The sequence below is a fragment of the Oncorhynchus masou genome, chromosome 24, assembly GCF_036934945.1.
Source record: "Oncorhynchus masou masou isolate Uvic2021 chromosome 24, UVic_Omas_1.1, whole genome shotgun sequence".
In the NCBI taxonomy this organism is placed as follows: Eukaryota; Metazoa; Chordata; class Actinopteri; order Salmoniformes; family Salmonidae; genus Oncorhynchus; species Oncorhynchus masou.
The window spans coordinates 93,764,535-93,825,482 of record NC_088235.1 but is presented as its reverse complement, the minus strand read 5'-3'; the positions used below and the strand labels follow the sequence as shown (position 1 = coordinate 93,825,482).

Below are 60,948 nucleotides of genomic sequence, written 5' to 3'. Positions count from 1 at the left end.
TAAAGAAAATAATCTTCATCCAGTTTGAGGTGTGTAATCGTTGTTCTGATGTCAAGAAGCTCTTTTCGGTCATAAGAGACAGTAGCATCATTGTGTACAAAATGAGTTACAAACAATGTGAAATAACTAACAAAATAGCACAGTTGGTTAGGAGCCCCTAAAACGACAGGCATCCCATCCGGCGCCATTAATCTCAAATGGAGAGATTGCATGAAAATGTTAGAAAGGCTGGACAGGGTTGGGGTTTGGGTAGTGTAGTGGGGGAGGGAAGTGGTGTTCAGTGCTCTGTTTCACTTTCTTAGAGGAACAGGACTCATGAGGAGAATTGAATTTAGGTAGGCCGTGATGGGCCTCACCCTCCAGTAGGTGGCGGTGTATGCACATTAAAAGTTAGATGCGATCTGCCAACCCAATCTCAAAGAAGAAGAAAAATTATGTTTTTTCACCACCAAATATGGTAGTGAGAGGAAGTCCAGTCGCAGGTAATGGGAGAGGATGGAACTAGGTGAAACTGGGCCGACATTCTGCTAATTTTGTAATCAATGAAACATCTGATATCAATAAATTTTTCTGTTCCCAAACCTATGTAACGAAAACAGTGCACTAATTTGTAAAGACTTGACGGTTTGCCAAAGTTAGTTAAAAAATAGCTTTTTTTAGAAGGAGCGCAAAGTCGAATCGAATTTGTGCACACGCACACTTCCCAGAGGCGTTCCCTAACAGAAATATACAAATACATGCTACAACGCACCAACCAATAGGATCTCGATCGTTTGTGGTTGGCTCTGCCCACCTCCTTGCTTGTTCTGCCCACTACGCTTCATTTCCTCCCACTGTAATTGACACAGATGAACTTTCTTGGGTTAGTTATACATATCTTTGACCCACCCCTCTTGTATAATAATGTACTTCCGGTAGTCAAGGTAAGCATGTGCGGCCAATTGTAAAATCGCAAACAGAGCAAGTGGAGGTAGTGGTCACACAGAAACGCTAATGTTTTTCTACACTACTGAGTGTATATTAGCCGCATGTTCTACCTCGGCCAACCGTTCGATTCTATGTTATTTGCGGTTTCTTTGCTAATGATGTTAGCGCGAGGAGGACTCCTGTCCAGATTCGTATGGAACGGTTGCCGAAGGTCACTTTCCCTGTTATTTAACATTGAAATTACAATATTAAATAATAATGTCTGTATAATATAATGTATGTAGACAGCCATGTGTTATTCATTTTAAACTATCGTAATATATTTGAACGGCGAAACTTGAAAGCTAGCGAATCAAATGTGACCAACATGCTAATGTTTACGAGTGTCGTGAAAATAGGTAACGTTAGCTAACGTTAATTGATGGTTGCGATAATCCTTATTCCACCGCAAACTAATCCTTCAGATAGTACACAGCCAGTGCCTTGCTGTGAATGTTCGACGGGTTGCTAGCGAACGCTACAGATAGCTAGTTGACATCAGAATGGACACAAAATACAAACTGAGTCTCACCTGTTTGATTGTTCTATTATCACTGATAATGGGGATAATATCTTCTGCACACGCCTTGAAATGTTTAAGGTTATTGCTACAATATTTTCATTGATGGGTCGGTGCATGTCTGTATAGGTGCTTTAGCTAGCTATCTATTTACTGACATAACGTTGGCTCGTTAACAACCTGTGTGTCCTTTCAGGATGGGAAACTTCACATCCTTCAGCTCAAGTGGTCTGTCAAGCACAACAGCATGTGGTCAGTTTCTACAGGTAAGATTGAACATTTTTATCTCATGATTCTGTGTGTGTTGGTGACTTTGTCTGACATTGATTTTCTTCTCTTCAGGAGGTGGTGTCTCATAACTGCATTGTCATATTTTCCAAGACCACTTGTCCATATTGCAAAATGGCCAAAAATGTATTCAATGAAATTGGTGCTACATACAAGGTGATAGAGCTGGATGAACACAATGATGGAAGACGACTACAAGAGGCCTTGGCGCAGTTGACCGGTGCCAGAACAGTAAGAAACAACCTCATGTTTATATCATGACCAATTTGCATTCTCCAATCAATTTTGCCATGGTGTTTTACATAGAATGTGATATGTAATTCAGCACATAGCAATCTCACAAATGTCACCTTAGCTTTAGTATAATATATCATTCTCTGTAACCCTCAAAGTGAAAAGTAGGTTGTTGATTGAGGACTGTTCATGTTTTTACCCTAAATGCCATATGTACGCTACATAATGTACAGTATGTATCTGCTGATTCTACTGGTGAGTCTGACATTTGGCCTGACTGTATGTTGCTGTCTTGTTGTTGATAGCAATAGCACTAAGTTAACACAACTGGCACCAGACCAGTAGGGACATTGTTCTTATTATTATGCACACAGAGAACAGCTGAACTGAGCTCTAGTTTAATGAGCACCATTTAGTGTGTTATTTTTAATGGGGTTACTTGTGGTTACAGGTTCCGAGGGTCTTCATCAATGGAAACTGCATTGGAGGAGGCTCTGACACAAAGGAACTACACCAGAAGGGAAAACTGCTGCCTCTGATAGAACAATGTGCCCCGTGCTGCGTGAAAATTAACACTGAAGGCTCGGGCAGCGGACAGTTCGAGTCCACCAAATGACTAACCGTTCTAATTCTCACTGTAATTTATCCTGTGTTTATTTAATGTTTCCTCGACTTTGTGTGATACATTATATATATATGGGTTCTATGTGGTTTATTTACCAAGATGCACACTTGTTATCGTCACCCTTCGTCTACATTCAGGGAATGTACAGTATTTTAATGAATTAAATGAAATCAAATTTATTTATATAGCCCTTCTTACATCAGCTGATATCTCAAAGTGCTGTACCCAGCCTAAAACCCCAAACAGCAAGCAATGCAGGTGTAGAAGCACAGTGGCTAGGAAAAACTCCCTAGAAAGGCCAAAACCTAGAGAGGGGTGGCCAGTCCTCTTCTGGCTGTGCCGGGTGGAGATTATAACAGAACATGGCCAAGATGTTCATAAATGACCAGCATGGTCAAATAATAATAATCACAGTAGTTGTCGAGGGTGCAGCACGTCAGTTGGCTTTTCATAGCCGATCATTAAGAGGATCTCTACCACTCCTGCTGTCTCTAGAGTTAAAACAGCACGTCTGGGACAGGTAGCACGTCCTGTGAACAGGTCCGGATTCCATTAAACTCTACAATCTTTTAAAGGAGGACTGTGCCTAATTATTTGCATGCCTGTGAAGTAAGAAATACATGAACTGGTTTAACATGATACACTGGTTAAAATTATGGTAGCGCTTCATAATAAAAGCAACAATGTGTTACTTGTTACAATGTGTTATTTTTAGAAACGTTGTGGCAACATTTGAAATGACAACTATATATAATAGTATGTAGAAAATAAATGTAGGCCGATGATGACAAATAATTTGCACAGACAGCCCCCCTTGCGCGATTTGCACACGATTCCTGTTGAAAGACATGCCGGGAGATTTCGCTTGAACACAATTTACGCAGCGGAATGATTCATTTTACTATCTAACTAGCCACTACAGATATAGGCTTGTCTACTGCAATAAAATTACTTGCCCTACGGTTGTTCTTGAAATAAATAAAAATGACTGGAAGCGCAGGAGAATGGTGTCTTATGGAAAGTGATCCTGGGGTTTTCACAGAATTGATCAAAGGCTTTGGTGAGTGTGCTATATGCTAGCATGCTACTAGTACTTTCTAGCAAGATTGCCAACAAGCCATAGCAAAGACTGAGCTAATTAAGTAGCCTTGGCTACGCACATCCTTTGTGACCGTAGTGTTAGTTTGCAGTGCAGCAAATTTCATAAACATAACTATTTGTTAATCAGATTGAACACCATCTAGCTTTCTGCTATCTAACGTGCTAACTAGGTGGCGTCATTTATTCCAGCGTGGTAGCTAACTAAGCATGATGAAATAGCATTAGCATGACACCCACTGGCTCTGTATCTTGGTTAGCTAGCTGACTACTGAAATGTCTTTAAAAGCTGACACATTTTTACTGCATGCTATTCTAGTTGAATATTGTACACATTAAGAAGGCCTAATTAGTTAGATAAACTGGTCATAGTTGATGCAATCCTCTGCGAATTCAAATGGCTAGATGAGTTAAATTGAATAGCTAGTGTCCTGTCCTCTATCCATATAGTTAGTTAGCTATTGCTTTAAATTATCATAGTAACTAACCCATATTTCCCCTTTCTACTAAACCCAGGTTGTAAAGGAGCTCAGGTTGAAGAAATATGGAGTATGGAACCAGAGAACTTTGAAAACCTGAAGTAAGCCATGCCCTAATCTCTTTGCTTCGAAACACTTCACAAATGCATAATATCGCTGTGATGCTGTTGACTAATCCCATTCCGTACACATTTGCGCAACCCATTCAAACCAGGCTGCAATGAAAACTAATGGGACTGCTGGCATCAGAATCTGGGGTGTGAACTACGCTTCTATTCATGCGTTGATTGACATGGTAATAGCCCGATAGTATTGGAGAAAAGTTTAAAAAACGGACCCCTCTGACGCTGTACGTTAAATTGTGACCTGTCGTGACGTAACGTACATCACGCATAATGCAACTCATTCTGTGTCGTGCAGATTAAAAACAAGGGACAGTGGATGCGGGGATACCTAGTACAACGGAATGCATTTTTGCGTCATCACTGCAAGCCACCATGACTCTCAAAAGCCGCGACAGCTGCTGTTTACTTCTGAAGATAACTTTAGCACCGCCCTAAAAACCTACAAATGGGTATGTAATGACACACTATATATATTCTTTGTAGTGTTTTATTTACATTTTAGAGGCAATAAGGTGATAAGTTGGAAAGATCGAGTAAAAAAAAGCAATTTTCCCACATCTCTCCTTCTCACTATCATGCAGTAGGTTTCACTTTAGAGGCAATTACATTTTAGGCAACCTGCCATCTACCTGCCATATTTAAAAAGATCTACGGAGCTCATTGCTTTCTTCAATCATGCAGAGAAGGGCAGCATGAAGGTTTCGTCATTGATGTTGCTGGAAAGGCGAGAAAATGTGCGTTTTGCCAAATTACAGTTGACCTGGAAGTATTCCGTTTTTTGGGCACTAAAATTAGGTTGAATAGTAAGTTACAGTGCGATGTACAAAAGTGTTAGCTAACGTAAACTCGTACATCGCTTTGGTCTGTACAATTTGCCTTATTTTAGGTCCCAAAAACGTAATACTTCCAGATCAACTGTAATGTCAATACCATTGTAAAGCACAATTTCTCCCCTTTCCAACAGAATCAATTACATGACCTAAACGCTGCCTGTTTCTGCATAATTCAAGCAGGCAATGAGCCCCGTCGGGTCTTTTTAAAAATGGCGGGTGGGGAAGTGAAACTAATGTGTGATAGTGAGAAGGAGAGATGTTGTGTTGGAAAAGTGCTTTTTTTTTCACTAGATCTTTCCAACTTATCTCCTTATTGCCTCTAAAACGTAAATAAAACACTATAAAGAGTTTATATAATGTGTCATTACATACCTATTTGAATGTTTGTGTCGAATTTGAATCGGGTTTTTTGGGGCGGTGCTAAAGTGTTCTTAGAAGTAAACAGCGGCTTTGAGAATGATGATCGCATGCAATGATGACGAAAAAAATGACTAGGTGTCCTCCCCCGTCACTGTCCATTTCTTGTTTTTAAACGATGATAGAAGTGCTACACCTGGTGGAGAGAGATTGTAAGACAGAAATAGTTGCTTTATGCGTGTTGTACGTTACGACATGACACGTCAAGATGTAATGGAGGGTCAGTTTTTTTCAACTTTTCTCCAATACTATAGAGCCATTACCATGTTGATCAACGCTTGAATAGAAACCTAGTTCACACCCACGATTTTGACGTTAATACAGTCGCTACAATCCCATTAGTTTTCTTTGTAGCCTCATTTGAATGTTGCGGTTGCGCACATTTGTACTGAATGGGGTGAGTTTACGTTACTAGGCTTCTCTTTCTTTCTCCAGACCAGTTCATGGGTTGATCTTCCTGTTCAAGTGGCAGCCAGGTGAGGCACCAGCAGGCTCTATCGTTCAGGATTCAAGACTTGACAACATCTTCTTTGCCAAGCAGGTACATGGTTTGGTTAGACATCTTTGACTAGGGGGAAATTATATATTCATTGTATGTATTGCAGAGTTTGCACATATTCAAAGTCCTCGGAAGTTTTTTCAGAAGTCACTTTCTTCCTGGCACTGATTCTGCTGATAGCAGCTATTTTGAAGAAGAGTCTACTTGCAGTAACTGTGTTCAATGTATTGACTGCATTTTGGATCCTGAGTGGTGCGGTGGTCTAAGGCACTGCATCGCAGCGCTAGAGGCGTCACTACAGACCCGGGTTCGATCCTGGGCTGTATCACAACCCGCCGTGATCGGGAGTCCCATAGGGCGGCGCACAATTGGCCCAGCATTGTCCGGGTTAGGGAAGGGTTTGGCTGGGGTAGGCCATCATTGTAAATAAAAATGTGTTTTTCACTGTATTGCCAAGTTAATAAAAACTCACTCTGGTTAAGAGCATCTGGCAGGATCTCATATGTCTAATGTCTTTGTGTGTTGTTTCAGGTGATAAATAACGCATGTGCTACCCAGGCCATTGTGAGTGTGCTGCTAAACTGCACTCACTCTGACATGCTGCTGGGAGAGACACTCACAGAGTTCAGAGAATTCTCACTCAGCTTCGATGCTGCTGTAAGTTGTGCCTGATTCTGGTTAGCGTTTACTTTGTTACTTTTTGCAGGCTGTTCTTTCTTTATTATCAGTCAGTGTTTTGTCCTTGGGATGTGCATAACACCCACACATTGATGATATTCTCTTCTATAAAGATGAAAGGTCTGGCTCTCAGCAACTCTGAAGTTATTCGACAAGTTCACAACGGCTTTGCCAGGTGAGTTGACTCTTTTTGATTTCAGAGAATGATGGTCTCACCGCAGACATCACAAGACAAATCGAAGGGTTGGCTGTAAGCAGACAAACTGCCATTTTGTTTGCATGTAGTTTTTCAATAGACAGAGTTTGGGAGAAAAAAGGCTTTGGTTTTAATACGATGTTAGTTGCTCTGCTAATGAGATATAACTGTCAATTTCTTATTTTATTGTTTATTTGTTTTCAGACAGCAGATGTTTGAGTTTGACGCAAAGTCTTCAGCGAAGGATGAGGAAGCATTCCACTTTGTGAGTTATGTCCCTGTCAACGGCAGGCTCTATGAGCTGGATGGACTACGTGAAGGGCCCATCGACCTCGGTATGCACATACGGGTCATATACACTGAGTATACAAAACATTAAGAACACCTCTTTCCATGACAGACTGACCAGGTGAAAACTATGATCCTTTATTGATCATTGGGTTTTTCATACTCAACAGTTTCCTGTGTGAATCAAGAATGGTCCACCACCCAAAAGACATCCATCTAACTTGACACAATAGTGGGATGCTTTAGAGTCAACATGGGTGAGCATCCCTGTGGAACGCTTTCGACACCTTGTAGATTCCAAGCCCCGATGAATTGAGGCCCTTCTAAGGGTGGTGGGGGGACGACGACTCCATTATAGGAAGGTGTTCCTAATGTTTGGTATACTCAGTGTATTTAGATGTATAGAGAGAGAAAGTTGTTTTATTGTCCTATATCATTTTAAAGTAATAGAGAGAACTGAATTTGAAATAAGCTGCCCTTTCAGATTCTTTTGGATGGCGATTCAGCATTTTTTCTAGTGAATTAGGAGTGTGGGTAGTGATGTCTTGAACCAGACAAACCCTATTCTACACTATATGCTTGTTGGCCATTGATTTATAGATTTTCTCTTTGGTTGTATGACTGTGGGAAAGTAGGATACATGCTTGCATGTGTCTGTCTAATCACTCACTGCTCTACCATGAAATGTATATATTTTTTAATAACGTTATTTATAGTTTCACCCCCTCTTGTTTTGTGTTTCAGGTGTATGCAACCAGGACGATTGGATCAACGCAGTTCGGCCAGTGATTGAGAAAAGAATACAGAAGTAAATATTTTGGATCCATTACATTTTGACCACTGTTGATTAGTGCGTCATATTGATGCTGTTTGTGTTTATGCTTGCTTGTGCATCTTCCGTCACTCTTATCAGGTACAGTGAGGGAGAGATCCGCTTCAACCTGATGGCCATCGTGTCAGACAGGAAGATGATTTATGAGAGGAAGATAGCGGAGCTGCAGATCCAGCTTGCAGAGGTACTGTAAGTGGTGTCACTGTTACCCATGATGCCCATGGGGCAGCCTTCAGGCCAGGACCTTTCAATTACCAGCCCTCCAGGGCCATTTATCAAGTTCTTTAAAATTGCTGCTAATGATGAAAGAAAGATGTAGTCTAACTGGAGTAAGTAACGTTGGTCTCATTCCAGCGTTTTCCAATAGCCGGTAATTGCCGGCTTTTGGCAGATAAAATGAATAAATAACCAAAAAATAAAAACATTGCAATCCGGCAGAAAATATCCCGATAAAATCCTCTATAAATCACATTGCTATGCATGGAGTTTGGCTCAGGTTGTATTTCAATCATATCATCATCTACTCTGCCTGTCTCTTGAATTTGCACTCTCGCTAACAAACTTAAAAAATTGTATCATGGTACTATCACGCAAAGTTTCCCCATCACCAGTGAGTCAGGCACTGCTGTATGTAGGCAGAGGAGAAATGTTTAGCTAGTTTGCTAAATTAATCCCCCTTATAGACATTTACACCGAGGAGTATTAAGACAGTGATTTTTGCTTTCCTTCTCTTTAATCTAATGCCTGGTCGAGCAGCCATCTTAAAAATGACAACGGTACAAATCAAGCTAGCTTGTCAACTAGCTACTGTATCAAGCATGGAGGCACAGACATTTGGAAATATAAATTGACATGGAAACAGGATATTGACAAGTGGGCACTCCTAAAAAGCATTACCATACATGTGATGGCATTCAAATGGTTTTCTATTTGTTATGGCTGGGAAGTCTCACATCTGTCTGGAAAATATAAATCTGGTTGGACATTTGACCGAATGGAAACACTCTCACCCTTTTTTTTCAGGAAGAGCCAATGGACACAGACCAGAGCAGCACCCTCCTCAGCTCGATCCAATCAGAAATTGCCAAGTATCAGCTGCTGATTGACGAGGAGAATCAGAAACTCAAACGATACAAGGTGTGTTCACTGACCATGGGTCAAATAGCCGACAAATACAATGGTATGGGCATTTAGCCAACAAAAAAAATGATGTGGGCATTTAGTGGGGTTATTACACATTTTAATGTTTGCCTTAAATATAATTATTTTTACTTTATTATAGATCGAAAACATCCGACGAAAGCATAACTACCTACCCTTCATCATGGAACTACTGAAGACACTGGCAGAATACCAGCAGTTGATACCTTTGGTGGAAAAGGTGAGATCTCTTTAGCCGATGCAGAAACTTGAATTTTGTGTATATAATTTTGTTGTATGATGGTAGTTGAAGGTTCTCTACAAGGTACATGCAATATATGGCACACTTTTTAGTCTTTTTTTTAACTGTTTTGAAGTATAGTGTTATATAACTTATATCCACTAGAGAGTGATATTTACCTCTCACAGACAGCTGCTCACTGGCACTAACTAATGTATGTCATCTCCACAGGCAAAGGAGAAGCAGAGTGCCAAAAAAGTCCAGGAAGCCAAGTGAACACAGTCACTAGTGCTGAGTGAGGGTGGGGGGGGGGGGTTATAAAACAACTAATCGACGACTTCAGTTTAATTACTTTAATTCCATTTAGTTTTTTGTGAGCCCAATGCAGAAATCAAGTCAAGAACTATGTGGGACGCTGGTCTCAAGGTAATTAGATCCACACAGATCCACAATGACGAGGGATAGAGACAGTTTGTGAAAGTATGCCTTATCTACTTTGAAGAACTAGTCAAATGATTTCATCAGACAGCTCTGCATCATAGGCTACTTAGGCAGGCTAGCTAAATATGATGACTAAAGACGACAGTACATTATAGGGAGCACATAGATAACGTTACCGGCTGCTTCAGACTGCTACTGCTTGAGCAGAGATGAGATGACGACTTTAAGGAATAAAAGATAATAAAGTCATCAAACAAAAACTTAGTAATATACAGAACTGAAATATTGTATTTCATAGTAATTTCCTGTTTTTCTATTGATATCTAGCCAATGTGGACCTGACAAAGACAATGGATTATTTTTAATGTTTTGGCAATTGAATGCTGACTATTTTTGGCTTTGGAATTTCCATTAAAAATATCTATTTCATAATGCATTTAATGTTGAAAAAAAATAATCGAAAATCGTGATATTTTTTATAATTGAACCGAAACCGAACCGACCTCAAAAAGCACTAACACTCACACTCATCAGTCGTCATATTCATGTGACCCCTTCCCCACCATTGTATCATGTGACACCCACCCCCTACAGACATGAGCACACGGGCAGTGGGATAGACAAGAACTGTGTTGACTCCCACCCACGTCTACCGCTAAGCTGTAATGTATGCCTGGAAAGATGTTTAAATGAGCCTGTCTTATTTTCATAATAAAATGTGTTGTAGTTTGATTGTTAATTGCGTTCTGTCATAGCGTAGGCCCACATGTTCACGTTTGTGTGTGTATGCAAGTAAGTTTACAGGTTTAATAGTATTCAACTCCCATCATTATTAGTACCCATAAATAGTCATTCATGTCACAGATCATCTTCTATCCCATGGTGTATGATCCCCAAATTCCTCGATGCTGCTGGCCTTATCAGCAGGTTAGCATTTTTCGTCATGGATCTTGTTCTGGAGGCAGCTCTGCAGTGGACACCAGCTGGCACAGTCATAAAATCAGATTTTAATCCTAACCTTAACTACACTCCTAACACTGACCTTAAATTAAGACCAAAAAGCTATTTTTCTTGTTTTCGTGAAATGTTTATATTATAGCCAATTTTAATTTTGCAGCTGGATTATCTAAGACAATCACTCAGACATGACTCATGACAAATGCCAACCTGTGTCTAATCACTAAGAGCCACCTACGATGTCACAAATATACAGACAACTCTGTATTGCACCTATCAATAATTGACTGTACACAAGCAACAGTGTCACATCCAACTGCCTTTTGATAAGTGCCACTCAGTCTAAAATAAGCACACCAAATCAGGTTAAAATTCTTTAGATCAGGACATTAGTCATGTTTCACCTTAGAGACCATTACTGAACCTCTTAGCTGGCGCAGTGAGTTTTGACCATGTGACGTTAGGTTGACACAATGACGCAGAATTCTGACGCAGAGTTGGCTAGTTGTAGTCCGCTATGTCCACAACACTGGCAGACTATAGCTAACTGCGTCAAACAGTCGTTTCCTCCTTTTACCTTCTGCAGATTGTGCCTTGCATAGGGCCATGACTTGCAGACAGCTAGACGCTGTCCTTCCCCTGTTTTTCACTGATAGCCATGTTGTGTGACCAAATTTGTATTTCATTTTCTAATACTCGTAACTTGGTTTTTGTATGCCTGATCTGTAGCCTACAGCATTAAAGTACACTAAAGTTCTGCCAATGAACATGCATTTATATATGATTTAAAGCGTGCTTATTGAGGAATTATGTTTTTCTGCAATAGATACGATTAGAACATTTATTTGTTTTCTTTTAGTTGGGTGCTGTAGATCCTGTTCTCAAGTTGCCAACCTGTAAGAAACCTGTAAGAAACTTGGGAGTCCTTTTCAAGCATGAAACCTCTTCAATCTTATGGCTCCATGTGTACTAATAATTAAGAAATGATGTGCCTGATGCTTTACTCATGCCTTTCTGGGTTTGAATTTACTGTACTTAGGCTGATGTTAACAACTTACCCTCTTCTATGTGTATCCTTTCTGTGTTTACAAGAACCTAAGCACTCCTTGCAGCAGAATCTGCTATTTGCAGGCCTGCCCAGTTCCACTGTAGGAGCATATAAAACAAGTTTTTGCAATCCACCCGAAAGAATAGAAGGAACACTTACTTCCTGAAACTTAGGCCACGTGCATGTGTCATGAATAGATAGTGTATGTTTGGAATACATACCAACTGAGCCTTAATCTGTTATTTTAAGGTGTTAAGTGCTCTGTCACTGACATCTCTGCACAGTTAGAGAATACATTGTAGTACTCTGTTGTCCTGATATGGGTGAGTCCATATATAGCTTAAGCACAAACTCATAGGGAGAAAGACATGCAATGATATGTTTTCTGATTCTCGTGGTGGTGTATTAGTATCCACCACGATAGTTCTTGCACAGTTTTGACTGGATGTTTAGTGGGGGGAAAAACTGCAAAACTATTAGCCCGTTGCTAAGAAACATATTCAGTTGTTTCTGGTCTGTTTGGACTAATGTGTTAGATGGATGTCTTATTATGCCTTCATGTTAGGAGTGTATGGAGTTATTTTGAGCTGTTTGGGTTGAGATGTGTTTGGAGAGAAATTGTCCTATATTAGGCCTGTGAAATATCAACACAAGCCATGGGTCCTAGTACTACAGGCCAGCTGTCAGAGAGGAGAGGTGTCTGGCTGTCTGTTCAGTGTCAGCTTTTACTATGAGCTCATGCACATCCTTACGAACAGCGCTCTGTCATGTCAGGAAAGTGACACAAAGTCTGCACATCCTCAGCGGTACGGAGATACAGTACCTTGCGTCAGTCATGATGTTCTCGTTTGCATGTGGACCACAGAACAATTCTTACTGGAACCTCCCTATCCCGCTGCGGGAACACACTGTTCCAATGGAAGCAGCATTACGCGTTCGGCAGACATTATTTTACTGGTAGAGTAGATGGATTTCATGCAGGAGTCGTGAGAAAGAGAATTGATCTGATGCAGGTATTTATGTCTTTGATGTTTGAGTTTGTTGAGTAAATATTAGGCCTGGAAGGGAGAAGACTGGGGAGACCTCATATGTAGTCTCTTTACACCAAAACATTCCATTCCTCAGCTGCCTCAAGGTAGGCCTACTGCTGGGAAGTTGTAAGGTATAACGTGCTTCTACACCTGCATTGCTTGCTGTTTGTGGTTTTAGGCTGGGTTTCTGTACAGCACTTTGATATATCAGCTGATGTAAGAAGGGCTATATAAATACATTTGATTTGTATAGTTTATCATGTCATGGACAGTCATTCGCTGTCATATTGAAATTATGGTTTGTTATTTCAGTTGGATCTGTGGTCTTTTTTTAACATGACTAACACTGTGTTAAAACCTTCAGGGCCCAGTAACTAGAAAATACATTGTTTCTGAATTCAACATGATTTTATTTGACATGTATGTATTTAACAAACGATAAATAAGGAAAAACAATAGTGTTGCAGTCCAGCTGCACCCACGATGAACTGAACTCATTGGAATGGTTAAAACCATTTCCGCTACAATGTTTAGTGCAAACACCTCTATGCAATGCAAAACATTCACCTCCATTCACCTCTCCAGCGAAACAGTTGCCAATGTAAACCTATATGACTGGTCCCAGAAAGTACTTGCGCACATCGTATACAATCAGTTGCAAATAGTTAGTAGCCAGTTATTTACCGGTACTGGTGTTTGGTGAAACTGACTAAAGTGCATTCAAACACAACTGGATAAGCAATTCCATTTTGAGCCAACAACAAAACAACTTTACATCTGATCTGCATAATCATGTGCACAAAGGTCCTGGTGTTGTTTTGGCTGACTCTGCAAAACCAAGGATGCACAGTTGAATGAACATTTTTCAAGTGTAAAGGCTAAGCCATTTACAGCTAGTTATTCGCTGTACTTCCTACACTATAGTACTGTTTATAAATAGTGCGCTACAGCATTGCCAATGGCCACATGGCTCAAATGTAAAATGGTTTTACATTCCATGTAACTTCATGTAATCCTTGACTACATAGTCAATCCTTGCGAGTAGTAATCTTAAAACCTGAGATATTTCCCCTCTCCCCTGGCGACGGCACACAGTTCCTTGTACAGCTCAGAGTGGATGAAGCGAGGGTACGAGTTGTTCTCCATCAGGTTAAACACCTTCTTCTGGGCCGACAGGAAACACGTCAGGCTGGGCAGACGCAGGCTCTGGGTGATAGCATCCTTCGTCTGGTAGTCCAGGTTGATCTGCAGCCAAACATAGAGACAAGAACCACAGTAAGTCTTTGTACAATCAGAATGATCACATAATGGCATTAGATAAATGTGATTTGGGGAAAAAAAAATAACAGTAGTGAAAGGTAATCTCACCTCTTTAGGAGCATCACACTGGATGAACTCTTCATAGATGGTTCTGGCCCTCGACGACAGTTTCCCTAGAGACGTCATGGTCCTGAACTCCTCACATGCCGTCCAGAACTCTATGTTCTCATCACAGAACTCTGACTTCAGGAATATCTGAAACGCTGCCTTTCCATCTGCAGGACAGAAGGAGGAAGGAATGAGGGAGAGAGAACAGAACAAAGCAAGCAGTGGAAGAAGCATTCAAGACTCAAGGGGTGGCACTTACATTTGTGACTCAGGAGTTTGTCAAGTGACTGTGCCCATTGGTTGACATCCTCCACTGTTGGCCTGAGGAAGAAGAGAACAGTCATATTAGAGCAACATGTACAAGAAGTATACTGTAGTAGTAGTAGTAAATACTCCTTATAGTGATACATATTAAATTGGATCATAATCAGAATATAGAGCCTTATCATAGTCCTTACTTTACTTCCATAATAGTACATCATTCAAATCCCTGAGCCTCACCTGTAAGATCTTCCTGCCATGCATTTTGAAGAAGAAAAAGAAGAGGTGATCTTCAAAAGATAGCGTATCCTTGTCCTCCAGTTTCTTTTCCTGAATAATTCAATAATTTCTGTTAGGATAATGTGACTGCTATCATTGCTGAACAATGTCATAACAACCAGCATTAATAATACAAACATGAATCATTAAATAACTTACTTGATTCCTTTTGTATCAGTAGAGAAATCCGATACCTTCATACAGTCTGTACACGCCATGTCCCTTTCTGATACAACACACTCTCTCATGATTCTGTGGGGAAACACTGAATATAGTCCTGACTATAGCAAGCAAGTTAATCTACCTCCCTCTAGAGCAGTCAGAGCACTTTATAGTTTCTCTCTGATATCGTCATGCTAGAAAGGTGGGCCTAGACTAGAGTAACAGTTCTGTAACCTGATTGGCCCACTCTATGTAAACAGTTGACTAGGCCATCCGCTGATGGTAAGAGCCTGAGGGAGAAAAAGGCAGTGCTAGGGAATGTGATTGGCTGTTTAGTGTAAATGTTTACACTACTGAGAGTGCTTGTGCTTCCATTTTTAACTCAGGGTGAGACGGTGAGCCAATGACGTAGAGGCACACCAAGGCCCTCCAAAACCATATTAAAGTTTAGAGGACTGACGAGGATAGGATTGGTCAGAGGGTGAGTTTGAAACCTTGTTTTGTCAACATGAACATTTTTTTATAATGGGGCCTTGATGCCTTTTCTGAGTTGGGGTCTAAAAGGATAAAAGTTACAGCAACATCAAAGGAAATTACTGTAATACAGTTCATACAATTAAAAACGTATTTCGCTCCTAAGTGCAAGTCTCAAATCTCCCCAACCCCCACCCAATAGCAGTTATGAAGTTATGAAGACAAACTTATATTTGATTAACTAAACCAATCAGATCTAATCAAGCAGTAGGAGATGTCGTAACAAAATAATGCATGTAGAGTATGATAATGTGGAGGACTGAACATGATGCAATATCCGCTTCACAACACAAAGTATAGGCCCTGATACTGATTGGAATGCTGTAGCCCATCAAACACGTTTTCTTACATTCCTGTTTCTTGGTTGTACAAAATAGCAACATGGGAAGAAGGGGTTGGAAATAAATTGCTTGATATTTTACTGCACTGTTGAGGGAGCTAGAAAGTAAGCATTTCGCTGCTCATTTTATACCTGATGTAGACCATGTACGTGACGAATACGATTTGATTCTCCAAGTTTTTCCCCCATTTTTTTCCAGTTAGAAACGAGCTAACCTGCAATTAACTTAGTAACTGCCTTCATTAGATTGATATGAAAGAGGAGGGACATTACCGGATGTAAAAATGTGCCAGGTAATGCAGTTAACCACTATCTGGAATAATTAGGAGGGTCACTGGTCAGATTTTGAGGTTAACCACTTTGTTTTCTGTACAGATGACCTAAACCCTTTCACCTCTAAACTATTTTACCTCTGCTCTCCCCCTCTCCTCTTTCTCCCTCTCTCCCTACTTATCTCTTCTTACCCCCTTTCTCTCTTTCTCGCACTTTCTCTCTCTCTCTCTCTCTCTCTCTCTCACGCACACACGCACACACACACACACACACACACACACACACACACACACACACACACACACACACACACACACACACACACACACACACACACACACACACACACACACACACACACACACACACACACACACACACACACACACACACACACTATATCTTCCTGAATAGATGGTTGTATTCGTCCAACTGACTCAGAGTGATAAGTGAGTTATCAGCATAGTGCTCCAACCTGAATGACTGGTTCTTGCCCCACCAGCATGGTAATTTAATAGCGCACACATCACCTGGCTTCGCACTAGCTTTGCATCTTTCCACATTTTTATTTATTTTACTATGTTAATATGTATTTAAAGCTGTCAGAAGATGTCTGGGTTCATGCAAATGCATGGTGGATGTGATTTGAATATGTTTGTCCTTACCCAGAAAATACAGCATACTGCAGGTGGAGTACTGTATGTCACTGTGGCACCACCACAAAAACTAATGGAGAATCTGTGAATTTGCATAAATACGGGAACAATGTTTTAAATGTTCCGTAAACACAAAGTGGTATATTTTACTTCAGTGTCATTTAATTACTGCTCAACGTCATAGTCAGTCGGTGGTATTACAAGTAGGCAGAATTCCTCAAAAGAGAATACAAGTGTTTGGATCTTGCCATGGGATTGATACCAGAGGGCTAGTGATTGAAATCAGATTGCCCATTAACAGTGCATTCGGAAAGTATTCAGACCACCTGATTTTTTCCACATTTTGTCATGTTACAGCCATATTCTATAATGTATATAAAAAAATAATCATCAATCTACACAATACCCCATAATGACAAAACTGATTTTTTGATTTTTTTTAGCAAATTTATTTTAAAAAAATAAACAGAAATGCCATATTTACATAAGTATTCAGACACTTTGCTGTGAGACCCGAAATTGAGCTCAAGTGCATCCTGTTTCCATTGATCATCCTTGAGATGCTTCTACAATTTGATTGGATTCCAGCTGGGTAAATTCAATTGATTGGACATGATTTGGAAAGGCACACACCTATCTATATAAGGTCCCACAGTTGACAATACATGACAGAGCAAAAACCAAAACATGAGGTCGAAGGATTGTCCGTAGAGCTCAGAGACAGGATTGTGTTGAGGCACAGATCTGGGGAAGGGTACCAAAACATTTCTGCAGCCTTGAAGGTCCCCAAGAACACAGTGGTCTCCATCATTCTTAAATGAAAGAAGTTAGGAACCGCCAAGACGCTTTCAAGAGCTGGCAGCCCAGCCAAACTGAGCAATCGGGGGAGAGGGAGGGAGGTCAGGGAGGTGACCAAGAACCCGATGGTCACTCTGACAGAGCTCCAGAGTTCCTCTGTGGAGATGGGAGAACCTTCCAGGACAACCATCTCTGCAGCACTCCATGGTAGAGTGGAGAGACAGAAGAGAGATGGTAGAGTGGCCAGACAGAAGCCACTCCTCAGTAAAAGGCACATGACAGCCCACTTAGAGTTTGCCAAAAGGCATCTAAAGGAATATCAGACCATGAGAAACAAATTTCTCTGGTCTAATGAAACCAAGATTGATCTCTTTGGCCTGAATGCCAAGCGTCGAGTTTGGAGAAAACCTGGCATCAACCCTACGGTGAAGCATGGTTGTGGCAGCATCATGCTGTGGGGAAGTCTTTCAGTGGCAGGGACTGGGAGACTAGTCAGGTAAAGATGGAGCAAAGCAAAGCACAGAGAGGTCCTTGATGGAGCAAAGCACAGAGAGGTCCTTGATGAAAACCTGCTCCAGAGTGCTCACAACCTCAGACTGGGGCGAAGATTCACCTTCCAACAGGACAACGACCCTAAGCACACAGACAAGACAATGCAGGAGTGGCTTCAGGACAAGTCTCTGAATGTCATTGAGTGGCCGAGACAGACCCCGGACTTGAACCCGATCGAACATCTCTGGAGAGACCTGAAAATAGCTTTGCAGCGACGCCTCCCATCCAACCTGACAGAGCTTGAGAGGATCTGATTTATACATTTGCTCAAATGTATTGTGTGTAGATTGATGAGGGGAAAACACAATTTAATCAATTTTAGAATAAGGCTGCAATGTCTTTTTTTTTTAAAGGTCAAGGGGTCTGAATACTTTCCGAATGCACTGTAGTTCTCTAGGATGTGGTCTTGTGGGAGCCACGGCGGAGACACTGTGTTGCTGTTGAGGGATTTAAAGTGGGGAGGAAAGGGAACTGCTCTTAAGGCATGATAAAAGCTTGTTAAGTTTGATCCGTAATTTGAGAGTGGCCATCGACGACAGCCACACATGCTGGCAATCACACTGTTAGGAGGAAATCATAAAATACAAAAGTGTCCTCTGCAGGATAGAAAGGGCATGGGAAGAAATTACACAACCACATGACAGAATATATACAGTTGAAGTCAGAAGTTTACATACATTAAGTTGACTGTGCCTTTAAACAGCTTGGAAAATTCCAGAAAATTATGGCATGGCTTTAGAAGCTTCTGACATAATTTGAGTCAATTGGGGGTGTACCTGTGGATGTATTTCAAGGCCTACCTTCAAACTCAGTGCCTCTTTGTTTGATATCCTGGGAAAATCAAAAGAAATCAGCCAAGACCTCAGAAAAAAATGGTAGACTTCCACAAGTCTGGTACATCCTTGGGAGCAATTTCCAAACGCCTGAAGGTACCACGTTCATCTGTACAAACAATAGTATGCAAGTATAAACACCATGGGACCACATAGCCGTCATACCACTCAGGAAGGAGATGCGTTTTGTCTCCTAGAGATGAACATACTTTGGTGCGAAAAGTGCAAATCAATCCCAGAACAACAGCAAAGGACCTTGTGAAGATGCTGGAGGAAACAGGTACACAAGTATCTATATTCACAGTAAAAAAAGTCCTATATTCACAATACCTGAAAGGCTGATCAGCAACGAAGAAGCCACTGCTCCAAAACTGCCATAAAAAAGCCAAACTTCCGTTTGCAACTGCACATGGGGACAAAGATAATGTGTAATTCTTGTAGAAATGTCCTCTGGTCTGATGAAACAAAAATAGAACTGTTTGGCCATAATGACCATCATTATGTTTGGAGGAAAAAGGGGAGGCTTGCAAGCCAAAGAACACCATCCCAAACATGAAGCACGGGGGTGGCAGCATCATGTTGTGTGGGTGCTTTGCTGCAGGAGGGACTGGTGCACTTCACATAATAGATGGCATCATGAGGATGGAAAATTATGTGGACATATTGAAGCAACATCTCAAGACATCAGTCAGGAAGTTAAAGCTTGGTCGCAATTGGGTCTTCCAAATGGTCAATGACCCCAAGCATACTTCCAAAGTTGTGGCAAAATGGCTTAAGGACAGCAAAGTCAAGATATTGGAGTAGCCATCACAAAGCCCTGACCTCAATCCTATGGGACATTTGTGGGCAGAACTGAAAAAGCATGTGCGAGCAAGGAGACCTACAAACCTGACTCAGTTCCACCAGCTCTGTCAGGAGTAATGGTCCAAAATTCACCCAACTTATTGTGGGAAGCTTGTGGAAGGCTACCAGAAACATTTGACCCAAGTTAAACAATTTAAAGGCAATGCTACCAAATACTAATTGAGTGTATGTAAACTTCTGACCCATTGGGAATGTGATGAAATAAATAAAAGCTGAAATCAGTTATTCTCTCTACTATTATTTCGACATTTCACATTCTTAAAATAAAGTGGTGATCCTAACTGACCTAAGACATGGAATTTCTACTCTGATTAAATGTCAGGAATTGTGAAAAACTGAGTTTAAATGTCTTTGGCTAAGGTGTATGTCAACTTCTGACTTTAACTGTAGTTATATAGATAGGCCTAGACCATCCTGCTGCACAGAATTTAAACCACAACCATCTCATCCAGCAGTGTGGTGTGTGGGTTGGGGTTAGGGTTAGGGTTCAAGTTGGGGTTGATGTTGATGTTAGGTTAGGGTTAAGGGCAGTTAACCACATGATATCCGGACATGTGTTCATCATAGTACCTGGAAAGGGAGAGTGCCTGACTCACAATCACAACCTCTAAAATCAATAACTGTGTCATTTTATCTATATTTACCTTTTTTAATGCTGAAAAAAATCAACACCTGCAATGTGTTGCAGATTTGCCTTTATTCAATATTGATTCTGTGTTGGTAACATGGTAGCCTAATCCTATGTAAATAATATTCTGCCCAGCCAGCCCATGCATACTGTACTCACCCAATCAGATGAAAAGTTAAGTCACTTCTCAGACAATAGCCACATTAAGAAAGTACATTCTTGTTGATATACTTGGTGAGGGATCTTTGTTTTCCTTGGAATAACTCTCACATGTACACAATCCGTCCTCATACTGTATGAGTCACGTATTCAGCTATCATAGCATCCATTCATCCATCCATCTTTGACAAGCTTTGAGCAGAGGCCATGCATGTGGTTGCAGCAAGCAACAAAATAGGACTTAGTATTGACACTTTGCTATTTTTGTTCTAGATCATTATTAGCACAGTACATCTGCGTCTCTGTGTGTCAAATCAAACCAAAGTGTATTTGTCACGTGCACCGAATACAACACCTTACAGTGAAATGCTGACTTACAGGCTCTAACCAATGGTGAGGGGAAAAAAAGGTATGTGTGTGTGTGTGTGTGTGTGTGTCATGATTCCCATTATGAATTGGCACTAGCAGGTAAATCACCAAAGGTATTGAGGACCACAACACAGAGAGGGAACTGGTCTGGTGTGTTTATTGTGATTTACCAAGACAGTAATGCTTCCAAAAAGCCTTATGTAGCACTGTTTCCCACCAGTATATTGTGTCTCCAACCACGATTTCTAAGCATAGTCAGGAAGCACTATTAGTGCTATTTTGTTTCTGAGGCCAAATAAAATCAAATGTGCTTCAAATGTATTAATTTGGTTGAAGGTATTTGGAGCAACTATGTATAACTTGGCATACATTACAGTGGTGTACAATGGTCACATAAAACACTACACTTTTCTAGCCATGCTAAATAACATGCTAGGCCTACTGCCATTGCCATGATGAAACACCTTTACATGCAGTATCATGTTGTCATAGTTATTAACAGAAGGATCACAGTCTCTTATCAGATATCCATTTACTGTAAAAACACATTACTTCTCATAATCACCATGGTCTTGTGATGAGAAACTGAAACTCAGCAGCTCTTCCTGTTTCTGTTGTTCATGATGCAGAAAAAACACTTTTGAAACAAGACAATATCTATTTCAGACAAAAACAAAAGCATGTAGAATAGAATATACAAATTAAGCATAAGTATAACACAGGAAGGCACAATTTATAATACAATATTTACACATGTATCAGGTAACGGGGGATATGGGGGCAAGTTTTTAAATTGTGCATCATTAGTCATAGTAAATAAGAGTCTGGTAGCAGCAGATGTATGTGCAGCATGACAGTGTATAGACTCACAGGCCAGTTTATGAGATACACCACCCCATTCACGAAAATTAATCGTTTCTACAGAGTGTGAGTCACGTGGCTTGCTATAAAAAGTAGGTAGACAGGCATCGAGGCATTCAGTTACTCTTTGATTTGACGTTAGAATGTGACTGACCTAAGTGACTTTGAGTGTGGTATGATTGTCAGTGCCAGGTGTGTTGGATCCAGTATCTCAGAAATGGCTGCCCTCTTGGGCTTTTCACGCATGACAGTGTCTAGGGTTTACCGAGAATGGTGCGACAATCAAAAAACATGCAGTCAGTGGCATTCCTGTGAGCGACAACAGCTCGTTGATGAGAGAGGTCAAAGGAGAATGGCAAGAATCATGTATTCTGAAAGGCGGGCCACAAAAAGACAAATATTGGCACAGTACAACAGTGGTGTGCAGAACAGCATCTTGGAATGCGCAACTCGTCGATCCGTGTAACGGATGGGCTATTGCCGCAGACGACTACACCGGGTTCCACTCGGGATGAGATGGAACGGACTGTTCACAGCATGAATGTACCGTTGTCCAATCTGCAGAAATTGCGTGATGCCATCGCGTCAGCATGGACCAACATTCTTGTCGAACATTTTCCCGACAACTTGTGGAATGCCCCGAACAATTCAGGCTGTTCTGGAGGCAAAGGGGGGTCCAACCCGGTACTAGATGGGTGTACCTAATAAACTGCAAAATTTTATTTTTGCACATTGAGATGATTTCACGTGCATTGGAGACCATCAAGTGTGCTCAAACTCATGATTTACTATATGGTAATAGCCCTCTCACTACTTTCTGGGAAGGTGGTGTGTCAAGGGATAAGATTTAACATTAGCATGTGACATTGATTTGGCTGTACTATTGCCACACATTTATAAATGTATACCACGCTTCATGGAATCGTGATATTATACTTATGTTTTGCTGGTAAAACATTGTTGTGATAAATCATGGACTGTCTGAGACATTTACTATGTAATGAGCTGTAAAGATTAAAGCAATCACTATGTGTAATGTTGGTTTTTAATTTAGTTGTTGAGAGTGAACCAGAAGAGATTTTTGCTAATTAGTGATTGAAAACAAGTACCTTGTCTGCAAATAATTTAATGTCATCCTACATAATCATAACTTTTTTTAACAAGCATTGCAAAAGTTAGCATCCAAACAGTGACTGTGTGTTATAAATAGTACAACATGCAAATCTGAATGAATAAACATTCTAGCTCAGAAAGCAATCAGAAACATTCTGTATCAAATAAGTAGTAGTTAAGTTTAATATACAAAGTTGGACATAGACTATTCTTCTCTCTACAATTGCACAACTTAACCTATACTTCTCAATAGGTCATTCTTAAAAGATAGACAGTGAAAGAAGTCTTTAACTGCCTTACAAGTGTAAATATCAAAATGCCTTTCACAAAACTTGATTGATTTTAGAGACTAAACATTCATAGTGTAAAGGAGAGTATATTCTGTTTGGCCGGTATCCGCTGAATACATGCTCTTTCCTTCATTACATTCCTCCTGACCACATAGGTTAGTACTGCTAGTGAAAGTCCACCCTGCATCTCATGTCTTATCACAGTATCATAGGCTTCCTGTTACACGCACACAGACACACAGACACACACACACACACACACGCGCACACGGACACACTCTTCTCTGTCTTTATCAAGACAGGAAGCACCTCCGGTTGAGTGGGGACTGCATGGTTCTCTGACGTTGTGTTTCAGTTCAATCGTCATTCACTATGTGATTCATTCACTGTCAAAGACGATCTGATCACTTATGATACGACACGTCACTCCCAGAGTCACTGATAGGACAGTAGTATTCAGGTCAAACACGCATCACCGTAGAGTTCCCCATATCCTCTCTGCTTTTCCTTCTGTCTTTGCTTCTTTATTGTTCTCTTGGCTAATCCTGCTTGCAGAGTGTTTCAGGGTGTGGTCCTGCATTGTGGGAACCATGTTTTGTAGGGCATAGCCTGCCAGTCTCTCTGTGCTTGGTCAGCCTTCCATCCTGTAGAAGCCCAAACATTCCAGTTACTGTTTTCATGTTCTCCTGTCATCTTCTCCTCTCCTATCATCCCTTGACGGCGTCAGCGGCGAGGGACTCCAGGAGGGATCTGTAAATGTCTGAGCGCAGGAAGCGAGGGTACGAATCTCTCTCCATCAGCCCATAGACAATCTTCTGGGCATCGTCGAAGCATTGGAGGTTAGGAGTCTTCACAGCACTCTTGATCTGCTCCCTTGTGTAGTAGTCAATGTTAATCTGGAACAAGATTAATTTAGATTTACAAAGTACAGAAGCATTTCATATAGCATGTCTGGAGACATTTGAGGGTGGTTTAATAACTGGATGGTGTTGATGAAATAGATTGAAACATCAATGAGGTTACAGAGGGTTATTTGAATCTCTAACATGTAGCCATGTACTGTAATACATAACAGTCTTACCTCTTTAGGAGCCTCAGCCTTTATGAACTGCTCATAGATTTTCTTTGCCTTCGATGACATTCTGAACGATGACTTGATTTTCTTATACTCCTCACACGTCAGCCAGAACTCAATGTTCTCATCGCTGAATTCAGACTTCAGAAAGGTTCTGAAGGTGGCCAGTCCATCTGTGGGGAAGAATAAAAACAAACCAAGGCATGAAACACTGATACAGCCCCAAGCCTGTACACATGGAGTTTTTGTTCCACATTTTTAGATTTTTTAAAATCTGATTTAGCTACTTATCTCTAACTATTTTGATCGTCTCATGAAGTAGAACTTACATTTAGACTCAAGGAGTCTCTCCAGTGACTGAGACCATTGTTGGGTATCTTCTAAACTTAGCCTGCTGGGAAGAAAATGTGTGTTTGATGACTCAACTAGAGTCAAATCTGGGTAAAAATAATCTGGTATTTGACGTGAGGACAAAATGGCACATAGAATCAACATAATTAAGAAATTATTATAGCCACACAGTTATCAAGTTCTTTCACGTATCAAACACTTGGGCCTTTGTGTGTGTGTGTGTGCCTGCATGCGTGCGTGCATGCATGCGTGCGTGCGTGTGTGCGTGCGTACGTACGTGTGTACGCGTGTGCATGCTTGTGTGTGCTTGTGTGTGCCTGTGCTGTGCCAAAGTTAACATAAGTTTGAAGTTTCATTTGAATCCGCACACACTACCATAGATGGACGCTAGAACACACATGGCATTTGAACAATAAAATACATGCAAAATTATAACAATTAGCATCAATGTAATGACAGTGTAAGGAAGAGTAAGAATCCTTACCTCTCAGATGTGGAGTGTGAGAACATGCATTGCAGTCGGCAAATAAAGTTCTTTCCCCTTTGGAGAGAAAAAGAGAAATGTCATGATCGTCTCATAAAACAAGACTTATTCCATTGCTGTATAAGGACATCTCAGTATGTAGTATCTAGGTGGGAGGTATTTACAGGTTTAGTATAACATATGCAGTGTTTACATACAATATGTGGCCTATAGTATGTAGTATTAAGCTAATACGTATGTAAAAGCATTTTAAAATAAACTATACAAAGTATTTTGTATTTAGAAAGTATATTACACATCCATAGTATTACTAGACTACATTGAATATAAAGCTTATTACTTATACAAAAGCTCTACAATACATTTTCCAAATTCCCCAGCTGTTGACTGCATAAAAAACTCACAGGTTCTTGTTCCTCCCCCTGTCGTCCTGCTCCATATTGAAGTGCTGTGTTTGTGTCAGTGTCTCTGTGATGATTAGGCTGGGCATGTTTTAACTCCACACTCTCTGTCTCTTGGTGCTGCTCATGCTGCGATGGATCACTCTCTGTATGGAGGGGTCTCCCCCCACTTCAGGCCTTATATGCAGGGCGCACCGTTGCTTAGGGGCTGGATGGTGAAACACTGAAACATCAGACCCAGCCCAGCAAACCGTAGCGAGAGAGGAAGTCTCCACGCTCTCTTTCTCTCTTCCTGTGACATGCGCTCTCTCTTTTTGCGACACACTCTCTCTCCCCCTCTCTCTGTGACATGCTCTCTCTCTCCCTCTGTTTTTAGGGAGGGTCTAATGTCCCCTTGTTAAAAGCATGCTCTGTATGTCCACAGTCTTTTTTATCTTCCCTGCTCAGATGCAAATGACAGATACAGTGAGAGGGATAGGCAAATCATGACCTTCACTTACTGCGTTTTGGTACCCTGTTGAAACATCATTGGGATGTTTAAGTTATATCCAAAAGCATCATATGTACCACACATTGTGTTTCCTTCTCTGTAGGTTGATGGTTTACAGGTAAAAACCCTGTGAATGGATTATCAAAGGCAAACTTGCTCTATTGACAGCAGTTTTTGGTCTGATCAATATAGAGCGATTACAGTAGGCAACATCAGATTTTTTCACTCCCTTCTAACTAGCCTTTGCATACAGTAGCCAAAGTCATATAAACCTCACTTGCCAAATGATCTTTACCAGTAGGCAGCCATGTCCAATGGCCTGTCTGTCATTCTGCACAGTAACTGACTTGGCCCACCTCAACTTGCCCAAAGATGGCCACAAGCAGTCAAGCACAACCAAAGGACATCAAAACATGTCCAATTATATTTAATGTGCCTTGTGCCCCCTCGTCCACACCACCACAACTACCTTTATATAATACAGTAAAGCTCAACTGACCAGAGGTTTTAAATGAACACACTGCAATCGCCTGTGTGATTAACACCATACAAACAGTATCCATTCTAGAAGTTCCTGATTGATGGTATTGAGTAACCCAGACAGTGTCTGAAATGCACTGCACGTTACCCACTTCCCTTCGGCTGTTATGACAACCACTAGGGACTGAGCAAAACCGTGTCAGACTGTGTGTGATGGACAAGGTGGAGCGATGTCGCCTACGTGCTGTGGTGATATAGGAGAGGTGAGCTCTTGGTCATCTAGCAAGAACATCGCCTTACACCAGCTGCCCTCAGCCCCTCCAACAAAAACAAAAAGAATGTTTGTAAATATAATATATTATACCATGCTGTAGGCTTACTGAGCAAATGAATAGTAAGATAAGGCACTATTGTCTGGTCTTCCCTCTATCCAATAGAATAACAACTCTCACATAATACAATCCCATTGAAGTCTGCTTTTATTCATAACCTTGTATGTGTAATAAAATGTAGTTTATCTCAGAATCGTCATGCAATGCTCAATTGAAGATCCTGCTGAGCTAGCCTCCAGGCATTTGTGTCTTTCAGCGGTTTGGACATCTAGATGGAGCGAAGAAGTGTGCATAGTTGCTAAAAGTCGCCATAGAAAAAAACAGTTGTTCCTTGGTGATGAGATTTCGTCCCTAACAAGGGGACAAATTCAGGGTGATTTGCCACGCATCACGGCATATGACTGAATCCACTGGTGGGTGTCCTGAGTCAAACTCACAGTTATTGTTAGAGCCATCCAGGTGGCCTTTTTAAGACACAACTTTGAGGAATAGAGCCATCTACAGAGAGGGGTCAATAGTGACAGGGGTCATTTTTTTCCAACTTCATGACACTGTTAATGGGCTAGATCTGGCTAATTAGCTGAGACAGTTGACATGTGAGCACAACAGCCTTACAGGTAGCAGGCTGTGGAAAATGTTTTTTGTGTGAGTCTCCCTGCCCACCGACCACAGACAATTACTCAGTGTCATAGGACAAGTCAATGATAACCTTCCTGACAACGCTTACATCCTGATTTATGGAGGTCTAATGTACATTGAAACATCCATGCTATATTAGTATTAACAGAGTTAAACAAATAACAGTTACTCATATTTCCTATTGTTGACAGATACATTTATTTATCTGTTATTTTACCAGGTCAGTTAACTGAGAACACATTCTCATTTGAATCAATGACCTGGGGAATAGTTACAGGGGAGAGGAGGGGGATGAATGAGACAATTATAAACTGGGGATTATTAGGTGACCATGATGGTTTGAGGGCCAGATTGGGAATTTACCCAGTACACTACCCCTACTCTTACAATAAGTGGGATCATTAATGACCTCAAAGATTCAGGACACCTGTTTAACGTCCCGTCTGAAAGACAGCACCCTACACAGGGCAGTGTCCCCAATCACTGCCCTGGGGTATTGGGATATTTTTTTTAGACCAGAGGATAGAGTGCCTCCTACTGGCCCTCCAACACCACTTCCAGCAGCATCTGGTCTTCCATCCAGGAACTGACCAGGGCCAACCCTGCTTAGCTTCAGAAGCAAGGCAGCAGTGGTATGCAGGGTGGTATGCTGCTGGCATACATACATATAATGTCCAATTAGTATGGAATGAAGAGACAGATTTGTTCATTTCCACAACAAAGGACACTTTAATAGAAGTGCAGACTTATGTTCTGCATTTTTGCAACCGTATGCAAGTTATTTCTGTAACCATTCATAACTTAAGTCCTTCCATTTAGACATTCTGTACCGTCGTTCCAATCTATATAAATTCCCTAGAATTTGACTTTTGGTGCAAACGCCCCTTTTGACTCGTCAGTCAGTCTACAGCAGGGGTGTCATACTCTTTCCAAGGAGGGCCTAGTGTATGCAGGTTTTTAGTTTTTCCTTTCAATTAAGACCTAGGCAACCAGGTGAGGGGAGTCTTTAATAATTAGTGACCCTTATTCATCGATCAAGTACAAGGGAGGAGCGAAAAACAGGCATTTCTTCAGCCCTCCGTGGAATGAGTTTGACACATGTGGTCTAGAGGTTTGAATGAATGTACTGTTTAGTACTCTGAATCGTTGTCACCACTCATCACCACACACCACTCATCACCACACACCACACACCACTCATCACCACACACCACTCATCACCACACACCACTCACCAATCATCACCACACACCACTCATCACCACACACCACTCATCTCCAATCCTTCTCCATACTTTATATTAATTGAATCTTCATCCACAACTCATAAGTAATTTCCTGTGGTCATTCTCCTTGTTCGACTTTGTGAATGTTGACTCCGAAACCCTTGATCCCAGACCTCTATCAGAGGGTCCTGGCTTTGCGTCTGAACCCCAGGTAGGCATCTGACCTGAGGAACCTGGGGTATGAGTCTCTCTCCATCAGTCTGTACACGTTTCTCACTGCCTTATCAAAGCAGCACAGACAAGCAGACTTCATGGATGTTTTGATCTTCTCACGGATGTGGTGGTCAACGTTAATTTGTAGGGGCGAGACGCAAACAATGACAATGAACATTTCATGAAAGGCCTGAGCTGAACGATATGGTAATCTCTCCACCCTAAGCTTTCCAATTCATTCATTCATTGCACGAGCTTGCTCAAATCATATACTTTCCCGTCTGCTTGCTATCTGTATTTTGAAAGAGTAATTGTCCCACGTCAGAAAGTTACAATGGTTGTCAACTGATTCTGATGAGAGGCTGTTATCTTTGCCCGTCATCTTGCTATCTCTATTACGAAACAGCTTTTTCCCACATCAGCAAAGTACATGGTATTATCTAGTCACACTTTAGGAATTCTAGCTACATTTGTGGGTATGCTACTTTAGCTTGTAATATGTTAGCATTTGGATAGCTGCTACTACCAAGGTGAAAGCTGAAGCATAGCCTGACTGACCTCTCACTAGGCCTGGGGATGGAGGAACTCCTGACAGATCTCTTTTGCTTTTTCCAGGAAAGGTCGGCTGGTGAGGTGTTCTCTCTGTAGTCACGGCATGCTAGCCAGAACTCAATATTCCCCTCACGGAATTCAGACTGCAGGAAGGATCTGAAGGCTGCAAAGAACCCGATGGGATTAGCATGCTAAAGTCAGAAGGTGGTCTTATGAGACTGTACTATTGAAGATAATGAATGTACTCTGGGCCAACGTAGTTAAAACAGTTGTCCTTACTTTTTGTCCTTCAACTCTTTATCAAGACTTGGTTGAATTCTTCTACTGTCCTCTTGATGACACGTTTTTGCATTAGATGGGTTTTGTAAATCAATATCACTATTTTACATGTTATTGTTGTGAAATAGTCTCTAATGTTGCTGTACTTACTTGATTTTTGTAGAAAAGGAGTCATCATTTATCCTCTGTATCAGAATACACTGAATGTCTTTTTTCTATCTTTTTCGTCCTAAAAAGATATCGATCCTGTGGAAATTGAGGAAGTAGTATACATTATGATCTGATCTTGATATATTACCAACAGCTTTTCTTTATTTCTGTATTGGTGTAAATATAAAACACTTACTGCATTTCATTTTATTATATTATATTTGTCCTCATGTGTTTGTATATATTGAATGCTTAAAAGGCCCCTTTCCTAGATATATACCGTACCAGTGAAAAGTTTGGGACACACCTTATCATACAAAGGTTTTTGTTTATTATTTCTATTTTCTATGTTGTAGAATAGTAGTGACGACATCAAAATATGAAATAACACATGGAATCATGTAGTAACTGAAAAAGTGTAGAACAAATGTGAGATTCTTCAACGTAGCCACCCTTTGACTTGATGACAGATTTGCACACTCTTGGCATTCTCTCAACCATGAGGTAGTCACCTGGAATGCATTTGAATTAACAGGTGTACCCTGTTAAAAGTTCATTTGTGGGATTTCTTTCCTTCTTAATGTGTTTGAGCCAATCAGTTGTGTTGTGACAAGATAGGGGTGCTATACAGAAGATAGCCCTATATGGTATAAGTTTATTCAAATAAGCAAAGAGAAACGACAGTCCATCATTACTTTAAGACATGAAAGTCAGTCAATGCGGAAAATTTCAAGAACTGAATGTTTCTTCAAGTGCAGTCGCAAAAACCATCAAGCGCTATGATGAAACTGGCTTTCATGAGGACTGCCACAGGAAAGGAAGACGCAGAGTTACCTCTGCTGCAGAGGATAAGTTCATTAGATTTAACTGCACATCAGATTGCTGCTCAAATAAATACGCCACAGAGTTCAAGTAACAGACACATCACAACATCAACTGTTCAGAGGAGACTGCATGAATCAGGCCTTCATGGTCAATTTGCTGCAAAGAAAACACTACTAAAGGGCACCAATAATAAGAAGAGACTTGCTTGGACCAAGAAACACGAGCAATGGACTTTAGACCGGTAGAAATCTGTCCTTCGGTCTGATGATTCCAAATATGAGATTTTTGGTTCCAACCGCCATGTCTGTGTGAGACGCAGAGTAGCTGAATGGATGATCTCCCGTGTGTGGTTCCCACCATGAAGCATGGAGGAGGAGGTGTGATGGTGGGGGTGCTTTGCTGGTGACACTGTCTGTGACTTATTTAGAATTCAATGCAAACTTAACCAGTATGGCAAGCACAGCATTCTGCAGTGATACTCCATCCCATCTGGTTTGCGCTTGGTGGGACTATAATTTGTTTTTCAACAGGACAATGACTCAAACCACACCTCCAGGCTGTGTAAGGATTATTTGACCAAGAAGTAGAGTGATGGAGTGCTGCATCAGATGACCTGGCCTCCACAATCACCCAACCTCAACCCAATTGAGATGATTTGGGATGAGTTGGACCGCAGAGTGAAGGAAAACCAGCCAACAAGTACTCCGTTTTTGTGGGAACTCCTTCAAGACTGTTGGGAAAGCATTCCTCATGAAGCTGGTTGAGAGAATGCCAAGAGTGTGTGAAGCTGTCACCAAGGCAAAAGGTGACTACTTTGAATAATCTAAAATTTATAATATTTTGTTTATGAACACTTTTTTGGTTACTACATGATTCCATATGGGTTATTTCAAAGTTTAGATGTATTCACTATGTAGAAAATAAAGAAAAAACATTAAATGAGTAGATGTGTCCAAACTTTTTTTTTTTTTACCCTTTTTTTGTGGGATCCAATTGGTAGTTACAGTCTTGTCTCATCGCTGCATCTTCCTTATGGACTTCCTTATGGACACAATGCCCACTTAACCCAGACATCTGTTGGAGGAAATACCATACACCTGGCAACTGTGCCAGCATGCACTACACCCAGACTGCCACAGGAGTCACTAATGCACAATAGGACAAGGAGATCCCTGCCGGCCAAACTCTCCCCTAACCCAGACGATTGTGCACCACCCCAATTGTGCACCACCCCAGGTGCGGCCAGCTGTGACAGAGCCTGGACTCGAACCAAGAATCTCTAGTAGCACAGCTAACACTGCAGTGCCTTAAACCACTGCACCACTCGCTGGGCCTGTGTCCAAACTTTTGACTGGTACTGTACATTATCTTACCTTCTCGTCTGTGTCATATTTTGCAGCAGATCCTTAAATTCATTGATCCGTATCTTTGAAAATAATAGTTTTGGCATCTTCACGTAAATGTTTGTGTTTCCTCTTAGGAGATAACTGTACCCTGTATGGGCATCTCAGGAGTCTCAGGAGAGGTTTGTTCTGGTGACATTGGGGACTCGCTGGTGCAGGCCGCCCCGAAACTCTACCTCAGGTATAAACACACAGCTTACCATAACTCCCATAGGGCATTTACATTCCTGTACAATTCTAATTCCAAATTTCTTCACATTTTCCCCCACTTTCTTCCACCGTTTTTCCCATTCATCAATATAATGGAACTCTCGAGAGATATTTCCTACGGTGTTTGTGTATTACAGTATAAATACTAGATATATTACTAAATCACACTCTATGAAGACACATCTTCCATGATTCAACACTATAATAATTCCCTCTGAAGACATTGCATGCCAGTGAATGGAAATGACCATATTTTAAAACAGGAAGATGTTAGGAGCAGTGTCTGTCTGCCCACCTTAATATGATCGTCAGGGTTTACTCACATCTATACTCCTCCACATACAACTTCCTGAGAACATCTGTCATTTACTGTGAATGGTAACTTTGGTAACATAAGAGGGGGAATAACATGTAATAGAAAAAGGGACCATGGCCATTGGCAATCTGAATGGGTTACCATCATACTGTCCTATCAATGTGTGTCTGTAAAACTGGGAGTGGTCCGATATTCTCATCTATTGCAACAAGGCTTGTGACTCAGATTATGTTGATCTTCTTATTGCTGCTTTATTTTGTCTTAGGTTACCCTAGCCATAGATAAGAATAGAAAGACTCATCATTTTTTTGAAGCTTCCCCCTGAGTTCCCCCGAGAGTGTTGTGGTGTGTTTGTGGACTCCTGTGGAGAGATTGGCTGGTCACATCTACCTATAGTTAGTGTGAGTATTTTGAACTTTCCTAGCTACAAACCCTGGTACTAAGATGGTGTGTGATGTGGAAGGGTAAAAGCAGAAGGACAACCCACCCACTGAGAATCTCCTCATGTGTATCTCATTTGACATGCTTGACTAATGGCTGGGTCCCAGATAAACCCTGATGGCAGAGGATATGAAAATTCATGTTGTTTGTGCTAGTGGAAATGGAAAAACTAAAATCCAGGTAGAAATAATGAATATACTCACATAGATGTGACCTTTTGTGGTGATTTGATTTGTGTTTCTTGTGTTATGTGTTTTGCACCAATAATGTGGTTATATGTGGATTTATAATTCCAAACATATTTTAGGGATTCATTGTGAACTAACTAAGTTTTCCATTAGATACATACATGCAGATACTATGAACAACTAAATAGAGGCGTGTCTTGGTGAATCAGATTTGGACAAGGATGAACAGATGAGTCATGCCCTAGGTACAGTATGTACTGTAGCGTACGTGTATGCCTGTGTGTGTGTGCACATGTGCGTGTGCAGCATTCTCTCACTCTACTTCCACTCACATAAACACCAATGACCAGCCCCATATCATATCACTACCCATGTGTTGACATTGTATCAGTAACAGAGTAAAGGTGTGAGAGAAAACACAACAATGGTATCTTATGGGGAAAACACTTTGGTAACACAATGTTCCCATGGAAGTCCTGCCTGTCACCCTCAGTAAAGATTAAATTATGAATCTGAGATGTATGACTGGTTCTTAACAGAAGTAATCTACAATGACACCCTTTGAGCTCTGTGTGTGTTTGGTTTAGTTTATTTTGAAGTTTGTGAAGCAGGATGGAAAAGATCACTATGGGTGATCCAGACACTCATCCAATGTTTATTGATGTGATTACCTGGAACAGAAGTAATTGTGTTTTCCTGTTTGTTTTTCCATAATTTTTCTATTTCCAATCTTTTCATCCATTCCATTCAGGTATATCTAATTTAACTGAGTTTCAGGGTGGTAAAGAGGTACACCAACACATGCAACATGTGTGAGCAAGACACTGTGAGCAAGACAAAGGAGCTGATCGTGTAGTACAGGAAAAGGCGGGCCGAACAGGCCCCCATTACATCAACAGGGCTGTAGTGGAGCGGGTCGAGAGTTTCAAGTTCCTTGGTGTCCACATCACCAACAAAATATCATGGTCCAAACACACCAAGACAGTGGTGAAGAGGACATGACAACACCTTTTCCCCCTCAGGAGACTGAAAAGATTTGGCATGGGTCCCCAGATCCTCAAAAGGTTCTACAGCTGTACCATCGAGAGTATCCTGACCGGTTGCATCACCGCATGATATGGCAACTGCTCGGCCTCCAACCGTAAGGCACTACTAAGGGTAGTGCGTACGGCCCAGTACATCACTGGGGCCACGTTTCCAGCCATCCAGGACCTCTATACTAGGCGGTGTTAGAAGAAAGACCAAACATTTTTCAAAGACTCCGATCACCCAAGTCATAGACTGTTCTCTCTGCTACCGCACAGCAAGCGGTACTGGAGCACCAAGTCTAGGACCAAAAGGCTCCTTAACAGCTTCTACCCCAAAGCCGTAAGACTGCTGAACAATTGATCAAATTGCCGCACCCCCCTTTTGTTTTTACACTGCTTCTTCTCGCTGTTCATTATATACTAATCACTTCACTTTACACTTAACTACGAATTACCGCCACTTACCGGGACCCCCGGTAATTATTACTTTTAATTATATTTTACTTTTGTTTATTTGGTAAATATTTTCTTAACTCTTTCTTGAACTGCATTGTTGGTCAGGGCTTCTAAAAAAAACATTTCACGTTAAGGTCTACACTTGTTGCATTCAGCGTGTGACAAATAAAGTTTGATTTGATTTGAACTGTAGGCTACAAATAATCAAATGTCTGTATACACGGCCCTCCAGGAGAGAACACTGTATTGTCATTTTTTTTGTATTATTTCATCACAGGGTGTGTAACTACCAGTCAGCCATGATGTTGCATCATAGGATGCGGACGTTGGGACATGTCGACTTGCAGTCCACAGTCAACATGATTGACAGAGAACTATATTGATACTGTAAATGGCTGCATTTATTTTATTTTTGTATTTTATTTTTACAATACAAAACCAAACATACACATACAAATGACAAGATACAGACCCACACAAAGATCCACAACATCACCCCTGGTCAGACACACCTGCTCACACCCCCATCTCCAGCGCCAGCATCACTCTTGGCCACATGGCTTCAAACTGTACCATTTTGTTTCTCTCTGTCGCCCACACACTTTCAAACATTTAGATAATAAATCATTTGATATTTCCACTGTGTTAACTATGGAGGATTGGTTGATTTCCTGTTTTGAAGTACTGTATATGTTTTTTTGAAATGGTTAACGGGAAAAGTATCATCCAACCCATCTGGTATCTCTCTGCACCCTCATATGCCTTGTCTTGAAATATACAAACAGACAGATTAAAAGTATATTTACATTGTAAATGGCTCAATTCTTAGAATGTGTATTTTTTATATTTTTACTCTAGCACTTGGACACATTATAGCAGGCAATTATAGCAGGCAATTACTTCAGTCAAATTTCATTAGATTGTTTTTTACAATCGAAGTCAGCATTTATTCATAAACCCTGACAGAGGGATTTTAGATTGTGACATCTGATGTGACATTCCTAAATGTTTAGTGGAACTATACTGTGCTATTGTATCTTCCAGCAGAGAAAGTTACCCTTAGAGTAGCTTTTCTCTTTCTGCCCCCCCCCTCTCTCTCTCTCTCTCTCTCTCTCTCTCTCTCTCTCTCTCTCTCTCTCTCTCTCTCTCTCTCTCTCTCTCTCTCTCTCTCTCTCTCTCTCTCTCTCTCTCTCTCTCTCTCTCTCTCTCTCTCTCTCTCCATCTCTCAAGTGGAGCCTCAGGCTGTGACACCTATTATGAGGTCTTTAGACTACTGGCTAATTAAATTTAGCTGTAATTAAATTATAATGAGTAGCTAAGAGACAGCAGATGAAACAATTCATTAATTGCCTGGCCTGTGAATAGAGTAGGACTCTGTTAGCTCTGTTAGTCTGTCTGGGTCTATCTGGGAGAGGGACGGCCACACCACTGTCCATAATGTACATCAAACCCATACAGTTGTATTTGTGGTAGAGTATTAAGTTCTGTAGAGACAATTTGTTATGTTCTGTAATTTTGTTATTGTGTCAGCAGACAGTTGGTAAGGTTATTGTTTTGTCATTGTCTTGTCTGCTTCCTTGTAAGATGGTGTGGTACCAAGAAAGAGGTTCTAAATGTGCTTGGTAAATATCATTTTGGTTTACAAAGAATGCACTCAAATCAACTTGCACCTAATCATCTCTGACGTGACTAGAAACATAAGCTTTCTCACATTCGCAATAACCATGAGTGAACTAACGCCTCAGGATGTCAATGTAACCTTTTATTTCCACCGATTACAGTGTTTTGGCAATAACCATTGTGAAAGTGCTACTGATTTTAACTCAATTTAGCAACATAGCGTCAATTGTGAAATTCTGTACTTCAATATTAAACATTTTGAGAAAGGAGACTCAGTCTTGCCTCAGTTCTCTGTTTTGTTTTGTTCTTACTGTCAATAATATCTGACCTGCTAGCAGGAGTTGTTGCATGGCACTAGCATCTCACTAACATCTCATTAAATAAATAATCTTTACAATAATAACGTGGTAACAACACAGCCATTTACATAGTGTAAGAACAGGAAGGCAGACTACTACAGTGTTACAACAGGAAGGTACAGTAGACAATGTAAAGAGGCATATTATCTGATAACTATTGTATATTGAGGAAAAACTGCAAATATATGAGGACAATCTCATCTCAGGAGTGCCAATGTTATTGTCAAACTATGCATAGCAACTTTCAAATGCCCGTGTGCTGCTGAAACTTTATTGACACATAAAACAAGTGGACGTGCACACACTTACTATTCTGCTGCCGCTTATGACGTACACACCCACGGTAGGTGATGCTATCACAGTTTTGTGATGCAGGACTCAATGTGGGTCCCAATAGTCTAAAGTGACTTCCTGTTCTCCTCCTTTCTTTTACCTGCAATCGGAAAACAAGTGGAGAGGTAAAAGCACGACAGCGAGCTGGCACCCATTGTCAGGGTTATAGAGTGTTGGGATGAGGGACACCATTTTCCACAGCTCTAAGTGTTGGGATGAGGGACACCATTCTGTACAACTCTGAGTTTTAGGATGAGGGACACCATTCTCCACAGCTCTGAGGACAGGGTGGGTGTCTGTATCTGCAAAACCCTCACAGACTTCCTGAACTGAGGTGGAAGTGAAACGGCTTGGCATCCGAGGAAACACAGGAGATTCAGGAGAAGTCAGACTGACAGTGTAATATTTTGTGGTTTCTGAAATCCCCCCCATAGAAAAAACAGCTCAGGCGTTATGATTCAAATTCTCATGTCTGTCGGGCCTTGGTCAGCAGAATCTATAGTGTGGTTGCAAGGACTAGAGACTTGGCTCACTTGTTAACAAAAGTGAAAAGAGTTTATGCAATGGCATTATTGACAAACAATAGCATAGGGCCCTGTTAAATGTGTAGGTTGAGATAAATAATATATATTTTTTAAACTAAGCTGGTCCATGGTTCATTTGCTCATGAATTTGAATTTCTCTTTGAAACTTTGACTCATAATTAATCATTTGTTCAGAAAAAAGTTATTGCTTCTGTTACATGGTGCAATTGAAATGGCATCTTTGCTGCCATCTAGTGGATATTAATAAGAAACCGAGCTCTACATTCAGTGGTAGAGTAATGCTGAGAAGGGAGCGAATATGTTAAAATAATTTCATTTGAAAAATTTGAATCTAACTCTCCTCAAGTATTGACTTTCCAAACATACCTGCAAACCCTTCATCATAAATACTGAACTGTTAACCTTTACTGTCAAAGCAGCATCTGGGGTGAGGGAATCAGAGGTGGGGAGTGTGTGTGCGTGTGTGTTTGTTCAGAATGGGGTGTTCAGAAGGAACTAGGGATAAGGTATGTTCCCAGATAATGTAAGAAACCCATTTCTAAACCTTTAATGCTTGGTATTAGAGTGCAGAAAGCCCAACTGCAGGAGCTAAGCTGTGAAAGGACTTCAGCCTTTCCCAGTCAGGACTAGGGACAATTTGTGGGACTCAGCAGAGACTCAGACACCTTATCTCCTTCCCTCCGTGAGTTCTTCCGCTGCTACTTTACCAGACCCAAAGTCCCAGGGAGTTATCTCTTCTACTCTGCAGCCCAGAGAAGGCCAATCTGTTGGGGCCTCACGGCCTCTATCCCCTCCCTGTCTGTCTCCCAAATCAGCAGCCAGCAATCACAGGGGTCTATCAGAATAGGTATGGGATTAAATTAAACAGAATCCACAGAGCATATTTGTTGGTACTGTCCATCGATGGCTCGCTTTTGGAGTCAGGTCCAGGAATAGTACTTACTATCTCATAATATTTCAGATGGACCTGCTAACTGTATTGTTAGGGGATCTGAAAAACCCCGATAGTCAATGAGAAATATCATTATAGTCTTGGGTAAAGTATTTATTTTTAGGCAATATCAGTGGAATGTTACAAATAGGGAGTTCAGGACCTGCGTAAGATATCATAGTAAAATGGGGGAGTGCTGTTGGATAATTTGAGATCCTCTAAGAAGAGGTAGGGTTTCAGATATTTTCACACACACACAGAGACACACCAAGAGATGATTGAGAGGATTTCAGAATGATCCTTCTTCCCAATGTCCCTGGCCCTCTGCCAACTCAGAGGGACATGTGATTAGCATGGCATGAAGTCTCTACCATCTTGTGAGATTTCACAGTGTTTTTGTCTGTCCCTGCCTGCTCTAACATGTTTATGTAACCAGGTTTTAAAGGAATAAAGACAAACTTGTTTCTCTATGTAATGTCACCTTCAACTACCGAATGAAAACTTCACTTTACACTAGGAACTTGAAGTCATGTTTCTTTGTTTCCTAATATATTATGCTGTGTTATTGTCTTTTCTTCAGGCCCAAACAATGCCCTGTCCTATAATTGACAGAGATATTGTTTATGTTGCTTTGATCCAATCTTTGTATTGGCTCAGGAATATTTGTATTATCATCCCAGCCCTGAAAGGGAGATAGACAGAGGAACAGATTATTTTAATGCAATAGTATGTTTTGTAGAGACCTAAATCCCTGCTGTATCCCTGGGCTGGTGTAGTATTATGTAGATGTTGGTCACTGGTCTAATCTCTTTTATAACCCCACTGTTTTATTAATGTTCTGTCTTCAAGTTTCATATTCCAAATGGCAGACGCCGTCTCGGTTAGAGAACGTTTCTCTCTTCTGTAGTTAGACAGAAACACATGCACATACCACAAACAGACACACACACAAGCACACACGCACATACAAGAACATTAACAACCTCAGTCACCCGAGCCACGGACTGTTCACTTGGTCACCGTCTGACAGAAAGAGACAGCACATCTGCATCAGAGCTAAGACCGAGAGCTTCTATTGGACCATCAAACTGTTGAAGAGCCATCACTAGCCATCTACCAGGTGATGCACACACACACACACACACACACACACACACGCACGCACGCACACACACACACGCACGCACGCACACACGCACGCACGCACACACACACACACACACACACACACATACACACACACAAATATCCAAACACACACACACACTCACTCACTGTCACACAAACTCTCACACATTCACACAGCCAACGCTGCTGTTCCATGGTATAGACAATAAACCACTGTACCCTACCGCATTCTCAACCGACAGCTGTAGCTCATTCTAATATTTCATCTACTGTACATTGTATTATAGTTACACTGTTTAAACACACTGCATATTTATTTACAGTACCAGTCAAAGTTTGGACACACCTACTCATTCCAGGGTTTTTCTTTATTTTGTATTTTTTGTTTAACACTTGTATGATTCCATATGTGTTATTTCATTATTCTACAATGTTGAAAATAGTCAAATAAAGAAAAAATCTTGAATGAGTAGGTGTGTCCAAACTTTTGACTGGTACTGAATATACTGGATTCTTGACATAGTTCACTCTAATAAATCTACTGCTGTACATCTCATTCCTAGCTGATTTTGTGTAAATTACCCCATTGTAAATACATTAAATTGCATTTGGATTACTGTTACAGTGCTATTTGGATTGTTAATTAGACTCGTTCCTAATTTTCTTGATTTCTTGATATATATAAATATAAATTTATTTTATTTATTATTTGTGTACATGTTTGGCATTTTACTGCATTGTTAGGAGATAGTGGGTGCAGCAAAATGCTTATGGTACTGCTAAACACACACACACACACACACACACACACACACACACACACACACACACACACACACACACACACACACACACACACACACACACACACACACACACACACACACACACACACACACACACACACACACACACACACACACACACACACACACACACACATACACACACTTAGAGCCTTAGTAACAGATGGGTTGCATTGCAGAACCACCTGCGTTTTGGCAGAAACATCAGCATTACATTCTCCCAATGTGATCACTCTGACCTCCTCCCTATAGGCTGCCTCATTGTCATCGGTGATCAGGCCTACCACTGTTGTGTCATCAGCATACTTAATGAGGGTGTTGGACTCATGAATGGCCGTGCAGTTATGAGTGAACAGGGAGTACAGGAGGGGACTGAGCACGCACCCCTGGTGGTCTGCTTTAAACATGTTGGTATTACAGACTCAGACAGGAAGAGGTTGAAAATGTCAGTGAAGACACTTGCCAGTTGCTCAGCGCATGCTCGGAGTGCACGTCCTGGTAATCCATCTGGCCCTGTGACCTTGTGAATGTTGACCAGTTTAAGGGTCTTACTCGGCTGTGGAGAGCGTGATCATACAGTCGTCCGGAACAGCTGATGCTCTCATGCATGTTTCAGTGTTACTTGCCTCAAAGCGAGCATAGAAGTTATTTAGCTCGTCTGGTAGGCTCATGTCACTGGGCAGCTCTCGGCTGTGCTTCCCTTTGTAACCTGTAATAGTCTTCAGGCCCTGCCACATCCGACGAGCGTCGAGCCGGTGTAGTACGATTCGATCTTAGTCCTGTATTGACACTTTGCCTGTTTGATGGTTCGTCGTAGGGCAGAGCGGGATTTCTTATAAGCTTCCTTGAAGCTCTACCCTTTAGATCAGTGCGAATGTTGCTGGTAATCCATGGCTTATGGTTGGGGTATGTACATACAGTCACTGTGAGGATGACGTTCTCGATGCACTTATTGATAAAGCCAGTGACTGATGTGGTGTACTCCGCAATGCCATCGGAAGATTCCCGGAACAAATTCTAGTCTGTGCTAGCAAAATCGTCCTGTAGTTTAGCATCTGCTTCATCTGACCACTTTTTTATAGACCAAGCCACTGGTGCTTCCTGCTTTAATTTTTGCTTGTTTGCATTAATCAGGAGGACAGATTTATGGTCAGATTTGCCAAATGAAGGGCAAGGGAGAGCTTTGTACATGTCTCTGTGTGTGGAGTAAATATGGTCGAGAATTTTTTTCCCCTCTGGTTGCACATTTGACATGCTGATAGACATTAGGTAAAACTGATTTAAGTTTCCCTGCATTAAAGTCCCCTGCCACTAGGAGCGCTGCCTCTAGATGATCGTTCTCCTGTTTGCTTATGGCGGTATACAGCTCTCTGAGTGCGGTTTTAGTGCCAGCATTAGTCTGTGGTGGTATGTAGACGGCTACGAAAAATACAGATGAAAACTCTCTAGGTAGATAGTGTGGTCTTCAGCTTATCATGAGATACTCTACCTCATGTGAGCAAAACCGCAAGACTTCCTTAGATATCGTGCACCAGCTGTTGTTTACATCAATGCATAGGCCCCCGCCCCGTGTCTTACCAGAGGCTGCTGTTCTGTCCTGTCGATAGAGTGTATAACTCACCAGCTGTATGTTCTTAATGTCGTCGTTCAGTCGCGTGAAACATAAGATAATACAATTTTTAATGTTCCATTTGTAGGATAAACGTGTTTTCAGTTCATCCCATTTATTTTCCAGCGATTGAACGTTAGCTAACAGAACAGAAGGTCAGGGTGGATTAGCCACTTGTCACCTAATCCTCACAAGGCACCCTGATCTCTTTCAATGAAATCTCAGTCTCCTTCTCCTTCTCCTTCTCCGGGATCTGGGCATGGTTGGGTGTCTGTATTGTATTCCTCCAGTCCGACTCATTGAAGAATAACTATTCTTCCAGTTTGAGGTGAGCAATCCAGTTCTGATGTCCAGAAGCTCATTTTGGTCATAAGAGACAGTAGCAGCAACATTATGTACTTAAAAAAAACTAAAAACGTGAAAAAACAAACAAAATAGCATGGTTGGTTAAGAGCCGATAAGAGGGGTACCATCACAGTCTCACCTCAACCAAATCTTTTCTGTAGTTGCGGATCAGACCTGCACAAAGGTCAGGAGGAATTTTGGACCATTCCTTTTTACAATTCTGTTTCAGTTCAGCAATATTCTTGGGATTTCTGGTGTGAACCATTCTCGAGGTCATGCCACAGCATCTCAATTGGGTTGAGGTCAGGACTCTGAATGGGCCACCCCAGAAGCCGTATTGTCTTCTGTTGAAGCCATTCTGTTGTTGATGTACTTCTTTTTGGGTTATTGTCCTTCAATTGGCGGACAGACAGCCTAAAATTCTCCTGCAAAATGTCTTGATAAACTTGGGAATTCATTTTTTTCGTCGGTGATAGCAAGCTGTCCAGGGAATGAGGCAGCAAATTAGCCCCAAACCATGATGCCGACTCCACCATACTTTACAGTTGGGATGAGGGTTTGATGTTGGTGTGTTGTGCCTTTTTTCTACACGGATAGTATGTTGCGTGTTCCTTCCAAACAACTCAACTGTAGTTTCATCTGTCCACTGAAGATTTAGCCAGTAGTGCTATGGAAAATCCAGGTGCTCTTTTGCGAACTTCAGACATGCAGCAATGTTTGCTTTTGGACAGTAGTAGCTTCTTCCGTGGTGTCCTCTCATGAACACCATTCGTATTTAGTGTTTTACATCAACAGAGATGCTAGCATGCTCCAGAGATTTCTATAAATATTTAGCTGACACTAGGATTCTTCTCCTCATTGAGCATTCGCGCCTTTTTCTTGCATTCATCTTTGCAGGACTGCCACTCCTAGGGAGAGTAAAAACAGTGCTGAACTTTCTCCATTTATAGACACATTTGTCTTACTGTGGACTGATGAACATCAAGGTTTTTAGAGATACTTTTATAACCCTTTCCAGCTTTATGCAAGTCAATAATTCTTAATCTTAATCTTCTGAAATATCTTTTCTTTGAGGGATGGTTCACATCAGGCAATGCTTCATGTGAATAGCAAACTCACATTTTGTGAGTGTTTTTTATATTGGAGGGCAACTCTAACAATCTCGTCTCATTGATTGGACACTAGGTTAGCTGACCCTTGACTCCAACTAGCTTTTGGAGAAGTCATTAGCCTAGGGGTTCACATACTTTTCCCAACCTACACTGTCATTGTTTAAATTATGTATTCAATATAGACAATACAAATAAAAATGTGTGTGTTGCTAGTTTAACACTGTGTTTGTCGACTGTTGTGACGTTTTTTGAACAATTCACATACTTTTTCTTGCAACTGTATAAGTTTGGCCGGAAACACAATTAAAGTGCCTCTGTGTGTGTGGATGTGTGGGACTCACTGAGGGAAGCAATGAACATGGTATCATATCCTAGAGCAGGTTGGTATGCGTTACATTTCATTGTGTCTATGTTTACAAGTGGAAGATGCCAGGTGTATATCCTTGTGGGGGTCTGTATGTGGAGGGAAGATGGTGTCTGGTGTGTTGAAGTGGAAGCAGGCGGTTGATCCGTCTAGAGTTCATGGCCTCCTGCTGGGAGATATAAAAGGTGTGGTGGGTCCATACTCAGAAAGATGTTGCATAAAGCTTACTTAATTTTTAAAAATATATTATTATTTTAGCTGCATCAGGGATAGCGTACACAGACATGGGGAGAAACTATACATACCTGGACTGGTGTTACACATAACACCGAGAGATCAATTTAACTGTAAACAACATGAAATCCCACTGTACAATGTGTGAAAACACAACACACAAGAGAGAGGCAGAGATAGGAGCGAGAGAGAGGTCTCAAAGATGGCCCATTGGCCTGGTTGCCTAGGGAACAGAGCGTTTGGGGTTTCTCTGGGTCTGAGAGATAAAGAAGAACAACATGAGGGTACAACTGAGAGAAAGAGACTATGACCTCAGCTGATGCTGCACTGATTGTGTTGGATCGGCTTTCTGAATCCTAATGACATACACCCGCATACACAACATTGGATTGGCTTAATGAATTCCTGTCATAGACAGAAACAACACATACATTAAAAAAATAGACTGAAACTTATTTTTCATGGCTTTAATGGCAGGTCTGACATATCCTAGTTTTCATAGACAGGAGAATACCATGAATTATTACAGCTAAAAGTAACGATCAATTGATAACCAATGGATAATAATAAGTTATAAAACATACATAATGCTTTATACTCTAAATAAAGCCAGTACTGTATAACATTTGTCATCATGTCTATTATCTATAATATTAGCATATTTATATGGAGAGTATTCCACTTTATGTTTACGCTGAAAATATTTTGGTTGGCCACACCTCAGAATAAGATTAGGAGCCACTGAGCTAGATGATGAACTATTATTAGAGAGACTACAGAGAATGGGTCCTGTGTTTTGTGCTCCAGCCCAGAGTTAAACCATGCTGAACTTACATGGGCAGCTAGTTAGAGCGGAGAGAGTTGAATCCCTGTCAGCCCACCGACTGTTGGTTGTTAACAGGTATTATTCTCCACCTGGTTCTGGAACCTCAGCAGGCTTCTGATGGTTCTAAAAGACCTTGATAGATTTCAGATTTCAGGAATCTGGGATAACAGTCCTTTTTCATCAGCTTGTATATCAGTCTCTGTGCCTTGTCGAAGCAGCTCAGGGTCGGCTGAGACATGCTGTTTGTAATCTCCTGCCTGGTCCCACAGTCGATGTTTATCTGGAATTGAGTAATGAATGAAACATTGCCTTTGTGTAGCCATCATGTTGGACAGAGAGAGGGACACATAGACAGAATGATTGAGAGACAGCCTGAGGCGGAGAGCTAACGATTAAAAAAATAAATGAAAGAAAGAGAGAGGGGGAAAGAAGATTAAGCTACACCATTCCGTCTGATGTCTTTACGTACCTGTCTGGGAGCGTCGACATGTACAAACTCTGCGTAGATCCTTTTGGCTGCTATAGCTATCTCATTGCTGGTGGTGATGGTCTTGTACTCCTCACAGGCCAGCCAGAACAAGATGTTCTCCTCGCTGTACTCTGTCCTCAGGAACTCTCTGAAGGCCAGCTGCCCTGCTACATGGTAGAGACATAAAAAGAAGATGGTGTGAAACAGACTCACATTCACACAGGCAGGCACATACATGTAAGTATGGCCACTGACCATGACCTGCAGAACACAGGTTTAGTTAGAGAGAGCAGGCTAGCCCACAAAGTTGTCAAACTGGTTCAGGAAATTGACAGGGGGTTATTAAGGAGATGCTTTTTCAAGCTCGCCAACAGATGTTCTGGGCTTCCATTTTTAAATGGGACATTTACAGTTGCTGACCAATGCAAATAAATTAGCAAACAGTATAATAACTTTTGTTGCCTAAAAAAAAACATGTACAATGTCATAAGACATGTTTTAGATGTGAGTGAACCATTGCAGATGTCTTATGGGAGAATAATTGTCCTTTGTAGCCTACTGTTCCTTCTCAAAATGCTTAGCCTACTTATAAAGCCATGCAGGTATGCCATTTTTCACGAGTCTTTTGGGAACACAAACAAACAGCAAACTGCATTACTCACACTAATTGCTTAATATAAATCACAGCTGGAGAACTGACTCTAATCGACACAAGACAAAATATGTACAACGACAGCCAGCTTGTCCCCCCTGACTTTAGGCTTATACTGGTACCACTTCCCTGCACATGTTTTGGTAGGACTGTATCAACAGTACCAATCAACAGTATCAATAGTAGTAGAGAGAGAGAGAGTAAAGAAGAGTACATTGTCTTACTTTTAGACTCCTGGAGTTTTTTCAGGGATTGTCGCCATGACACAACTTCATCGATTGGGGGCTTGGGGGCCCTACAAAAACAACAAAAAAGCCTGGAGACTCTTAATTTTTCTTTTGAGGATGATGATGATGTTGAAATGGTTTACATTTATACAGAACAGAATGTTGACTTACTTCCTGTACATGCCCCTTCGCCTGATATCAGACCATCTAACATGAGAGAGTGATGATGGAAACAGCTGATCTAAAATGAGGGAGAAAGAAAGACAGAGGCAACAGAGAGCACAGGAAGCCTGTCTAGTCAGAGATGTTTTTTAGCCAAAAATGCAAAAGCAGAACAGCAACTGGCCAGTTTCGCTATGAATTATGGGACAGAAACAGGAAATCTCATAACTTCAGCAGTCAGAATCTGCAGCCGTTTAAGAAGACACTGGTCATCCATTATGATTATTGATTCATTAATCGATAATAAGTATTAGCCAGAGAAAAACTATTTTTGACCAATCATCTATGAGCAGGGTTCGGTATCAAACATGTATTTTATACACAAATGTGAATAGGGACTACCTATCTATCAACTACTAACCACTTACAATGAAGCATAACTCATTCGTGCCTAGAAATGCAAAAAAACTGAAGCAAACCAATATACTGTAAGTCAACCAGCCATGTTTAGTACGGAATGAAAGGAATGTGAAAGGAGTGGTCATGTCACAAGCATTTCTCTATTTCTCTATACAGCCAAAGCAAAGCTCAAAGCTAATACTTACAATGTATGCATATGATTGCAATATCCCTGAAAAGCAGAGTTTGTTCGTCCTGAAGATCAGCACTCATATATATGCTCAACAACTTCTGATGTTTTTCCCAGTTCTAGTTAGACTTCCCTATTATATTCCCCTGTCTGCTATTCCCCTCTGGCTAGAGCACACAAGTATCCACATGTTGGGCTGGGAGGAGGATTGGCAGATGGGAGGGTTAAGAGGTGACTCAGAGTTTTTATTCTGCTTTTTTACTTTGAAATTCCGAGGATGGGAATCAGGGAAGCTTGAAAAATCAGAGAGAGATGTTTGACCCAGTTCAACGACACACTCTTCACCCATCACTCTCACATGAAGACAGGCAGCAGAGGAGAGGAGGAAGGGACGGAGACACCACTATATCTGCCAAATGGGGGGGTCCAAGACAGACACTGTCGTCCCACAGCTTTGAAAATTACTGATGACAGAACAACTGGCAGTGTAGTGAGCAAAACGAGACAAATGACAGTAACAGGGACAGAGACAGCAGAGTGTCTCTACCTGTCCACCCCTCTCCAGTACCAACGACTGATTTATGGACCCGCAGCGGGACGCTCTGGGCCAGCTAGGAGAATGAGAACAGGTGCTGTAAAACACTGCTGCTGAGACTGCTGCAGCTGGGAATCTGGCTACTCAAACAAAACCTGGCAGATCTGACCATTCCCTCCCCTGAGCCACTGTGCCATGTTCCATAATGTATGCAGGTATCTGTTCAGCCCAGCGTTTACACACCTGATTCAACTAACGTTGGACTATTTTTAAGAGCATATATTAGGTGGCTAGTGTTGAATCAGGTGTCTTACAAAAGCCTGTACAAACTGCTGTCCTCCATAACCATTAATGTTCGGTGGTTTCCCCTGGCATTTTACTTGATCTGTGTCCAGGAGCAGAAATAAAACCTGGCTTAGCCCTTTTCCTATTTGTCATGTATTTGTCTTGCATTAGTTCCCTCTGAACTATTGCCATGGCAGGTGAAGGCCAGTTTATTCATTGGGCTCAGTGCTTCGGCCAAGCTGAATGAAACAGCCTTTCATCTCCCAGCCAACCTCCCTCTATTCATCCTTTCAAAAGGTGAGAAATCTCTGTCCTGTTGAGGCTTGTGATGAATTCATTTGTTTACCTTTATTTATTGACCTTTGTGCACTGAAGAGGATGTGTGGGCCAGCAGGGAATGACTCAAGTATGAGTGATAAATAATGCCTGTAAAATATACAACATCTATAGTCTTAAAGCAGACACCTGCAGTAAATAATGAATGTTTTATAACATTGCATCAACAAACATGAGATTTTTAAAAGAGCTACAATACTAAACAAAGATTCCACAAGTGTAAATGTAAACAGAAAGATATCCCTGAGTAGCCTATACCTCCTTAGAAACTTTTAGGTAAACAGTGTGTAAACTTCCGGCTATTTACAGAGGCAAAAGAGACTCCCTGAAGTAGTTTGGCTCAGCTCATCTCCTGTTTTGAACAACAAACACTGCTCTCCATGCATACTGAATAAATGTTTTATTTTATTTAGAGAAATCATAACATTGCAATGATTCCTGATCAAATCTCTCTCTATTCACTCAAATTCATTCTCTCTATTGGGAGAAAATGGGAGATTGAGAAAGATGGAAAATAGAGAGACAGAACGAGATGGAGAGACAGGGGAAACGAACAAGCGATTTGAATTGAATTATTATTTTCTTAATTAATTTTTCTCATGAGAGGAGAAATAGGACTGGGATGTTCATATCTAATTCATTTGATTTGTATTCTCACAAGGAGTCATGGTGATTGCCATGCCAAACTGACTGGAGAGTTGACTAGCCAGCAGCTTTAATCTCCTCTCTCTCTACTCTCTTCTGTTTCCTCTGTGGCAACACTACACCCTAGTTAGCATTTGACCACACAGCTTACAGGGAGAAACCCCTGTTCACTTCCAATGTTGCAATAACAACCATATCCCCCTCTACCCCCCCTCCCCTCTCTCTGTCTCTCTCTTTTTCCATTTGGTGTACAGTAGTACAGTACCTGATTGAATGCATCACCCCATCCCAAGATGACATCCCATGACCACAATACCATCAGCCACTGTGGGGAGCTCTGTCTCTACTAGGATTTTCTCCCTCTCCTCTCTCCTTTGGCAGTGGGGTTTGCCTTGCACAGAGTGGCTGTGGGTCGCTGTTGCTCATGTTAAAAGCTCTGCTGGGAGGACGGCCCCCAGGACCACTGATACATGGCCTTAGTGTTTGGCTCTCTGGCTCTCTGGCTCTGTGGCAGGACATACCATCTGGTTTGGTGGGGTGGGGGGGGGGGGGCACTCCTGATCCAGAGCATCAATGTTATTACTTACAAAGGTTTTACCTTTTCTCTGTCTGGGTTCCCATTTTATGTGTTGTTTTGTCTGCCTGGTTTGCTGCCGCTTTCCGGCTGTAGGTGTGTAATGAGTAATCTGGCGGCCTCCGTGGGTCTGTGTCCCTTCACAGTAACATCAGTCTGACTGCAGGCTCACCCCACAATAACAGTTCCATGCAGAGCCGCAGTACAGTACAAAGGTCTGTGGCTGTCATGAAATTTTGTCAGTCTGTGATTGTCAATCAAATAACTACAGGTGTCACCGTAATTTACCGTTAATTAACATAAACACATTTAGCATCTCGTGGCTTCCTACATAGCCTACAAGCCGTGTATCTTGGGAACATCAACATTTTAAATCAATTTAATACAGCCTACACCATCTGTCATGCCCTGGTCGTAGTATATTGTGTTTGTCTTTATTTATTTTGTCAGGCCGGGGTGTGACATGGGTTTATTGTGGTGTGTTTTGTTAGGTATTGGGTGTGTGGTTTAGTGGGGGTATCTAGCATAGACTATGACTGTCTGGAGTGGTTCTCAATCAGAGGCAGGTGTTTATCGTTGTCTCTGATTGGGAACCATATTTAGGCAGCCATATTCTTTGAGGATTTCGTGGGTGATTGTTCCTGTCTCTGTGTTTGTGTTCACCAGATAGGCTGTATAGGTTTTCACGTTCGTGCTTTGTTTTGTTCGTTATTTCATGTCTAGTTCATTTCATTAAAGAACACGAATAACCACCACGCTGCATTTTGGTCCGCTTCTCCTTCGACAGACGAGAACTGTTACAGAATCACCCACCACAACGGGACCAAGAGGCGTGGTAACAGGCAACAGCAACAGCAGGAGCAACAAAGAGAGGAATGGAAATGGGAGGACGATTTGAACGGAGAAGGACCCTGGGCTCAGCCTGGAGAATAGCGGAGAGGCGCCGGTATGAGGAGGCAGCACGGCGACGCGGATGGAAGCCCAAGAGTCAGCCCCAAAAAAGTATTGGGGGGGGCTCAGGGAGAGTGTGGCAGAGTCAGGAGTCAGACCTGAGCCAACTCTCCCTGTTTATCGTGAGAAGCCAAGGAAGAGACCAGAACCAGAGCCGGTGTTGGAGGTGAGCGAAGCAGAGACTGTGAAGGAGTTAATGGGGAGATTGGAGGAGAGAGAAATGAGGGAGTTGCTGTGTTGGTGCTTTAAGCATGGAATTCGCCCGACGGAGCGTGTCGGGGATTTGATGGCACCTGGGTCAGCGCTTCATACTCGTCCTGAGGTGCGTGTTAGTCGGCTGGTGAAGATGGTGCCAGCCTCACGCACCAGGCCTCCTTTGCACCTTCCTAGCTTTGCACGTCCTGTGCCAGCACTGCTCTCAAGATCTCCAGTACGCCTTCACGGTCTAATCCATCCTGTGCCACCTCCACACACCAGCCCTCCAGTGGAAGCTCCCGGCACCAGGCTTCCTGTGTGTGTCCTCGGCCCAGTACCACCAGTGCCAGCACCACGCATCAGGCCTACAGTGCTGCCGGAGCATTCCTCCTCATTCCTCCTCTCCTGCGCTGCCAGAGTCTCCCGCCTGTTCAGCGCTGCCGGAGCCTTTCTCATCTACAGCGCTGCTGGAGTCTCCCTCCTGTTTAGCGCTGCCAGAGCCTTCCGCCTCTACAGCGCTGCCGGAGTCTCCTGCCTGTTTAGCTCAGCCAGAGCCGCCAGTCTGCATGGAGCAGCCAGAGTTGACAGTCTGCATGGAGCAGCCAGAGCTGTCAGTCTTCATGGAACAGCCAGAGCTGCCAGTCTGCATGGAGCAGCCAGAGCTGTCAGTCTGCATGGAGCAGCCAGAGCTGCCAGTCTGCAAGGAGCTGCCAGTCTGCAAGGAGCTGCCAGTCTGCAAGGAGTTGCCAGTCTGCTAGGAGCTGCCAGTCTGCAAGGAGCCGCCAGAGCTGCCAGTCTGCAAGAAGCCGCCAGAGCTGACAGTCTGCATGGAGCAGCCAGAGCCTCCAGTCAGCATGGAGCAGCCAGAGCCGCCAGTCAGCATGGAGCAGCCAGAGCTGCCAGTCAGCATGGAGCAGCCAGAGCCGCCAGTCAGCCAGACTCTTCCAGATCCGCCAGTCAGCCAGACTCTTCCAGATCCGCCAGTCAGCCAGACTCTTCCAGATCCGCCAGTCAGCCAGACTCGTCCAGATCCGCCAGTCAGCCAGACTCTTCCAGACCTGCCAGTCAGCCAGACTCTTCCAGATCCGCCAGTCAGCCAGACTCTTCCAGATCTGAGAGTCAGCCAGGATCCGCCAGTCAGCCAGACTCTTCCAGATCTGCCAGTCAACCAGACTCTTCCAGATCCGCCAGTCAGCCAGACTCTTCCAGATCCGCCAGTCAGCCAGGATCTGCCAGAACCGCCAGCTAGCCAGGATCTGCCGGATCCAACTACCTGCCTGAGCTTCCTCTCAGTGCTGAGCTTCCTCTCAGTGCTGGGCTTCCTCTCAGTGCTGAGCTTCCCCTCAGTGCTGAGCTTCCCCTCAGTGCTGAGCTTCCCCTCAGTGCTGAGCTTCCCCTCAGTGCTGAGCTTCCCCTCAGTCCCGAGCTTCCCCTCAGTCCCGAGCTTCCCCTCAGTCCCGAGCTGCCCCTCAGTCCCGAGCTGCCCCTCAGTCCAGTGGGGTTCTGGGTGAGGACTACTAGGGAGGATTGAGGATTTGAGGATTTCGTGGGTGATTGTTCCTGTCTCTGTGTTTGTGTTCACCAGATAGGCTGTATAGGTTTTCACGTTCGTTCTTTGTTTTGTTCGTTATTTCATGTCTAGTTAATTTCATTAAAGAACATGAATAACCACCACGCTGCATTTTGATCCGCTTCTCCTTCGACAGACGAGAACCGTTACACCATCGCAATACATACATTATTTATTTTAGACAGGTCTAAAAAAACATAAAATGAAAAAATATATACAGTTGAAGTCAGAAGTTTACATAGTTTACATTACAAGTTTACATTCCCTGTCTTAGGCCAGTTAGGATTCAGCTTTTATTTATTTCATCACATTCCCAGTGGGTCAGAAGTGTACATACACTCAATTAGTATTTGGTAGCATTGCCTTTAAATTGTTTAACTTGGGTCAAATGTTTTGGGTAGCCTTCCACAAGCTTCCCACAATTTATGTTTTATCCCCTGACTGATCTGGTGTAACAGGTTTTCACACATGCTTTTTCTGTTCTGCCCACACATTGTCTATAGGATTGAGGTCAGGGATTTGTGATGGCCACTCCAATACCTTGACTTTGCAGTCCTTAAGCCATTTTTCCTCAACTTTGGAAGTATGCTTGGGGTCATTGTCCATTTGGAAGACCCATTTGCGACCAAGCTTTAACTTCCTGACTATATCCACATAATTTTCCATTCTCATGATGCCATCTGTTTTGTGAAGTGCACCAGTCCCTCCTGCAGCAAAGCACCCCCACAACATGATGCTGCCACCCCCATGCTTCACGGATGGGATGGTGTACTTCGGCTTGCAAGCCACCCCCCTTTTCCTCCAAACATAACGATGGTCATTATGGCCAAACAGTTCTATTTTTGTTTCATCAGACCAGAGGACATTTCTACAAGAATTACACATAATCTTTGTCCCCATGTGCAGTTGCAAATGGAATTTTGGCTTTTTTATCCTGTTAAGGCTATGCACAATACTGCCCCCTTTGGAGGAATTGCGTGCCCATAGTAAACAGAAAAAAATCTGTCCAAAATTGCTAATATATGCATATAATAATTATTATTGAATAGAAAACACTCTAAAGCTTCTAAAACCGTTCGATTATGTCTGTATGTAAAGCAGAACTCACAGGGCAGCCATTCTCCCAAACTCTCTCTCATCAGGAAAGTTACCCCAACTTTGACGTCATCGCCCCCACCCTTCTCAACCAGCTACGGATCTGGGATCAGTTTCTGTGTCTTCAGCGTGCTGTGTTCTTTCCATGGGGCATGTAATGAAGAAAATCCCTCGAGCTTTGACCGGTTGGCGGGCAAAATAGTGACGTGTCACTGGAAAATATCTGTGCGTTCTCACGCAATTGTATACAGCCTATTCTTTTGTTCCATTTCGTTTGAGAAGAGTTGCGTTTATTCAGTCGAATCGGCAATTGTTTTGTACGCTTAGAACATCCTAAAGCTTGATTCTGCACTTAGTTTGACCAGTTTAGTCGACATATAATATGTAATTTTGAAGTTTTGATGCGCAACTGTTCGTGACCAGAAGTAATTTTTGGTAGCATTTCAGCTGGAACTTGCAGCATATGCTAATACAAAGACACACGAATTGAAACCAAACAATGTTTTGGGTAAGTATGACTTCTTCCACTACATTCTGATCGAAGACCATCAAAGGTAAGGGAATATTTATGTTGTAATTTTGTGTTTCTGTTGACTCCAACATAGCGGAGGAATATTGCTTATGTCTGAGCGCCGTCTCAGATTAGTGCCTAGTGAACGACTTCTGTAACGTTAAAAATAAATGTAACACAGCGGTTGCATTAAGAAGCAGTGTATCTTTCTAACCATATGTAGAACATGTATATTTAGTCAAAGTTTATGATGTGTATTGCTGTTATCTGGCGTTATCTGGCGGAGCTATTTATAATTTCTCCGGACATTTCTGTAGCATTTTTTGAACATGGCTCAATGTAAACGGAGATTTATGGATATAAATTGCATATTATTGAAAAAAACATAAATGTACTGTGTAACATGTCCTATTACTGTCATCTGACGAAGATTTTCAAAAGGTTAGTGAATTATTTTTCTTTTAATCCTGCGTTTGTGATTGTGCTTTTTGCTTGACAATGTGGCAACATATTGTATGTGTCCTAGTGGTGGTTTGATTTACATATGTGCTATGTTTTCGCCGTAAAACATTTTAGAAATCTGACTCGCTGGGTAGATGAACAAGGTGTTTATCTTTCATTTGAGCTATTGGACTTGTTAATGTGTGGAGGTTAAATATTTCTAAGAATATTTTTGCACTCTGGGCACCACGGTTTGAGTTGAGTGGGGGGGTGTGGTTCCCCTAGGGGCACCTGTAGCGTGAACAAGATTTATGGCAGTTTTGGAGCAGTGGCTTCTTCCTTGCTGAGCGGCCTTTCAGGTTATGTCGATTTAGGACTCGTTTTACTGTGGATATAGATACTTTTGTACCTGTTTCCTCTAGCATCTTCACAAGTTCCTTTGCTGTTGTTCTGGGATTGATTTGCACTTTTCGCAACAGAATATGTTCATCTCTAGGAGACAGAATGCTTCTCCTTCCAGAGTAGTGTGATGGCTGCGTGTTCACATGGTGTTAATACTTGCATACTTTTGTTTGTACAGATGAACGTGATACCTTCAGGTGCTTGGAAGTTACTCCCAAGGATGAGGCAGACTTGTGGAGTTCTACAATTTTTTTCTGAGGTCTTGGCTGATTTCTTTTGATTTTCCCATGATGTTAAGCAAAGAGGCATTGAGTTTGAAGGTAGGCCTTGAAATACATCCACAGGTACACCTCCAATTGACACAAAGGATGTCAATTAGCCTATCAGAAGGTTCTAATCTAAAGCATGACATCATTTTCTGGAATTTTGCAAGCTGTTTAAAGGCACAGTCAACATAATGTATGTAATCCTTCGACCCACTGGAATTGTGATACAGTGAATTAATTATAAGTGAAATAATCTGTCTGTAAACAATTGTTAAAAAAATTACTTGTGTCATGCAGAAAGTAGATGTCCTAACCGACTTGGCAAAACTATAGTTTGCTAACAATAAATTTGTGTATTGGTTGAAAAATTAGTTTTAATGACTCCAACCTAAGTGTTTATAAACTTCAATTGTATATATTTAAGAAGAACAGAATGGTGCACCTGTCCTTATATTAGGCCCTGATCTGGCTTTGCCATATGGCTGTGGGCTATGCTAGTTCATTTAGCAGACAAGATTTGCTTAGAGTTCCATGGCATTATTTGATATTATTTCATAGTATGAAGAATGCAATTGAACAAAGCTGAATAAAATAGAAAGGGTATTTTCTTCAATCAATTTCTGAGGGAGTGCGCACATGTGGCTATTATGTATTTGTATCATTTGATTTACACAATACGCCTACCACTTTGAAGAAGCAAAATATTTTTTATTGTGAAACAAACAAGAAATAAGACAAAAAAAATTGAAAACTTGATCATGCATAACAACTCAAACCCCCAAAGTCAATACTTTGTAGAGCCACCTTTTGCAGCAATTACAGCTGCACGCCTCTTGGGGTATGTCTAAGCTTGGCACATCTAGCCACTGGGATTTTTGTCCATTCCTCAAGGCAAAACTTTTCCAGCTCCTTCAAGTTGGATGGGGTCTGCTGGTGTACAGCAATCTTTAAGTCATACCACAGATTCTCAATTGGATTGAGGTATGGGCTTCCACTAGCCCATTCCAAGACATCTAAATGTTTCCCCTTAAACCACTCAAGTGTTGCTTTATGTTTAGGGTCATTGTCCTGCTGGAAGGTGAACCTCCGTCCCAGTCTCAAATCTCTGGAAGACTGAAACAAGTTTCCCTCAAGAATTCCCTGTATTTAGCTCCATACATCATTCCTTCAATTCTGACCAGTTTCCCAGTCCCTGATGATGAAAACCATCCCCACAGCATGATGCTGCCACCACCATGCTTCACTGTGGGGATGGTGCTCTCGGGTTGATGAGAGGTATTGGGTTTGTGCCAGACATAGCATTTTCCTTGATGGCCACAAAGCTCAATTGTAGTTTCATCTGAACAGGGTACCTTCTTCCATATGTTTGGGGTGTCTTCTACACGTCTTTGGCAAACACAAAACGTGTTTGCTTATTTTTTTCTTTAAGCAATGGCCTTTTTCTGGCCACTCTTCCGTAAAGCCCAGCTCTGTGGAGTGTACGGTTTAAAGTGGTCCTATGGACAGATACTCCAATCTCCGCTGTGGAGCTTTGCAGCTCCTTCAGGGTTATCTTTGGTCTCTTTGTTGCCTCCCTGACTAATGTCCTCCTTTCCTGGTCCGTGAGTTTTGGTGGGCGGCCGTCTCTTAGCAGGTTTGTTGTGGTGCCATATTCTTTCCATTTTTTAATAATGGATTTAATGGTGCTCCGTGGGATGTTCAAAGTTTCTGATATTTTTTCACAAACCAACCCTGATCTGTACTTCACAACGTTTCCCCTGACCTGTTTGGAGAGCTCCTTGGTCTTCATGGAAGACTTGGTGGTGTCCCTTGCTTAGTGGTGTGGCAGACTCTGGAGCCTTTCAGAACAAGTGTATATATACTGAAACATGTGACAGAACATGTGACACTTAGATTGCACACAGGTGGACTTTATTTAACTAATCATGTGTATTATTTAAGAGCTTCATAGCAAAGGGGGTGAATACATATGCACAAACCACTTTTTGACATTCTAAGGCTTTGTTACGGATACAAGTATCCTGTGTGTGTATCCTGTGTGTGTGTTTCTTTTCTCTCCTTCTCCCCTCACAGGTGAAAAGCATCACTCCCCAATCACCAATCATCAATCAGAAGACACACCTCCTCCTATTTCCTACCCAATCACCGTTCCTTTCCCTTTGTTTAAAAACTCTGTCAGTTGTTTGCTGTGGAGCTCAATCTCTTTGTAAATGCCATGTCTGTAGATCTCTCTGTTTCACTCTCTCTTTATGTATTGACCTCTCTTTTGTTTGAGCACCTCCATAGCACTTTGTCATCACCTGTGAGTATTGTTTTTGGTTATGGTGTTTGTTTGTTTGCTGGTGGGAAAAGGGGGAACCAAGACAAGTCGCCCATGGGCATACACTACCTGTAGGTAAACTTTGTTAAATACACTAGTTAGAACTGGGCGGACCACCCACTGTATTTTTGGTTAGTTAGTTAGCTGTTGTTAAAGTAGGCTAGTCTAGCTTAGGGGTGTTTTTGAATACATATTGTTTCTTTCAATGGGGCCAGCTCAGCCCCTTTTCCTGCTCCCCCCATTACTGTGTGTTTATTAATAAACCCTGAGTTTGACGGTAGATTTCAGTTGTCGTGGTTATTTCGTTCACACTTTTACCTTGTCACTATTATAAATTGCATGAGTTATGTTACGGGTCTCATTACCATCCCCCCGAGACTGTCGGGCCAAAAGGGATTCGTAACAGGCTTAATGATGCAACTCTAATGATGAGCTCTGCTTTGTTTTTTTTTGCAGGCTGCACATACTTCATCAGTCTCTCATTTACAATTATTATTATTATAAAAAAAATGTTTTGTTGCATTTTACTCCCTTTTTCTTCCCAATTTCGTGGTATCCAATTGTTTAGTAGCTACTATCTTGTCTTATCGCTACTACTCCCGTACGGGCTCTGGAGAGACGAAGGTTGAAAGTCATGCGTCCTCCGATACACAACCCAACCAAGCCGCACTGCTTCTTAACACAGCGCGCATCCAACCCGGAAGCCAGCCGCACCAATGTGTCAGAGGAAACACCGTGCACCTGGCAACCTTGATTAGCGCGCACGGTGCCTGGCCCGCCACAGGAGTTGCTGGTGCACGATGAGACAAGGATATCCCTACCGGCCAAAACCCTCCCTAACCCGGACAACGCAAGGCCAATTGTGTGCCTTTTGCAATCAGTGTCCGTTGTGCCCTTTGGCTGAATATAATCATTATCATTTCATTCTCCCAGATGCGTGCTCTGAAGCACCTCTCACTCACATCTTCTCAGATATCTCAATTCTTATTAGCCAATGCCTGTCATGTGATCGTGCCCTTCTCACATCTCAGCTCCCAAGTAGGCCACAAGTGAAGACAGACACATCAGGGATGCAACTGCTTGTCTACATATTGAAAATGTTTGAAGAACTGTCCACATTCACTTTTCATCAGCTAACAAGATGAGTAGGCCTAACAAAGCAAAAGCACTAGTCTATGTCAATCTACTATCCCCCAAAGTACAAAGGTTAACCTATTCTATTGGTCAACTTTTCCTTCTGTGCAAGAAAAAAATATTCCAAACATAAACTGGGACATTTGTGGGATGCGATTGATCCCAAATTAATACTACCACGAGCATTAAATATGTTTTTAAAAGCAATGAGGCTGATGCAACAGATCAGAATGTTTAGCTTAAAATGTTGATTACTTACAATAGTTCTTCCTTTGAAAGTTGCGTCATACTGCAGCACACCTTGTGGGCTGCCGCATAATTCTATGGCATGTTATGTAAGTGTCAACCATTGTTGGCATTGACGCTGGTTAGTGCTAGTTTGACCACTAGAGGGCATCTTTGAGAAGCATCTGACAGTAATATTGTCTTAATATTGTCTGTCCTAGATCATTTAAAAACTTTTTTGTAAGAACATAGTATTTAAGTGTAACGGCTTTCTTCTGTTGAAGGAGGAGCGGACCAAAATGCAGCGTGGTACTTTTGAGACATATTTATTGAAGAACGAAAAACACGAACAAATACAAAAACAACAAACGGAAACATGAAAACCTAAACAGTCCTATCTGGTGAAGACAAAGAGACAGGAACAAACACCCACGAAATACTCAAAGAATATGGCTACCTAAATATGGTTCCCAATCAGAGACAACGATAATCACCTGACTCTGATTGAGAACCGCCTCAGGCAGCCATAGACTATGCTATACACCCCACACAACCCCAAGACGAAACACACCACAAATAAACCCATGTCACACCCTGGCCTGACTCAATAAATGAAGATAAACATAATAAATATAGACCAGGGCGTGACAATGGGATTGATTTTAAGAAATGTAACTTAAATAATTTGATTACTATTATGGTGTTTCTATTCCAAAAAAAAACAAAAAATGAAACCCTCAGGGTTATCATTAGGAACATATGGCGCTGTACAACGTGACCGTTGTATTGTAATTCACCATATTGCAATTCATTCACTCCATTATAATAAGCTCTCATGTCTTTAACATGAAACAATAACGCAGGTCACCATCATTTGCTCATTTCCACATTATTCAGTTGAGGAATGAATCTTTAGTAGATGTCGGCGATTCACATTGCCAAACGCTGCATAAATATGTTTTACATGTGACTATGACAATCAACGTGTAACCTTTAAATCATTGCGGACTGTCATCTACATTTGATATAGCTGTGTGCTGCAGTACACATGAACTCCCATGGTAAAACAGAGCAGGACTGTTATAGATTCTCTGGTGTCAAACGCACATGCAGAACTTGTATGAATGGCTGATCATATAGGAATGACAGCCTTGGGGCTACTGACGAGTGAAGATCAATATAATCCCAACATTTCCACACCCTAATTGTAGGCTAACCAATACGTTAACGGAGAGTCAGTGAAAAAGTATATAAAATTGATTTATCAAGACCAGTCACCATGCATGTCTCAGAGCAGCACAAAACGGTACTGAAAAAGTTGACCACACGCGGGTAGGCTATTGCTTCCAATCCTATTATAACAATTGTATGACTTTGGGAGTTTCAGTAAGCAACAATTAGTTGCCATAATTAGCCTACTTTATTTCGGTCATTGTAACCATTCAGATCACATTTACCATCCCATTGTTACACACATAGAGAAAACAATAGAGAGGCTGATGTCATAGAGCCCCTATTCATCAGAATGGCAGAATTTGTCAGCCATAAAATACATTTGTAAAAAGTAAAATAAGGAAAAATAATGCTTGCAACACGGATCTTATTATTCAACATGAAATTCACGTTCTGCAGGCCCAGGCATGGATCAGAGCTGGCAAGACATTCAATGACATCATCAAGAGATATGCTGGACACTGTGTGTTTTTGGGACTGCATCGTGTCTATTGTCCTGCTAATATAGCCCTTGTGAAAAACAAGTGTTTGAAAGCTTTTTCCCCCTTCCACTTCCATTTCCATATATTTGTGTTAGCTTCATGTGTGACATAACTCCACCAGTCCTATTTATGACATCAATTTACAAACATTACACTTTTTTTAATCAATTAGTATATTTGAGTTTAACCACAATATTTGTTGTATCTGTCTTTTCTGGTGGATTAAACTGAAATTGCAACCAACTCGTATGGCTTGTTTATGAAAAATAATTATATTTTCGAGATGATTTCGTTTTCAAATAACCGAAAGTATCACGTTTCAGGAAAGAACCAGGTGCAGACAGTGTCGAAGTAACAAAAGTTTATTACTAGTACAGGGGCAGGCAAAACAACAGGTCAAGGGCAGGCCAGTAATCCAGATAGGGTGAAAAAGGTCCAGAACGGCAGGCAGTGTCAGGGTCAGAGCAGACAGGGGTCAAAACTCCAGTGCTGTGTGGCAAGGTACAGAGTGGCATGCAGTCTCAGGGTCAGGACAGGCAGAATGGTCAAAACCGGGAAAAACTAGAAAACAGGGTTAAGGCTGTTAGGTTTCACGAAACAAAACAAAACAGGAGACAAAGGG

At 41.7% G+C, this 60,948-nt stretch overlaps 5 protein-coding genes and 1 long non-coding RNA gene across 11 annotated transcripts; 3 read left to right on the top strand and 3 right to left on the bottom strand.

Moving 5' to 3' along the window:
- The first annotated feature begins 837 nt into the window (after nucleotides 1–837).
- glrx2 (glutaredoxin 2) lies at nucleotides 838–3,328 on the top strand. Of its 2 annotated transcripts, none has more exons than XM_064935705.1 (4): nucleotides 838–923; nucleotides 1,683–1,752; nucleotides 1,829–2,005; nucleotides 2,460–3,328. In XM_064935705.1, the coding sequence occupies exons 2-4, from the start codon at nucleotides 1,684–1,686 to the stop codon at nucleotides 2,622–2,624; spliced, it is 411 nt and encodes a 136-aa protein (XP_064791777.1). In that variant the 5' UTR covers nucleotides 838–923; nucleotide 1,683; the 3' UTR covers nucleotides 2,625–3,328. The 2 variants fall into 2 exon arrangements, with proteins under 2 accessions (XP_064791777.1, XP_064791776.1); XM_064935704.1 differs by lacking the exon at nucleotides 838–923 and adding an exon at nucleotides 930–1,138.
- A 106-nt stretch (nucleotides 3,329–3,434) lies between these two features.
- On the top strand, nucleotides 3,435–10,639 carry LOC135513048 (ubiquitin carboxyl-terminal hydrolase isozyme L5). Of its 2 annotated transcripts, XM_064935701.1 has the most exons (11): nucleotides 3,435–3,693; nucleotides 4,248–4,311; nucleotides 6,021–6,126; nucleotides 6,616–6,741; nucleotides 6,876–6,937; nucleotides 7,163–7,293; nucleotides 7,991–8,054; nucleotides 8,160–8,262; nucleotides 9,102–9,215; nucleotides 9,361–9,459; nucleotides 9,691–10,639. In XM_064935701.1, the coding sequence occupies exons 1-11, from the start codon at nucleotides 3,618–3,620 to the stop codon at nucleotides 9,733–9,735; spliced, it is 990 nt and encodes a 329-aa protein (XP_064791773.1). In that variant the 5' UTR covers nucleotides 3,435–3,617; the 3' UTR covers nucleotides 9,736–10,639. The 2 variants fall into 2 exon arrangements, with proteins under 2 accessions (XP_064791773.1, XP_064791774.1); XM_064935702.1 differs by lacking the exons at nucleotides 3,435–3,693; nucleotides 4,248–4,311 and adding an exon at nucleotides 5,493–5,805.
- Nucleotides 10,640–13,322: 2,683 nt separating this feature from the next.
- On the bottom strand, nucleotides 13,323–15,143 carry LOC135513049 (regulator of G-protein signaling 2-like). Its single transcript, XM_064935703.1, has 5 exons — nucleotides 15,004–15,143; nucleotides 14,806–14,895; nucleotides 14,564–14,625; nucleotides 14,305–14,471; nucleotides 13,323–14,181 (listed from the first exon to the last, which is right to left on the bottom strand). The coding sequence occupies exons 1-5, from the start codon at nucleotides 15,090–15,092 to the stop codon at nucleotides 13,987–13,989; spliced, it is 603 nt and encodes a 200-aa protein (XP_064791775.1). The 5' UTR covers nucleotides 15,093–15,143; the 3' UTR covers nucleotides 13,323–13,986.
- A 7,840-nt stretch (nucleotides 15,144–22,983) lies between these two features.
- On the bottom strand, nucleotides 22,984–25,841 carry LOC135513046 (regulator of G-protein signaling 21-like). Of its 2 annotated transcripts, none has more exons than XM_064935700.1 (5): nucleotides 25,591–25,841; nucleotides 25,187–25,243; nucleotides 24,681–24,742; nucleotides 24,358–24,524; nucleotides 22,984–24,172 (listed from the first exon to the last, which is right to left on the bottom strand). In XM_064935700.1, exons 1-5 carry the CDS (start codon nucleotides 25,674–25,676, stop codon nucleotides 23,984–23,986), a joined length of 561 nt encoding a protein of 186 aa, XP_064791772.1. In that variant the 5' UTR covers nucleotides 25,677–25,841; the 3' UTR covers nucleotides 22,984–23,983. The 2 variants fall into 2 exon arrangements, with proteins under 2 accessions (XP_064791772.1, XP_064791771.1); XM_064935699.1 differs by having other exon boundaries at nucleotides 24,681–24,745; nucleotides 25,591–25,836.
- A 6,420-nt stretch (nucleotides 25,842–32,261) lies between these two features.
- On the top strand, nucleotides 32,262–35,988 carry LOC135513047 (uncharacterized). 2 transcript variants are annotated; one of them, XR_010451485.1, is made up of 3 exons: nucleotides 32,262–33,103; nucleotides 33,485–33,576; nucleotides 34,083–35,988. It is a non-coding gene; the product is annotated as an uncharacterized LOC135513047 (long non-coding RNA). The 2 variants fall into 2 exon arrangements; XR_010451486.1 differs by having other exon boundaries at nucleotides 32,262–33,323.
- An 8,665-nt stretch (nucleotides 35,989–44,653) lies between these two features.
- LOC135511759 (regulator of G-protein signaling 21-like) lies at nucleotides 44,654–47,331 on the bottom strand. Of its 2 annotated transcripts, none has more exons than XM_064933232.1 (5): nucleotides 47,143–47,331; nucleotides 46,547–46,616; nucleotides 46,373–46,464; nucleotides 45,497–45,663; nucleotides 44,654–45,307 (listed from the first exon to the last, which is right to left on the bottom strand). In XM_064933232.1, the coding sequence occupies exons 1-5, from the start codon at nucleotides 47,207–47,209 to the stop codon at nucleotides 45,131–45,133; spliced, it is 573 nt and encodes a 190-aa protein (XP_064789304.1). In that variant the 5' UTR covers nucleotides 47,210–47,331; the 3' UTR covers nucleotides 44,654–45,130. The 2 variants fall into 2 exon arrangements, with proteins under 2 accessions (XP_064789304.1, XP_064789305.1); XM_064933233.1 differs by having other exon boundaries at nucleotides 46,373–46,443.
- Nucleotides 47,332–60,948: the final 13,617 nt, after the last annotated feature.

Bases quoted from the DNA above. Each gene is read 5' to 3' on its own strand.
- glrx2 (XM_064935704.1), top strand. From the start codon at position 1,029: ATGTTCTACCTCGGCCAACCGTTCGATTCTATGTTATTTGCGGTTTCT. The intron at 1,753-1,828 runs GTAAGATTGAAC...TCTTCTCTTCAG, and splicing joins CATGTGGTCAGTTTCTACAG to GAGGTGGTGTCTCATAACTG. The intron at 2,006-2,459 runs GTAAGAAACAAC...TTGTGGTTACAG, and splicing joins AGTTGACCGGTGCCAGAACA to GTTCCGAGGGTCTTCATCAA.
- LOC135513048 (XM_064935701.1), top strand. From the start codon at position 3,618: ATGACTGGAAGCGCAGGAGAATGGTGTCTTATGGAAAGTGATCCTGGG. The intron at 6,742-6,875 runs GTAAGTTGTGCC...TCTTCTATAAAG, and splicing joins CACTCAGCTTCGATGCTGCT to ATGAAAGGTCTGGCTCTCAG. The intron at 6,938-7,162 runs GTGAGTTGACTC...ATTTGTTTTCAG, and splicing joins GTTCACAACGGCTTTGCCAG to ACAGCAGATGTTTGAGTTTG.
- LOC135513049 (XM_064935703.1), bottom strand. From the start codon at position 15,092: ATGAGAGAGTGTGTTGTATCAGAAAGGGACATGGCGTGTACAGACTGT. The intron at 14,896-15,003 runs GTAAGTTATTTA...TGAATTATTCAG, and splicing joins ACTGATACAAAAGGAATCAA to GAAAAGAAACTGGAGGACAA. The intron at 14,626-14,805 runs GTGAGGCTCAGG...CTTCTTCCTCAG, and splicing joins ATGGCAGGAAGATCTTACAG to GCCAACAGTGGAGGATGTCA.
- LOC135513046 (XM_064935699.1), bottom strand. From the start codon at position 25,676: ATGCCCAGCCTAATCATCACAGAGACACTGACACAAACACAGCACTTC. The intron at 24,525-24,680 runs GTAAGTTCTACT...TCTTCCCCACAG, and splicing joins GAGACTCCTTGAGTCTAAAT to ATGGACTGGCCACCTTCAGA. The intron at 24,173-24,357 runs GTAAGACTGTTA...ATCTTGTTCCAG, and splicing joins AGGCTGAGGCTCCTAAAGAG to ATTAACATTGACTACTACAC.
- LOC135511759 (XM_064933232.1), bottom strand. From the start codon at position 47,209: ATGAGTGCTGATCTTCAGGACGAACAAACTCTGCTTTTCAGGGATATT. The intron at 46,617-47,142 runs GTAAGTATTAGC...CCCTCATTTTAG, and splicing joins TGCAATCATATGCATACATT to ATCAGCTGTTTCCATCATCA. The intron at 45,664-46,372 runs GTAAGACAATGT...TCTACCATGTAG, and splicing joins AAAACTCCAGGAGTCTAAAA to CAGGGCAGCTGGCCTTCAGA.